This window comes from Hemiscyllium ocellatum, chromosome 23, assembly GCF_020745735.1.
Source record: "Hemiscyllium ocellatum isolate sHemOce1 chromosome 23, sHemOce1.pat.X.cur, whole genome shotgun sequence".
Taxonomy (NCBI): Eukaryota; Metazoa; Chordata; class Chondrichthyes; order Orectolobiformes; family Hemiscylliidae; genus Hemiscyllium; species Hemiscyllium ocellatum.
Genome location: NC_083423.1, coordinates 9391335 through 9463423, shown reverse-complemented (window position 1 = coordinate 9463423; position 72089 = coordinate 9391335). Strand labels below are relative to the sequence as shown.

At 41.6% G+C, this 72089-nt stretch overlaps 1 long non-coding RNA gene across 3 annotated transcripts; it reads right to left on the bottom strand.

Annotated features, from left to right (window-relative positions):
• Positions 1–23229: 23229 nt before the first annotated feature.
• Positions 23230–58154, bottom strand: LOC132826848 (uncharacterized). 3 transcript variants are annotated; one of them, XR_009645921.1, is made up of 3 exons: positions 58072–58154; positions 57398–57488; positions 23230–23428 (listed from the first exon to the last, which is right to left on the bottom strand). It is a non-coding gene; the product is annotated as an uncharacterized LOC132826848 (long non-coding RNA). The 3 variants fall into 3 exon arrangements; XR_009645922.1 differs by lacking the exon at positions 23230–23428 and adding an exon at positions 39117–39345; XR_009645923.1 differs by lacking the exon at positions 23230–23428 and adding an exon at positions 48322–48523.
• Between the last annotated feature and the right edge of the window lie 13935 nt (positions 58155–72089).

Sequence of the window (72089 nt, the reverse complement as noted above, 5' to 3'; positions counted from 1 at the left end):
ATTGCATCCCAAGTTCCAGAATCCTTTACAAGAGGAAACATCTTAGTATCCACTCTGTCAAGTCATCTCATGATCCTGTGTTGTAATCTGATCTTCACTCATTCTCCTAAACAACAATGGGTGCACATCCAAACTGCTCCAATTTTTCTCAGAAGACAAACCCTTCATTACAGGAATCAGTCAAGTGAGCCTTCACTGAGCTACTTTGGACACAATTGTATAATTTTTTAAATGAGGAGGATAAAACAGTACACAGTACTCCAGCAAGGCACTTTGAAGATGTTGCAAATCCTTTTGTTTTTATAGCCCATTCTCCTCATGTTATGATCAGTATGACAAAACTATGGCTTTAAGGGGTGTATGTTGTCCTTTTTTTATGAACAAAGGTTGAGACAGAGATGATGAATGGTCTGCTCCAAAGCCAATATGAGGACTCTCTTTTATTTAATGTTGGAACAATAGAAGCAGCCTGAATGGGTGGGGTCCAACTCCCACAGAGCCAGAAACGTTTAGTTTTAGCTTTCAGAGTTGTTGGGGTCTTGAAGCTGGATGTGGAAGCTATTTTTTTCCCTTTCTGCAACAGCTAAATGGTAGGGTTCTCTTCCTGCTGCTAGAATTGCATGTGAGACAATCTAATTCACTGAATTTGCCTTTGCCAAGGGTGTGTTTATTGAATGTTATTGTACTGAAACAGTTAATTAGTAGCAATTAATATATTTATTATTTTGTTAAGCATTTCAATAGAGTTACTGCTAAGTTAATTTTTAATTTTTTTATTTTATCTGTATTACAATTGTAGTATGAAAATAAAATGCGATTTCCTTAACATCGAGTAGTTTGACCAATCAAATTGCATCTGAAATGCAATGCCTTACACTTACCTTTATTTAAAATAAGAAAACATTTGGGTCTAGACTATCTTCTTACCATATTTTGAAGAGGTTTGGTCTGGTCCATATCAAATTTGGTGTTTTTGTCAGGATCAATATTTCTAATTTCAGTTTGTGTTTGGGATTATTTGTCACAAAGGCAGTGAGTGGTGAGTGTTGGTGTTTATTATTTTAGGTGATGCATTCAGTTGGTTTAAACAGGGTGTGTTTTGTGTGGTTATGGTTAGGAGCTTCCTGGGTGGAAGAAGTCAATTTGGGTGTTGGACAGAAATTGAGTCAGGAGAAAGTGAGGACTGCAGATGCTGGAGATTAGAGCTGAAAATGTGTTGCTGAAAAAGCGCAGCAGGTCAGGCAGCATCCAAGGAGCAGGAGAATCAACATTTCGGGCATGATTCCTGAAGAAGGGCTCATGCCCGAATCGTCAATTCTCCTGCTCCTTGGATGCTGCCTAACCTTTTCCAGCAACACATTTTCAGAAAATGAGTAAGGTAAGGTTTTCAGAATTAGCAAACAAGTTGAGGTTTGCCAGTGTCTGTGATGAAAGGGGAAATACTTGCAGCAATACATCTATGTTTACAATTGAGGGTGTGTGGTGCTGGAAAAGCACAGCAAGTCATGCTGCATCCAGGGGAGCAGGACTCTTGACCCTGAATGCCAGGAATGCAATAGAGCCATTTGAGATTGCTGAAATTTGATTGTAAATGAAGCAGCTTGAATTAGAGGAAATAGCAAAGGTAAAAGGAAAGCAAAAAGAAAGCCCCAAGGCCAGTCAAACTGTTTACTTTATTGACTTTAAGCTTTCCACCTCTGCCTCAACCTCTCTCCATCAAAAGTGGGTGGCACAGTGGCTCACAGCGCTGGAGACCCGGGTTCAATTCCAACCTCAGGCAACTGTCTGTGTGGAGTTTGCACATTCTTCCCACGTCTGCGTGGGTTTCCTCCGGGTGCTCCGGTTTCCTCCCACAGTCCAAAGATGTGCAGGTCAGGTGAATTTGCCATGCTAAATTGCCCGTAGTGTTGGTGTAGGGGTATGGGTGAGTTGCACTTCGGCGGGTCGGTGTGGACTTGTTGGGACGAAGGGCCTGTTTCCGCACTGTAAGTAATCTAATCTAAAAAAAACAGTATAAACCTCTCAAAGCCATAGTATCATCACCATAGAGTATGGGCAGTGTCCCCTATAATGGTTCCAAATATCATAAATTGCTAAGTGCATGGGTGAAGAAGGGTAAACTGTTTCTCCTCTTTACTCACCCTCCCTATCAGTTCATTACAACAAGGTTAAGTTATAAAGGATCCTTCTTTGTGGGCTCCTTTCTCCCAGACCTAGTCAAGTTATGTCTCAAAAGATGCCAATTTAACCAGACTTTCCTGAGTTAACAACAGAGTGAGCTTATTATTCAGGAAATAGGAAAAGGATTAGCAGTATAACACACAGGTTAGAAATAAGAAGTGCATGCAATAAAAGATAAAGATTATAAGACAAATGATCAGTCTCTTGGAGTTGGTCATGAAGCCTGGATAGTGGATTGTGGATACAGTCAATTTTTGGATTATTAATTTTTTAATTATTAATTATAATTTTTCCTGCAGTGCAGGGGTGGCGAGTAGACAGTTCTTTGACTGTTGCACTCACAACATTTTGGCACCCAGCTGGTGCATGTGAGTACTACAGTTCACTCACACACTTTTCTTTCATTAGCGTACCCAGATCTGGGATAAGTGTGGTGTTTTAGCCCTTATCCTTACATAGGTGGAAAGGTAAAATGCAAAATATATCTGTAAGGGAGGATTTCTTCTCAGATGGGGAGGATAGTCAGCGTCCTTATCTCTTCCAATTACATCTCTGTCTCTCTACTAACATCTTCCTAACATTCTACATATGTAACACATCCCATGCAGGACTTGACAAATCAGCATTGAATTTATGTCTGCTGTCTTGTTCATAGAACAATCAGTTCTGCTCTAATGCAGTAGTTCCATTCTCGTGCAACCCTGTGTTATAAGAAAATGGCGTAATAACAGCACCATTTAAACTAATGGGACCAAAATCACATTATAACCAATGCATGCTTATGCAGTCCATGCCTTAGAAACAGTGACCCCAGTTCATCAATCATGTTATAGCGAACTCGCACTAACGTTACAGCTGAACAATGTGTCGTCCTTTCTAAAAACTAAACTAAATTTAAAATTTAGATTGTTTAAAATTTGGAATTGAAAGTTTAAAAATGGCTGTTGTACTTAGAGGCTCTAACCAATAATCATGACACTTGCAATTAGCCCCAATATTTAGATTCCCTATAGTATGGAAACAGGCCCTTCGGCCCATCAAGTTCACACCGACCCTCTGAAGAGTAACCCACCCAGACCATTCCCCTAACTAATGCACCTAACACTATGGGCAATTTAGCATAGTCAATTCACCTGACCTGCACACCTTTGTACTATGGGAGGAAATCAGAACACCTGGAGGAAACCCACGCAGACACAGGGAGAATGTGCAAACTCCACGAACTCAGGTCCCTGGCACTGTGAGGCAGCAGTGTTCACCACTGAGCCATGTGCCGCCCTTATTTCACTTACCTTTTAACCACCGGCTGAACCTTCATACCAATTTCTATTTGGAATTACAGTTAGCATTGTATCATCAAAACTATTTGCACTTTAGATACTGCTTCACTGTAAAAGCTGCATCTTGACACAGCATTTGGATTTGGCAGGAAGACCTAGAATGCCTAGATTGTAAAAAGATATTTGACTCATAAGACTGTGACTATAGATCCACTTTCTTCCCAAATAGGTGTATTAAGCAAAACTCAAAAATTCCTACCAAAGCAACAAGTCTTTTAATAGCACCTTGAATTTAGAAAAATATGCTTTAAGCACTTAGTTCATTCTTAAACAGTTGCCATCCTTGATATGAAACTCTATGATCTCAACAGTCCAGGAGACATGGTGCTCCAGAAAGCATTTAGTAACCTGTGGCTGTACTGACATGCAATCCTATTGTGAACACAATATTCAAACCTGTTAGTTTATTAACCTTTCTGAGCACCTCGTCCACATGCTTTATGCTCAGTGCAGGTTCATGAAATTCTAGTCTGCACTCGCTGAACAAACAAAACATCTACATCTTTCATTACAGGGCCAAAATTTCTATGCTTCAAATAGAAAATTTGGTTTTCCTTTCTTTGTTTGATCGAGTGATTTCTCTAACAAAACCACATGGGGCCACATTTTTGACACAGGTCAATTTTAAGATGAATATGATCTTTTTGCACTTTTCAAGCAGTCTATGAGGCACTTAGCCAACATTAGGAGGATATTTCATTTTCAAGAGAAGTAGAAATCAGAGGATATCTTCCCATTTTCTTCATAACACCTCGATCACAACGTGAGCTCAGGACATTGACCGCTGCATGAAATACCGCTGCTGGAGTTTATTTGACATGACCACCCTATTGCCTCCCAACCAGACCAGCTGTTGTTGGAAACCACTGGCATCCTTGTGGGAAAATAAAAACCACATTTGGAAAAAAAAGTGAATCAACAAAAGCGATGCTTGTGTCATAGAAAGCTGTGATCAGATAGCATCAAAAACCATTGTTTTCCGGTCTGCTAATTTGAAGCCCAGGTGGAGGGTAAAACATTCAGCATACATCTTGAAACCAGAAGAGAAAGAAGGAAAATGGTTGCTGCTAAGACGATGGCTGACACTAATCTTAGGGTTTAAAAATTACAGGATAGAAGGAAAGGCAGAGGTAGCTAAGGAATACCATGGATTCACAATGGTGCAAATGCATGGTTTTAATATTGGAAGTGAGCCATGATTTGCATTGATTTTGTAGATGCAGCAGTAAAGGAGATGTTCGGAATGCAACTGCATATAATGACTGAGGTAATTCTCCTCAGTGAGAGGCAAGAGGAAGGGGCTATATTACTCTGTAAAAGAAATAAGAAAGAAAAAGCACTAGCCTTGCTGCTAGACCACATGCTATAGTTTAACAAGGTTTTTGTCCCACAGTGTGGACACTTGTGGTCCTCTTAGGTCTTCGCTAAGTCTTGCACAACCATGTGAAGACTGAAAATTCACAATTTGCTTCTTTTTTTTCTGTGCGTGGTTTAGATGTGGATCTGAACAGCAAGATGTCTTTGTCCTTTTAAATAAGATTTAGTCAGTGTAAAAGTTGCAAATTGCATCTAATTGGGCCACAAGTGGGCCTTAACCAGTCTGGTTTGTATGTCTTTCTGAAAAAGACATTTTGTCTAGAAATGCGAGCAGACTATCTGATGAACTGATTGGAGTCAGGCCATGTTTCCAGCCACACTGTTGACTCAGCGCTGAACAATTTCAGTGGTTTGAGCAGGCTTTGGGTTTAACTAGCTGGGTCCAGTTCAGGTCAGAGCGACTGGAATCTAGCCCTCATTTCTAATGAGTGTCCTACATCGCACTCCATTTCTGCAATTGCAGAAGGGCTAAACAAGGGAAATGGTCAATAGAGAACACAGCAAACTAATCGCACCACAGGTAACACCTCTCTCTGTCTCCTGAAGACTATGGATATCTCCAACCACTGTCACACTCTGAGGATATAGAGTAGACCAATTAGAACTGAGGTGAGGAGAAATTCCTTCACTCAGAGAGTGGTGAGTCTGTGGAATTCTTTGTCACAGACAGCAGTTGAGGCCAAATCATGAATGTGTTCAAGTAGGAGTTAGATATTGTTCTTAAGTCTAAAGCGAGCAAAGGGTTTGAGGAGAAAGCAGGAACAAGATATTGAGTTGGATGATCAACCATAGTCAAAATGAAGAGCAGAGCAGGTTCAGAGGCCTTAATGGCCTATTTGCTATGTTTCTATGTAACTGTGTGTGTGTGTCTTGGGGTATGTGTGTGTGTGTCAGTGTGTGCGTGTGTGTCTGTGTGTGTGTGTGTCGGTGTGTGTTGGTGTGTGTGTGTGTGTTAGTGTGTGTGTGTGTTGGTGTGTGTCGGTGTGTGTGTGTGTGTGTGTGTGTTTCTGTGTGTGTGTGTATGTCGGTGTGTGTCAGTGTGTGCGTGTATGTGTGTGTGTGTCTGGGTCACAGTGCAAAGGAGGAGAGAAAGGAAGAAAGAAAACACTTCTGGCATCCTTCATATTGTTAATACATTTTCTCCCACCACTTCTTTTTTGGAAAAGCAAACTATACAATTTATCATGGAGCCTGCATATTCAATTAAATTTAACTTCCTGAAAGGTGGAAGTGTATACAGGTTGTGCAATAGGCTTCAAGCATACCATTCACTCGTGAAGACTTGTAATGGAAACTCCAAGAGAAACACTGGTCTCTCCATCAAGCCATTTAATAGTGAACTACTGGAAGCATCCATGTATCATTTAATGAACTGACTCAGAAGTGTCATGAATGCGGTAATATTATCCTTCAGACAAACACAATCTGCTTTTTAAATGTTTTTGGTTCTCTCTGAAGAATGCTCAGCATTACCGGTCAGTGTTAAATGGAGGCTATTGGTTAGAAAGTGCCTCTTTGACATTTATAGCCGTCACTTTCATAATGCATTATATTCTGTGCTTCAGCTACTTCACATGCCAGCTGTGATTAATTTTCTTTTTCACACATTATGTCATTGCGATCGTTGCTGATAGTAGTTTGATTTATGAGGCCTGGCTAGACAATCTTATCACCTCTCTGAGAAGATATACAGTTCAAACTCCAAATGTTATTAAATATATGACTGTAATGCTTATTTGGTTTTTTTTTAAAAAAAACGCATTGTGAAGACTTCAAGATGAGCAGAGGGACATTGAAAATGTAAAGTCATTGCCCAAAGATTGAGCCTTTCTTTAAAATTGAAAAACTGCTATCTACATTATGCAGATGAAGAATAGAATGCGCTGTAGAACATCAACCCCCAAAATATGTAGCAACAGCTGAACTGACTGAAGAAAATAACATGTAACATGGCAACTGCACCTTAATCGCACAGAGCAAAATGTACCATAAATATCTTAATTAACTGATTCTAATCACAGACATATATCAAATAAATCAAGTCTTTTCCCCAACAATTATTATGAATTAGAGAAGCATCAATGTGAAACTGTTGTTTTAAAGATGTTAATGTCTGTAAAACATAGGAACCCTTTGGATATGTTACCTAAAGTGGTAATGTTCCTGAGATGCCAATAGCCCTCGGGTGTCTATGTGTCTGAGCGGCAATGTTACTGAAGCCCAAGTTGCCATGGTACCAATATTTCTCAAGAACCTTTATCCCAAGGATGCCATTTCACTGGGAATTCCTCAATTTTTCCAACAAGTTTAGTGGCAAGGGGTCCAAAGATCCTTGCCATGGCTTACAGACAAGCTGTCTAGAAATGGCACATTTAGAATTGTCGTTTAGATATCGTGCCTACAAAACAGTAAAACTGCATCCTCTGGTCAGGAGAGAAAAATTGTGAAGATAAAACAAGAATTTGGGGATTTAGAGCAACCCAATGACTTCAGATCAGCTTCTTTCTATTTTGGACTCCACTGTTTTGAAACGAGCAGACTATTCAAAATGAAGAGAGGCTGAGATAAGCCTGGGTTGTTTTCTTTGGAGCAGATAAGATTCAGGGTTAAGAGCAAAGAGGCATACGTTTAGTATGAAAGGCAGGAGGCTTACAGGGATTTAAAGGTAAATATTTTCACTCACAGGATGATAGAGATATAGAATGCACTGCCTGGGAGGGTGGTTGAGGTGGGAAGCCTCACAGCATTTACAAAGTATTTGGATGCACACTTGGAGTGTCATAACATTTAAGACCATGTGTCGAGTGTGGGAAGGTGGGACTAGTGTAGGTAATAGTGTAGTTTTGATGGGACAGACTTGATGGACTGAAGGAGCTCGACTGTACTATATGACTCTATAAGATGCCTTGTTCAGCCTCCAGTGTTGAATGAGCAGAAATCTCCTTTGAATAAAAATGGGTTAGGCTGAAGTCATTGTCTTCATTAGGCATCCCAAACTCCAATGCTTAGCCATCGACCTTCTCCCTTTCCCTGACAAAAACCTGAGACAAAACCCAATTGTTTGTAAACATGATTATGCTGCATTATCCTGAGGAGACCACACATCTGTACCATCACAAGGACTTCCTATTTCACCTCTTTCAGCAACAACACTGCCCTTCCCTGAACTCATTCGCTATTGGGACTTCCATGCATGTCTTTGTTACCTCTTGATCAGACCTGCCTCCAACAGTCTACCTATTGCAAAGCTGAAGTTATAGAGGATTCTGCTGTCTACATCCAAACCTGCATTTCCAATGCTTTATCCTCCTCCAGCCCTTCAAGGATACCCACATTGGGTGGCGCATTGGCTCAGTGGTTAGCACTGCTATTTCACAGCACCAGGCACCCAGGTTCAATTATCACCTTGGGCAACTGTCTGTGTGGAGTTTGAATGTTGTCCCTGTGTCTACATGGGCTTCCTCTGGGCTTTATGGTTTCCTCTCACAGTCCAAAGGTGTGCAGGTTAGGTGTTTTAGCCATGCCATATTGTCCAGGAAGTGGATTAGCCATGGTAATGTATGGGGTTAAAGGGATAAGGTGTGCTGTGGGGGGGGAGGGTTGGTGCCAACTTGATGAACTGAATTGTCTCTTTCCACACTGTAGAGATTCCATGATCTATTTTCTTCCAATTCTGATTTAAAAGCATGAGTATTCTTGATTTTAATCACTCCACTATCAGCAGCTCCCTATGTGCTATGCTCTGGAGTATCCTTTATTAACCTGCCCATCTCTCCCTCTATGCCTTTTAGTTGCTTCGTAAAACCTACCTTGTTAGATCAAGCTTCTGGGCATCAACCCTTAAACATTTGACATTGTGTGTTCTATTATTTTTCAGTGTTAATAGGGAAGCAAACTCATTCACTCAAGAAAACTATCAGCTAAATTGCACATTTTTTGGCTAAATTTCAGTTGCATCAAGTATTTTTTCACTGCAAGACTTAACAGGTTCTCTCATCTCATTAATTACCTACCACATCCAATAGCATTGTTCACATCAAATTTCTGTTCCATCTTAAGGCTATACAAGGCTCTGTGGTTAGCATTGCTGCCTCACAGCACCAGGGACCTGGGTTCAATTCCAGCTTCGGGTGACTGTGTGGAATTTGCATATTCTCCCCGTTTCTGTGTGTGTTTCTGCCAGGTGCTCTCATTTCCTCTCACAGTATAAACATGTGCAGGTTAGGTGGATTGGCCATGCTAAATTGTCCTGTAGTGTTCAGGCTAGGTGGATAAGCCATTGGAAATGCAAGGTTATAGGGATGGGGTGCATCCAGGTGGGATGCTGTTTGGAAAGGTGGTGAGAACTGAATGGGCCAAATGGCGTCTTTCCCATACTGTAGGGATTCAATGATTCCATGTTTGTATGATCTTCTGACACGATGTAGCCACAACAGTTCACCACTTTGCAAATATGCCAAAAATAATGGACCCCTTGCACTCATGCCATCTTTAAAAGCCCATTGTGAAACTAGACAGAAACTGCCAGTCTGGAGTTCTTCTGGACTTCATCTTCCCTCAGGACCAGCAGTGGAAGTGACGATCATGCCAGCCTGGTTTGGGACTGTCGCCTGGCTTTGACCAGTCTCATGTCTCTGGAAGAATGCCCTTCCCCGCTCGGCTAGTGTCAGCGGCACCGTCTTCTCTCTGATACCTCACACTCATTCTATCTCTTCTATTGTGCCCACCTGGTCCATACAGGACCATTCACATTAATGCCTGCAAAATCCCCTCCACTCATGCTCACTCACTTCTTAACTCACACAATATGCCCTCTATGTCACCTACTCACTTGCTTTGGGATGTCTCCCCCCCTTGTGCCGATAATATCAGGTGTGCCTCCCACCTTCAGGTCCTTAAATACCTGTTTCTCTCAGTTTCAGGAGGAAAAGAGCCCACAATTGGGAAGAAAGAGTCAAAACAGGCAGAGTGCTGCCCAATACTTAGTTCCTCACCCCTTATGAGGAGAGAATTGTGATTCAGATCACTTCGAACAGGGTCTGAATTGGTACTACAGACTGCTGCAGAGTTACTGTGCCAGGATCCCCTTTACTATTTTTCTTTGACTTGATTGAGGTCTGCTGACAGCTTGAGAAACTTCCTGCCTCGGTGCCTGTACTAAACAGTGATATGAGCTTGATATCTCTGGCAAAAAAAGCAATGCAAGATGATACAGTGGGGATTCAGGTAGGCTCAGAGTGAGTGAGGACCATGACAGCAAATGATGAGCTGAGAAATGCAGCCTGGTCCAGTCCATGAACAGGATATATGTCCCTGGGCTCACGGTGTCCTTGTTACAATATCACAATAATCGTTGCATTTGCAGCATGGAGTGCAGTATTGAAGTGCATGAGGGGTCCTAGAGGCTGGCATATGTCAAGTGTCAATGTCTGTGGCCTTGAGGTAACTAGGGTGGTACCCATGGAGCATCCCCTGAGATGTTGGTGTCTCATTTCCAAGACAGAGACCATTCAAGCTGCATCCGCAAGGTCAATGCTCTGGCTTCCTAGTCAAGCCTTTCCAATATTGAACTAGTTTGTCGAGTTCAGAAAGTTGGGAGACTGAATCGTCATGATGTGAGCATGGCTATGAACAAGGTGTTTAACAGCCGTTAATGACCATCAATTGGTGACTCGCCATTGCCTCATGAGAATCTCACCATGCTGCTTGTAAAAAGTAGAAGAGGTGGCTTCTCTCAGCTTCAAGATGGGGTCTCGCTGCACTTGACCCCAGACACTGTCCAAAATAGCTGACATCACTCAGGCCCCTGTTAGAATCCAGCCCCTTCATTTTGTTTTAGAGGTAACCACCCTTTACTGAAGTGTGAGGACGACAAGTTAAAAGATAACGACAATGCTTTTTGTTGCTGACTGAGAAGGGCTTCAAAAGAATTAAGCCATTGACCCCTCTTCAGCTGGTTAAGATGCAATGTGAAAAGGTTGCTGCTGTGTTGCATATATGAACTGACTCACTTTCTCAATGCAAAAGACATCCTGTTTTAAGTCTAATTGGCATCCATCTAACAAAGAGGCGATGCCACTGATATTATGGCTGGTCTATTAACCTAGAGCCTCAGATAGTGTTCTAGGGACCTGAGTTTGAATCCTGCTATGCCAGATGATGGAAATTTAATTCCAGAATAAAAAAATCTTTGGGGAAGGAAATCTGCCATCCTTACCTTGTCCAGCCTACATATGACTGCAGACCCACAGCAATAGGGTTAATTCCTAATTGCCCTCTGGGTAATTAGCGATGGGCAATAAATGCTGGCCTAGCCAGTGATGTTCTTATCCCCCGAATGAATTAAAACAACGTTTTACATCCAAGAATTATTTTAAGTCAACGCAGTGCCTGACATCTGGTCCTGAAAGTTGCTTGTTGCCAATAGATGTCAACTGATTGTCTGGCATAGAATCACAGTATAGTGGAGGCCCTTTGGCCCATTGAGTCTGAACTGCCAAAGCCAATGAGCTGAATTGGTGTTACTTATCCCTTCACACCAGTCTGATGCCAGTAATCAGGCAAGAGCATAAACAAAGACTCTTTACACCACTCACAGACTTTAAGCATGGATTTGTTCCAAGCTGCTACAGCTTTAGCAGAACCCACATGGAGTCACAGAGTCCTACAGCACAGAGACAGGCCCTTTGGCCCAAACTGGTCATGCTGACCGAAATATCCACCCACGCTAACCCCATTTCCCTGCACTTGGCCCATATCCTTCTAACCCTTTCCTATCCATGTATTTGTCCAAATGCCTTTTAAATGTTGTTAATGTATGTGTTCCAACCACTCCCACTGTTAGTTCATTCCATACATGTCCTACCCTCTGTGTAAAAAAGTTGTCCCTCAGGTTCCCTTTTCTTTTCCCCCTCTAACATTAAAGTGATGCCCTCTCATCTTCATTTCCTAAGCTCTGGGAAACAGATTGAGTGCATTCTCCGTATCCATTCCTCTCCTTATGTACCTCTGTAAGGTCTCTACTCATTCTCCTATGCTCTAAAGAAAAAAGTCCTAGCTTGTCAAAGCTCTCCCTTCAACTCAGACCATTGAGTCCTGGCAACATCCTTGTAAATTTCTTCTGCCCTCTTTCCAGATTAATAACATCCTTCATATAACAAGGTGAGCAAAACTGATCACAATGCTCCAAGTGCAGCCTCACCAACGTCCAGTACAACTGCGACATAACTTCCCAACATCTATTCTCAATGGATAAATGCAAATTACTGCGGATGCTGGAATCTGAAACCAAAAGAGAAAATGCTGGAAAATCTCAGCAGGTCTGGCAGCAACTGTCAGGACAGAAAAGAGCTGACATTTCAAGTCTAACTGGCCCTTTGTCAAAACTTTAACAAAGGGTTAGTTCGAGTCAAAACATCAGCTCTTTTCTCTCCTTACAGATGCTGCCAGACCTGCTGAGATTTTCCAGCATTTTCTCTTTTGGTATCTATTCTCAATGTCCTGACTGGTGAAGGCCAGTTTATGCAATGAACATTTATGCAATAAAGTTTCCCTCCCCCCCACCCCACACTTTTCTGATATTGCCAAAATGGTGGGGGGGAGGGCAGTCTGGATGAAATTCCTAGCCTCTGATTTTTAGCCTTGAATAGTATAATTCCATAAAATGGAACGGTGTAACATTAGCAGATAAATGCAGTGAATATATTTAATAAGAGCTCTAACCCATTTATCTTAAACCATCTTGTTAAAATTAAAGCAATTTTGCAAGAATTTTTTACATTTCTCTATTCATATCATACCATGTAATTTCACTCAATGGATTTACTTTATTAAATATCTTCAAAGCTTTACTTGTGACATACAGCATAATTAATAAAAAACATTCAATTCCTCTGAGCACTGTCATTCCCCAGTATGATGTGGAGGTGCTGTTGCAAGGCTACTTGCCACATGTGTCCAACAGAGTCATTCCAGAGTGAGTAGAGGCTATTCATTGTGGAGAATTGTCTAATTGTTCTATTGTGAATTCCATCATATCTGTGGATAATGAGCTACCCCATTGATCCCCCAAACTAAATTCCTACCCCACCACTTCCAGGGAGGTCATGAGGTGGAGATGCCAGTGTTGGACCGAGGTGAACAGAGTCAGAAGTCACATGACACCAGGTTATAGTCCAACAAGTTTTTTTTTTCAAAATCACAAGCCGATAGAGCGCTGGTCCTTCATCAGGTGATGTCCTCTGAAAGCTTGTGATTTTAAATAAACCTGGTGAACTATAACCTGGTATCATGTGACTTCCGTCTTCCTCAAGGGAAAACATCAAGGAACAGTGACGTTTCTCCATAATCTGACTACCTATGAAAGACATTAACCAATTTCTTTGCAAAGATGCTAGTTAACCCAACCCTATCTCCTAGAGTCTTCTCTCACCATCCTGTCAGCCAAAGTGATATACTTTTACCATTCTCCCACATTTCTTAAGGATTGTGCATTTTGTACTGAGATCAACCATTATCATAGTGAGATTAACAAATACAGCTCAGCAGTGGTTTGGACCTGGAAATTTTAGTTTTTTCATATGTCCTGTATGACTCAGTAACACACTGAATGTCATCCTTGCCAACTCTGCCGTGGCAATCAAGATAAATTTTTTATCTACTTCTGAAAACATCAATCAAAAAATATTGCCTGTTAAAGTTTCATTTCAAAACTCAACTAGTGACAAGGAAGGAAGTACGCCGAATATATTAATGTCTTCAGCATGATGTTTACTCAAACATGATTAAAAGTGCTGAGTTCGTTATGTGTATTGAAACATTGCTCAGAAGTGATGAGGTGTCAGCTTGGTCTCAGTAGAAAGGACTTTTGTCACATTGTACAACTATCTTCATGGGATATTCCAAAGAATAAGAATAAAGGCTTGTGTTATACTGATTCGATACTGTCCGCATAATCAATGATATGGAAAACAAAAATACATTATTAAACTAGGCATGAACTTTGTCTAGAATCACAAGAAACAGGTAGATTGAACCACACGAAAGACAACTCATGTCCAATTCACCTGATGGAGATTTTTAAAAAGCTAACTGAGAGGGCCTTTGAAGGATAATGCAGTAGACATTGTACATGTGAACATGCGAAACATGTCTTAGAACAAACTTATACCATGAATCAAAGCACCTGATGAAAGGTTTGTTGGTAACTTGAATAAGTGATAGGAGGCAGACGTCCAGAGAAAGGATGACAAGAGGGGTGCACTGGGTTCCCACATGAGGCAGTGGTGGGGTCAATGCCTTCCCATTTACAAGTAAATTACTTAGGCCGAGTTTATCATCATAGAATCCCTACAGTGTGGAAACAGGCCATTTGGTCCAACAAGTTGACACCCACCCTCCGGAGCATATCCACCCAGACCCATTCCCCTACCCTATTACTTCACATTTACCCCTGATTAATGCATCTAATCTACACATCCCTCAACACTACGGGCAGTTCAGCAAGACCAATTCACCTAACTTGCACATCTTTGGACTGTGGGAGGAAACTGGAGAACCCAGAGGAAATCCATGCAGACACAGGGAAAATGTGCAAACTCCACAAAGACAGCCCCCATGGCACTGTGAGGCAGCAGTGCTAACCAATGAACCACCATACGATCCCAAAGTTAGGGAATACAATTTGAAGGGTGCAAACCATCTTGATCTTGGCAACATGGTAAGCTGCAATTATGACAGGAGCAGACTTTAAGTGGTGATATTCCAATTAGTGAAAGGGGCAGATACATGGCAGATACAATTTAATGTGGCTAAGTATGAATGCTACACACGGGGAGAACTCATGAGGCCAACAGCTTGATTTAATTAGTACTATTTTGAGAAGTGTGTGTGAGCAGTGTGGATTCAAGACTTGGAGAAGCATTTTCTAACATCTATAAGGGAAAAATTAGGAAGGCAGTTAAAGAAGCAGAGACATTGGCTACAAAGTCAAGACCTGCTAAACAAAGTCATGTTAAACCTAAATCCCTCATTTGTTCTCAGTTGGGGTAGAGCGAACAATTACAAATGCTGCACATAGGGAAAGATGATAATGCTTGGAGAGAGTTCAGAGGAGGTTTACCAAGATGATGCCAGGGATGAGAAAGTCAGTTCTGAGGGCAGATTTGAAATACTTAAAATCTTCATCCTTACAGCACCAAAAGTTAAAGGGAGACGGAATAGTGACATTCAAAATTATGAGGACTTTGGTCAAATAAATAGATATCAATTATTCCTCTGGCATGTGGGAGACTGACCAAAGGTCATAGATTAAAAATATTAGTGAAAGAAATGGTGGTGAAATGGGCAATAATTTCGACACACAGTGGATTGTTGAGATTTGGAACACACTATACGAATGGCCAGACGTATCATGATTGGAGATCTTACATGATTAGAGCTAGGTCAAATCAAATGGGAAAATTTGCTGAGATTAGAAAAATGAGATTCTCAACATCATAAACTTTTCAAGGTTTTAAAAGTGTGATGAAAATCTTGTTATTGAGGAGGCTTTTTTTGTACATATTGACATCTTATTATTGCCTAATCTCACTTCATTTAGTTGCAGGTTGTCATTCCACCTGGCTCCAGAGAAACTAAACAATATCAACTTTTTTTAACTGGACCACAGGACATTGAGAGACCTGGTAGAAGTTTATAAAATAATGAGGGGCATAGATAGAGTTAACGGTACTTGTCTTTTCCCAAGAATGGCAAATTTCAGAACTGGGGGCACATTTTTTGAGGTGAAAGGAGAGAGATTTAAAGAAGACATAAGGGGTATTTTTTTTTAACACAAAGGGTGGTTCGCATGTGGAATGAACTTCCTGAGGAAGTGATGGATATGGATGCAATTATAATATTTAAAAGACATTTGGATAGTACATGAATAAAAAAGGTTTGGAGGGATATGGGCCAGGAGCAGGCAGGTGGGGCTAGCTTAATGTGGGATTATGTTTGGCACGGACTTGTTGGACCGAAGGACTGGTTTCTAGCTGTATAACTCTACAACTATATAACTATGATTCTATGAAAGACTGAGTGGATACCTGGTACCTGCAACTCAATGACATCATCTCCAGGTGTCCTCATCTTGTCCATCTTTCCCCAGCACAACTGTGATGCTCCATGGGAAGCAATTGCCTCCAGCTTTGGGTAGAGTTTGGCATTGGACAAGAACCAACCTCACCACATTATCATGTCACATCCCTGACTTACTTTGAATGCCAATCACCACTTCACTTCAGAGCTCACTCACATTACAATGCTCATGCGAGAACACTTATCATGCAAGGACAGGCATCTATCTTATTGAGTGGAGCAGGATGCATCTCAGGGTTCTTTGCTTCGTTTCTTAATGCTCGCTCACTTTGAGTGTACTCGCAAGCTCACAGCGTCTGCCTTGCCTTAAACTTTTTAGTCCATCAGAGCCACGCAAACCTTACAGGTTGGCAGTAGATCTGCCTTGCTTTGCTTTTAGCATGGACACAAGGAGAGCCAGCTTCTCATGGTTTCCACCGCTCACCGGTCAAGGTAGTGGACATGCTATTGTATAGCACCTTGCAACATCAATGTCACACCTACAGCATGGTTCACCAGCTGATAGGGCAAAGATACTGCTCACACTGTAACCAAATAACCACATTCACAGTTAATGGACCTCAGTCAAGTCTGGGGACTGTGGTCCGTCAGGGGGTACTGGTGCAATAAGTCACTGGCATTCTTGGTGTTTGATTGAGAGTGTCCACAGTTTTTTTGCATTTACTTTAAGTCAATACCAGCCTTGGGCACAGTCAAGCTGCTTTGGGGCACTCAGGGTCCAGTCTGAAGAATGGACTATGGTCAGTTCTGGGGGTCCAGCAGAGGTCAAACCGGACAGGGTCAACCACAGGAGATGCATGGAGATCAGTCAGGGGTCTGATCAATCAGTGGCTGGGGCTGTATTTTCAAGTCAAGCTAGGAGTGATGAGGTACACCCATGACCAGTCCTTCAGGGTGGGGGGGTGCGGGAGGCGGGTCCGTTCAGTAAAAAGTATAATCAGAGGCCCCTCCTGAGGTGTGACAGTTGGGGTAGCCAACTAATGGGGTAATGGGGCTTGGAGGCAGCATGTTGAGATTTGGAGGGGTCAATAATTTCGAAGGGGGCAAATCAGCAGGGTCGGAGATGAAAGTGCCCAGGGGGACGGTGCATCGTGACGGTTTGCACAGCTAAGTGTAGAGCTGTGGCTCAAGGGGTAGAGTGGTGGAACAACATTACTTTAAAAGAGTTGGGTGTGAATATGGTGAAGATGGGGGTGACAGAAAAAGCAAGGCATAATAAAACATTGGGGTTCTTGGGGGGAATCACCCAAACAGTGGGGATGCTCATAGAGGCTGACTCTATTAAAAATTGCCCATGCTGCCCTCCATCAAAAAGCAAATCACAAGTGCGTCAAGAAACAAGAAATGGCAGCCTTCACATCAGGGCTGGGCAGGGTTTGTGTTTTTGTTATCTCTGAGAGAGTAGCTCAGTAGCTTGAGAATATTGTAGGTCAATTCAAGAATTAATTGCTTTAATCAGATGTTCACACAGTAAAAACATCAGGTATCCCAGAATACTGAACATGAGCCTTGTGCATTGACCAGCAAGGTCAACGTAAAATCCCAGCCATGAATATGCTTGGCCATCTTGTCTAACATTTCAAATGCATCCCACGTAGGCTCATTGGAACCATCCCTAATGGATCTAAGCACCGAGGTTACTGATGTCTCTGTGTCTGTTGTACTAACAGAAATGGTTGAAAAACACGTATGTGCCAGGGCCAACAGCAACCTCCAGCAAATGTGCAGTAGCTTCCTAATGTGAAGCATCCATGATCTCATGTAGATGTGCAAGGGACCCATCATCACCTGTCTTCTACAGAATATCCTACAGCTGAGGGAAGGGCAGTGGTTCAGTACATCATGTGGAGGTTGGAGTCATAAAGCCATGCTATCTACCCAGTGTCCACACAGAGCAACATCTACTTCCACTGGGGCTGAGGGCCAGAGGATGTCTTCTCAACATGCGGATCCCATACTTGGTCAGGTCTAAGGGTTTGCTGCAGTACATTACAGTACTTCCTAAGCCTTAGATGCTTTGCTCTGGATCATTGGAGGACACAATAGGAGTGTGTAACGGAAAATGAAGATCTGTGAGAGTCACAGTAGGCAAGTAGGAATATGCGAAGATTCATCAGAAAGAACATTACCTTCCCCATTTAACAGCAGACCACTGTTGACCACAGCAACCCAGGAAGAACTTATTTGGCAGCCACTTTCAAGAGAACTGAGTTGTGTTAAGTTACCTTTCCCTGAGTGAACATGTCTTGATGCTGCAGGGACTAGCATCCCTATATAATCCCAATGACAAATGCAAGTTTACCAGTTTATTCTTCCTTCAATTTTCCTGCAGTTTAATAACATTCATCTTATAAACTAATGAAAGTGATCAGAACATCTGATACTGCCTCATCCATCAATGACAATGTCCATTAGATCCATCAGTAACGGTTATAACAGTATGTGTTTACCCTCGGACTTCTGACTGATGCTAAATATTGGCTCGGGAATTAATGATAACACCCTGTTATTCAAAGTCATGCCATCGGATCTCTGGGTACCATCTACGGCCATGGTTTAAGATCTCATCTCAAAGAAAGCAACACTTTATGGTGTAGCATTCTCTCAGTACTCTGCCAATATTAACAATGACCTTTGTGTTCAAGTCTTTGAAATGGGACTTGAAGCAACAATCTCCTAACTCCAAGGCAATAGGTGAAGCCCTACACCACTCTAACTCTTATTCACTGGTTCTTATGAAATTCAATGCCTGGCTATTTTGTTGAAGACAGAAACCATTGTGGTTTATTCCATTTTATCACTGACCTGGTAAATGCATAATTCTACTATAACATTTAAAATAGACCATAGGATGAAGTAGATTCTGCTAATAATAAGATTGCAAGTAGTTAGCAGAATATACAGCATTGAAGTATGTGTTTCATTTGTGAAGATTTAATTGCATGATAGTGCATTGAGGGGGTGGTTCACAGTTTGGTGTGACTCCTTAAACTGGTGTGCAGACCAGATTAATCTGAACAGCATGGCATTTGATTTCTAGTCTGGCTGAGCTGGATTTTTGTCTAGAGTGCAATGCTGGAAAAGCACAGCCGGTTAAGCAACATCTGAGGAGCAGGAAAATTGCCGTTTCAAAGGGCTTTTGCTCAAAATGCTCCTCGAATGCTGTCTGACTGGCTGTGCTTTTCCAGGACCACACTCTGCTCTAATCTCCAGCATCTGCAGTCATAGAGTCATAGATACATACAGCATGGAAACAGACCCTTCGATCCAACCTGTCCATGCCAACCAGATATCCCAACCCAATCTAGTCCCACCGACCAGCACCCGACCCATATCCTTCCAAACCCTTCCTATTCATATACCCATCCAAATGTCTCTTACATGTTGCAATGTACCAGCCTCCACCAGACCCTCTGGCAGCTCATTCCATACACGCACCATCCTCTGTGTGAAAAAGTTGCCCCTTAGGTCTCTTTTATATCTTACCCCTCCCACCCTAAACCTGTGCCCTCTAGTTCTGGGCTCCCCGATCCCAGGGAAAAGACTTTGTCTATTTATCCTATCCATACCCCTCTTAATTTTGTAAACCTCTATAAGGTCACCCCTTAGCCTCCGACATTCCAGGGAAAACAGCCCCAGCCTGTTCAGCTTCTCCCTGTAGCTCAGATCTTCCAACCCTGGCAACATCCTTGTAAATCTTTTCTGAATCCTTTCAAGTTTCACAACATCTTTCCGATTGGAAGGAGACCAGAATTGCACACAATATTCTAACAGTGGCCTAACCAATGTCCTGTATAGCCACTTCATGACCTCCCAACTCCTGTACTCAATACTCTGACCAATAAAGGAAAGCAATACCAAACGCCTTCTTCGTTATCCTATCTACCTGCAACTCCACTTTCAAGGAGCTATGAACCTGCACTCCAACGCTTCTTCGTTCAGCAACACTCCATAGGACCTTATCATTAAGTGTATAAGTCCTGCTAAGATTTACTTTCCCAAAATGCAATCTGAATTAAACTCCATCTGCCACTTCTCAGCCCTTTGGCCCATCTGGTTCAGATCCTCTTGTAATCTGAGGTAACCCTCTTCGCTGTCCACTACACCTCCAATTTTGGTGTCATCTGCAAACTTACTAACTGTACCTCTTATGCTCGCATCCAAATCATTTATGTAAATGACAAAACATAGAGGGCCCAGCACTGATCCTTATGGCACTCCACTGGTCACAGGCCTCCAGTCTGAAAAACAAACCTCCACTACCACCCTCTGTTTTCTACCTTTGAGCCAGTTCTGTATCCAAATGGCTAATTCTCCCTGTATTCCATGAGATCTAACCTTGCTAATCATTCTCCCATGGAGAATCTTGTGGAACGCCTTACTGAAGTCTATATAGATCACATCTACTGCTCTTCCCTCATCAGTCCTCACTTTCTCGTAGATTTTTGTCACACTACCTCATCCTACCCATAAGAAAAATTACTTTCCTTTGCCATTCTTCTGAAAACAAACATTAGAGTTGACAGGCAGAGAATTCCAGAAGGAAAGTTTCACAAGCTTCCTCATGTCTTCCATTAAAATTAGAATTTCAGTCTTAGGCACGCATCAACAAAAGCAATGTTCAAGTAGATCCAACCTGCACTTGCCTACTCATAAAATCAGCAGCAGGGACTTGGAGACATGGGATTCACTCTTATGAGAGATTGGATTAGATTACCTATAGTACGGAAACAGGCCCTTCGACCCAACAAGTCCACACCGACCCTCTGAATAGTAACCCATCCAGACCCAAACCCCTACCCTATATTTACCACTGACTAATACACCTAACACTGTGGGCAATTTAGGATGGCCAATTCACCTGACCTGCACATCTTTGGATCATCAGTATCTTATTGAGGAGTGACCACAAAAGAAATATACAATATAGAAGAGATCATAAAAGTTATCACAAGGAATTTATAAACTTATGTCCTCATGTGATCTCAATTAGAGCAGTGTTGGACACCACAGAGATTGAGGCTTTAGAGAGGGCAATTTACAGATTTAGCAGATTGCTGTTTGGTATGAGGAATCGAAGGTGTGAAGAAAGACTGAAAAACTTGGCATTTTTCTTGTAGGAATATTGATTATGGTGTAATGGGAAAGTTATGTAATCATAGATGTATAGATGTATAAAGGAAGATAGGTTAAAAGATTATGGAGAAAGGGGTGAGTAAACATGATTGGGACCAATTGCTTCCATGGAGACTAAATGCTGTTTTGAATGAGGTGGGCTGAATGGCCCATTTCTACCTTGTATCATGCATGAGTTTATTTATTTAATGCCAGTTATCATGAGCTGTTTCATCTATTGAACCTCACTTTCTCAGTGTCAGGCTTTTAAGGGTTACTTTACCTTGCTTTTCCACAAATGAAACAACTCCTAGAAGGAATACTTTGATACTGACAATGCGTAACCAAAGTGTAAAGTGTGGTTAACCATAAAAAGAATGACATGAGAAAATTATCAGTCAATTTCCTTAAAAATGTGCAGTACTACTTGCTTTAAATTGTCTGGGTTAGAAAAGGGTAGCTGCTTTGAGAGGTGTAAGCCTCAAAATTAGTGTTTATTTATTGATGTGCAAATATAGACTAGATTTATAACATGTATTGACAGACATTTCAATCCATTTAAAATAATTGGTTTTATGTCTTAACTCAATAGTCAAGAGAGGTTCCACATGGCTGATAAATGCCCATTCAGTGCAAATGCATGATCAGCTATGATTCCTGTTGCTTTATATAACTTCTTCCTAGAAAATTCGGCCTAAGTTTATATTGCATAAATCAAATGAAAAATATTAAAGATATTAGTGAAGCAGAAATTCGACTTCTAATTGCTGATGGATTGTAGAATTCCTGTGGGAGCAGACCATTTGGCCCATCAAGTCCACACTGATCCTTTGAAGAGCATCCCACCCTATCCCGGTAACCCCGCATTTCCCATAGCTAATCCACCTAGCCTGCACACTATGGGCAATTTAGCATGGCCAATCCTTAAACCTGCACATATATGGACTGTGGGAGGAAACTGGAACACCTGGAAGAAACCCATGCAGAGAATGTGCAAACTCCACACAGTTGCCCAAAGGTGGAATTGAACCTGGGTACCTGGTGCAGTGCTAACCACTGAGCCACCAGGCCACCCTATGGTGGTGGGTTCTGTAGCTTAAGTTCTGATTTAAATTTGGCACTTTGTTTCCTTTTACTCCCGTAAAACCACTCAAGGCCAGGGTCATGGATATAGTGTTGTGGATGTCGAGACTAAATATTATTTTTCTAATAGTGAACTCTGAGGTTATGTCTTTTCAGGTGCACATGTTCTGCTTGTCTTTCTCTTGTGGCTTGTCATACTAAACATAGGTTTGTGAAGTATAATCTGGGAAAGAGTTTTTCAACTGCATAAATTTGTTCTGTCTTGGACTTGCTCCACTCCTAATCACTTCAACTGAGATTAGAACTTACAGAGCGTAGTCACTGGCACTTGGGGGTCCTTGCAGTCAATGAGGTCCACCTCGTCCCAATCACTACACAGAGTGAAACTGGATTCCTCTGGCTGGCAGTTGGATCATGTAAAATGTCTGCCTGAACAACTTAAGCTGAATCACAAGAAAATGTACAGGTTAAGGAACATGCAAAGAAATGTATACAGATATGCTAGCCGGTTCTCTGCATGAGGAAATAAGAGTGGAGGTGGGGAATTGCAAAATAGAATTTGGGGAGAGTTTTTGTTTGGGGTGCTGTGCACAAATAAAAGCAGACAAACTGTCCCCAGACTCTCCCATCTGCAAAACGATTATCAGTCAGTGTGGCAACATTACTGGTGTTTCAATATTTTCAACATGGGCAGAAAGACATTTTTGTGGAATGGAATGCAGAAATGATTGCGCTGAATCAGATACTTGATGCAGCAGAATGAATCCTGAACAGTTTGCAAATATTTCAACCTTTTCATGTGGAAACAATCTCGATTTAATCTCCAGCAATGATAGCTGTACTGCGCCAAAGTAAGGGATGAGAGAAAAAAAAGCACGGTTCTTAAAATGGCATTGTACAAATACTTAACTTGAATGGGTTAATGCATTAATTCAAATAGGAATATCTTCCAAATTGGATAGCAATATTTACAAAATGTAATTTCATGGGCATGAAGTCAATTTTTAAGCTCAATTATGGACTACAGAGTGTAGCTCACTCCATTGTGCCTTACGACATAAATGGAGAGACTTTTTTTTCTGCTAATAGGTTGAAGATAGGATGCGTATCCAGATGTATTCTAAAATTAAACTGGCCACCCGTGGGTTAGAACTGATGTCACTCATCAACAGCGGAAATAGCCATTCTGTGATCTGCAAAATACAAAACAAAACAGCATTATCACTAACTAACTGTAAGAACCCCCTCTGATCCTTATGTATGTATAAGCACTTTGATTTATCACTGATGCTCTCAAGGTAATTATTATTGTTGAATTATAGCAGAATACATGTTAAGAATCGGTGGTATGGTGGCTTGGTGGTTAACACTGCTGCCTCACAGTGCCAGGACCCTGAGTTCAATTCCTGCCTCGGTGACTGTCTGTGGGGCTGACTATTTGCACATCCTCCCAGTGTCTGCATGGGTTTCCTCCCACAATCCAAAGATGTGCAGGTCAGGTGAATTGGCTATGCTAAATTGCTTGTAGTGTTAGGTGCATTAGTCAAGGGTAAATCTAGGGGAATGGGTCTGGGTGGATTACTCTCCAGAGGGCTGTTGCAGGCCGAAGGGCCTGTTTCCATACTGTAGGGAATCTAATCTAATCAATCAATGATAGTAGAGCCATTAGTATGTTGAAGTGAATAATGTACAGGCATTTAAAGGGAACCTAGATCTGTACATGACAAAAAAAGAAATAGATGGATAAGGTGGGATGATACAGAACAGGAAAAAAGCATTTGCAGAGCATGAACACTATCACAGACCAGATGGGCTGAATGGCCTGCTTCTGTTCTTTACAGTCTAGTTACCTCTACCAAAGTAATTGCTTAGCACTTGTTTTCAAATGGTAAATTGTCCTATCTTGCATGTTCAAAACTGGAGTTGACAGGTTTGACATGAAACAATTAAAGCTCCTTTTGAGCTTTGCTAACTGGTTAGTGTTATATGTTTGTCAAACATATTCAAACTGAATAGCTCCGCCGCTGCAGATTTGTGAATGCAATGGGATGAAATTTCTCAGATGTAACAATAGTCAGCTTTCTTTGTAGCATTTAAGACAGAGGTACTTTTGAAGAATAAAATTATTTGCACTCTGCATCCAGTGATAATATTAATTAGTTCTCATTTAGATGGAACGAGGGTCATTGACAGAGTGAGGGTGCTCCCTGCTTCCTTCAGCACTCTCTCACCACAAGCTAGCTGTGTGCCTGACAGCCCTGCTCATAAGAAATCTGAAAGCAATGAATTGTCAGGAGTTCTTGGGAAAATCAGCTTGAATTGTAAACAAATTAAGATACAGGACACCTAGGTGGGACACTGGATCATTTTACTTTATTTGAACCTGAGATACATTCGAAAGGCACAATGTTCTGAAGGGAAAAAAAAACCCAAATAAATAGTCATTTCTAAAAAATAAGTAGAGTGAGAATGAGTGGTGGGTTTCACCTCTCTAAATGTATTGGGGAGTTTAAGCGCATTATGAAAATTTGATTGTACCACAGCACGTCTAGTGTTACAAAGGCATGACCGATGTGTTGGGCCCCTGTGGTCTAACTAACTATAACAAAGCTGCTTTCATGTGTCAGAGAAATGATATTAAACAGTCATCTCCCTGCCGAGTTGTGTGGTCAGCAAGGAGTCTCATGTATTTTAAACAAATGATCAGTTATTATTATGAAAAGAGAGCAGTGCGGGAGCTGGAGAAATCTGAAATGTTGCCCGTTCTGTGCTGGCTTGTTCTGCATTGTATCTGCTTTGCCTCCTGCACTATGTCATGTCTGTTAGATGCACTTGGACCAAAACACAACCTCCTGCTCCTGTGCCCTCTTTCCCTCACGAAAATTGTAAACATGCTTTTAAGTTTCGGCTTTGTCTGTCCTGTATAAATATTTAAGCCGTGAATATGGATAGATATGGAAACAACTTGTAGAATTCCTGGAAGGAGAAAAAGGTAAATGGTCAAGTTGATTTAATCGAGGTTGGATTTATATAGGATATTCTGGCACAGAATTGTTGTGGGTTGCCATTTTTCTACAAAGTATCTTTCAAAATAAAGGTCAAATAAAAAATGTGTAAACAATTCGAAACAGAAAATATCTTATTTTCTGTTACTTAACTAATGTAAATATGAAAGTCTTGTCTTGTCTTAACATAGCCCAGGCATCCCATTTACCACAAAGGGCAAAACCAAGCAAAAGGTTGATTTTTGTACTTATAAAGGAACGTTGATGATCTCAGAGTGTCCCAATGTGCCTTACAATGAAACTCATTTGAGGCTATTTACTGTTTTGATGTCGGGAAAATGTAAGAAATCTGGGAGCCAATTTGCTCACACACGACACCAATAAGGTACCTCACTACACTTCCCAAGGTGCTCTATTTCAGGTGATGCATTAAACCAAGGACCCATTTTTTTTCTCGTAAATGCACTTTGAAAACTCATGTCCCTAACTTAAGGGAGACCAGGAAGTTCTCTCTGATGTCCCAGGCAAATATTTATTCCTCCACCAACATCATAACAACAGATTGTCTGTGAGTCAACTTCTTGTAGTTAGTGGGGACTGCTATGAGCAAATTATCTTCTGTGATTCCTATATTACAGCAGTGACTATATTTCACGAGTGTCTGTAAATTGCTGCAGGACCTGAGTTAGATACTATATGAATGTAATTCTACATTTTCTTCTCTCTTAGGTCGATCTGAACCTGTTAACATTCAGGTGGAAAAGGTAGCTGAAAAGGTGTTGCTGGAAAAGCGCAGCAGGTCAGGCAGCAACCAAAGAGCAAGATCCTGCTCTTTTGATGCTGCCTGAGCTGCTGCGCTTTTCCAGCAACACATTTTCAGCTCTGATCTCCAGCATCTGCAGTTCTCACTTTCTCCTCCAGGTGGAAAAGGTATCCTTGGCTTCTTTTTCTTAACATTTTTTCAGCACAATCTATTTTGTTCAACTTAAGCAGTCCATCAAGATTTTTTCCACTCCAACATTGTAGGTCTGAAGTGACAAGATAGTTCAATATCAGATCTGCACACCCTGTCACAGGTGGGAGAGACACTCTTTGCGGTAGCAGGTAGCAGGTAGCAATCCACATCAGCGAAAGAAAGTACTTTTGCAATCATTCCATTTAAAACAATTTCCAAAGCAGCAACCACTGTATCAAATGCTGTAAAGTTACATTCTCAGCTAAATTTTGAGCTATAGGGAGAGGCTGAACAGGCTGAGACTGTTTCCCCTGGAGTGTCGGAGGCTGAGGGATGATCTTATAGACGTTTATAAAATTATGGGGGGCATAAATAGGATAAATAGGCAAAGTTTTTTCCCTGGGGTCAGGGAGTCTAGAAGTAGAGGGCATAGGTTTAGGGTGAGAGGGGAAAGCTATAAAAGAGACCTAAGGGGCAACTTTTTCACGCAGAGGGTGGTACTTGTGTGGAATGAGCTGCCAGAGGATGTGGTGGAGGCTGGAACAATTGCAACATTTACGAGGCATTTGGATGGGTGTATGAATAGGAAGGGTTTGGAGGGATATGGGTCAGGTGCTGGCAGGTGGGACTAGATTGGGTTGGGATATCTGGTCGGCATGGACAGGTTGGACCGAAAGGTCTGTTTCCATGCTGTACATCTCTATGACTCTATGACTCTATAAATGATTATTTTCAGACCTAAACTGTTCCATTTAGTTCCAGAACTGTCTGTTCGCTCCTCACAACTGCTGCCACATATCTGGCTACTTTCTAAATTCCCCAGAAACGTTGAGGATCACTATGATGGAGGGTTCTACAGGGCAGAAGTGACGAATGATCATGATCAGCAATCAGAAACTTCTTCAACACAAAATATGACAGAGTTGTGAAGTAGACATCTAGGGATGCAAGCCCTCGAAGCAGCTAATCTCAATTGTGAGAGTGTGCATTTCTGTAGCGCCTTTAAAGAAGAGTCCAAAGGGCTTCACAAAAGTGGAACACAGAAGTGCTCCTGAGATAAAACGATGAATTTCTGCAGAAAATTACTGAGGGATAGAATGAAGATATGCAAGTGGGATTGATCAATCAGGAACCAGCTTATTCTTATCTCTTAACATTTACTCTTTTTAATTATCTAAAAGTCCATGTGTTGTTTTGTTCGCTAATAAGGAACCGTCACCACTGGAAGTGCTTCTGTCTTATCATCAATTCAAAGGCTGGCTAAACCGGGAGTATTGCACTCTTGTAAGTCTGATCCAGAATTGTCTAAACGTGTTTGTTAAAGAAAAAGATCTGTGTTCCTAAGATTGATTGCCGAGCTCAGATGAATACTTTTCAAACATGTAATTAAGAGATTCAGTCAGTGTGCAGGCACAGATTAAACAGCTCATGGATGGAGGAAGCAGCTTCCGTTTATCTGCGAGGTGCATTTTCCCTGCTCCTTGTGGGCTAAACAATGACAAATTGGTGTTTAGATTTTGACTATAAATGGGTAACAAATTCACTTTAACGGGAATGTGAATCCATGCAGTGATACAGCGAATGACTGAGCCATTCAAACCAAAGAGTTCTATTAATTCTAAATTCATTTTATGATTTGATGTAAGAAGGCAGAAAAAAAACCTCCTGATAATTTACACTTTCAAGATAAAATGAGCAGCATCTGTAATGAATTAAAGAGTAACCCATGGGAGACTCTGTTGCAAATACTTGTGCAGTGTAATATTAAACAATACAAAGCAGCATTTCCCGCAAAGCCAGTAATGGGTTTGTGACAGAACGTAGATAGAGAAGCACTCACTCTTTTTGCAGTACTTTCACAATAGACTAAACAATTCTGATTTATCTTCACTTGCTAAGGAGCTAAATCATCAAAGACCTAAAGGGTTAAAGTCACAATTACGGTGTGCTGGTGAGAACAAGGTTTATTATTGGAACTTTTGGTAGCTTCTTTTTAAGTGAAAAATTAAGGTGAAGGAGAAAGGATCAGAGAGCGTTCAATCTAAAACCAAGGTATTAAAATGTCGGAGGCAGCCTGAAAAAATCAAAATGCAGGGGTGACCCCGAACTTGGGTTTTAAAGCATCTTGATTGTGTGTCAAAGTCCCTCCTCCCTACCTTTTATCTCAGCCGGCTTGGCTCTCTCTCTCTTATTCCTGATGAAGGGCTTATGCTCGAAACGTCGAATTCTCTATTCCTGAGATGCTGCCTAACCTGCTGTGCTTTGACCAGCAACACATTTGCAGCTGTCAAAGTGAAGAGGAAGGAATGGAAGGATTTCCACAATTTAGGAAACTTTGAGAATGAATAAGCGCAGGCATAACTTTTGCCAGTGACAGTTGTCTTTCAAAAGCCTCAACCCAAAGAGTAGTGGATAGGTTGACTGCATTAAGAGGAAGCCCATTGGAGCTGTTCAAAAAACTTCACTCAGCAATGAGTTTCGCTTCTGGAGAGAGAAAGCTTTGAATAATAGATGGAAGGATATAAAAAAGTAGTTAGGCAGGGCTGAAAGTTTAATATCCACAGGACAAAATGTCTTAAATACCTTGTTGCTGAGAAAAAATCAGAATTGAATTATTAAAGAAGTAGGCTAATTATCAGATATATCAGTTATTTAGCTATTAGTGTATGAACAGCATTCTTCTGATTTTTTTCTGTTAATCAAACAATCAAGTTAACTTGCATAGTTTAAATAGGTCAGTGGCTCAATTCATATAGCAAAGGAATATCACACAAACGTACAAACTGTCTGTACTCGAATTTTACTAACAAATAGTTACTTGCCTTAAATATTAATAGTTTTATTATTTATATGTCTAACAGAAAGTACACACAGACAAAGTAGAGGTTGAAGAATAGAATATAAATAAAAACATTAATAATGGGTATTCATTTCTTCTAATTGTTTTTAATGCTTTATTTATGAAAGGAAAGGTTACACAATAATTTGTTAATGGAATACTTGAAAAGGAAACAGCAAAGATATCAAAAAGATAGCAGTAATTTGAGCTCATGCAACACCATGTAAAATGACTCATATCGCCGTATTAAATAGGTAGATACGGAATGTTTCTTGAGAACCTCTGGGATAATCACATCTATCTTGATAAACAGCCACAATTTGCAAAGAGTACATATTCTAGCTTTTTGCACAGCCATTCATCGATGCAGGTTTTGCTGAGGGGATTTTTAAAAAAATAGAGATGCTATCAATTGTCCACAATATCCTCTGTGTATTTCAGCATATTTCAGAGGATCTTATCAAAGAGCACTTCCCCTCAGTACTGCTGCATATGGCGAACCTACCTTTTAACAAAAACATCCAGAGTTTCATTTTGATGTTATTATGAAGAAAAAGGTTCTTAGTTCAATTTCTCTGAAACATTTATTCGCATGAATTGATTCGCCTCTCAAATAATCCTTCTTTCTCAGACTGCAGTTAGACTTTAGATATTAGTCTCCCACTGGTAGCCATAGAATCTTAGGAATGATCTGTGTTCATTCAGAAAGGCCCTGTGGTCCAATTATTGAAACAACTCATTGTTTCCTGAATGATTCTATCCCATCTTGATTGCTTCAGTGAGGAGCATATCCAAGGGAGTGAGTCTTGGTTTCATCCGATAGATTGAATTCGGTGAGGGGATGTCAGCAGCCGGCTTTATTTCTCTCACGATTTTCATTTTGAGTGAAATCATTGGGACTAAATACAGACGCAATGTAAAATGCATTACCAACTTGTCATCACCCATCTTACACTATCAACAAATCATCAAGACATGATTTATCTTTGTGTGAAGAAGTATTTCCTGATATTCACCTTAAGGCAATAAATGGCTTTGCTGAAAATCTTTTATTGGCCAAAGTTTATAAAAGGATCAATCCAACCAGAGTATTGGAAGCTGGGACCACTCAAAATCCATTGCTGATCAAGTTAATTTTTATAGGACCACAGCAACATCAGTAGGCTATTTAGCCCCTCAATCTGTTCTGCCATCCAATGAGATCAGGGCTGATTTGTAGCCTAAGCCAATATACCTCTCTTTGCCCCATATCCCTTTTTGATTTGACTCAACAGTAAAAAAATTATCTCAGATTTAAAATTAACAACTAATCCGGCATCCACTGGTGTTTGTTGAAGAGAGTTCCAAATCATCACCACCCTTTGTGTGTAAAAATGCCTCCTAGTATTTCTCATGAACAGCCTCGCCCTGATTTTTAGACTATGTCCCCTTGTTCTAGATCTCTAACCAGTGGAAATAGTTTATCTTTATCTATCCTGTCCTTTCATTTTTTGAAGACGCTAATCAGATAACCATTTAACTGTCTAAAGTCTTGATAAGGCTGGCCTAATTTAGTTAACCTCTCCCCATAAGTTAACCCCTGATATCCAGGTATCATTCTTGTAAACCTATGTTATACTTCCTCCAAAGCTAATACATCCTTCCTAAAGTGTGATGCCCAGATCAACTCACACTACACCAACTGGAATAATTATGTACTGATGGTCAATTTTACATTATATCTCTGAACTAAGTCACCTCCTCAGGAATATCTCTATCCTTAACTCCAAAGAAACCATAGCTGAGAAATTGCTGTTGGGACTGTGGATAAACTTATTGAAGTCACGTGACATTGGTTTGTCCAATATTTTGTTGGAAGAATTTAGCAATTTACTTAAACTGCAAACAGAGGATGGTCACACAGAACTGTTTGTTTTACAATCTAATGAAAATTAAACACAACTGATTCTACAATCCACAATCTCTCACATCATCCTGACTTCCCCATACAACAGAAACATGTCATTGGGGCTTTATATTGTGCATTATGTCACACACAAAGAAATAATGTTCACATTTATATAGAGGCTTGTCACATCTTTGATGAATCTCAAAGTACTTCCCCTACAACTCAGAGTCATTGAGACATACAGCACGGAAACAGACCCTTCAGTCCAACCAGTCCACGCCAACCATAATCCCAAATTAAGCTAGTCCCAACTGCCTCTGCACCTGGCCCATATCCCTCCAAACATTTCCTAGTCATATACTTAACCAAATGTCTGTTAAATGTCTATTAACAAGTGCACTCTGCAGAGAAACATCTCAAAAGTTAATGTTCAGCCAGCCTTCTACTGAGGGGGATGAGACTATAAGGATTTGGGTCAGATAAGTAATTGTTGCTGAGTGATTCCTCTAACCCTTTCAAAACTGGGAATACAAATATATCTGTACAGTATTAGCTTCCAAAGCCTTCAATTCATCCTCTTTCAAACACAGGCAGAGTGTTCTGGTCCAAATGTTCTGAACACAATGTAATAGTTCATTGTGGTTTACATTATTTAGTGCATATTGAATCCTTAAGATAGCAACAGGGTCACATTTGTCATGATGACTCAACAGAACCTCAAATTACTTATGAAAATATTGAACTATTGGACAAGACATGCGTATGCATTTTTTAAAAATAAACACTGCGAGCCAAGCATGGCAGATAATGTAACTTCTAAGAGTGGAATTCGCTGGTTGTTGAACGATTCGCCATGTGAACGTTGCACCTGGAATGTTGCACTTCACCGGCTGTCCAGGAAACTTCAAAGAGAGAAACGTCCAAAAGCAGAAATGTAAGGCAATCTAATTACCCCCTCTACGCAGGAGACCATTATCATGGGTTATATCCAAGAAGGTGGAGGTAAGTCGAAAGAGACATCTGTGTTTTACACTTCCAGGAATATATTGAAAACAAGGGGTGTGCCAGTAAGCTGATGTGCTAGTGTGGACCAGTGAAGGTCACAGCTTGAGGACAACGATTACATACTCAAGTACTATCGGGAACCGTATCTAATGTATTGCGCTGAGGATTGAAGGACTGAGAAGGAAACAAGACAAAATTGTTTGAGCTAATCTGCAAAGGCAAGAATCTTGAAACCAATGACTCTACTGCCAAGGACAGTGCAACCAATATGACCCAAAGTTATATCTGTCAGATAAGCATAATCAGAATAATTGGGGGTAATAGTGGATTGGATAGTGAAGAGAGATTATGTCACTTTGGCACGTTCTTATTTGAAAAGAGAGGATTGAATAACTTTCAGACAGACACCAGACAAGATCCTCCAACGTGTTATGGCTGCAGCTGAGATACCCCACATAGCCATACTCCTGGGGGAGGAGGTATGAACTGGCTGTCCTTCTTAATTCATCTACTACAAACATGGTTGGCCACAGCAAGGTCAATTAAAAAGGATCCCCTTCCTTGTGTATAGCTTTTCCCCTGACAAAATGAATGTGTATGTTTTAAGAAGATCCAAATTAACTGGCCTACCTTGAATTAAAGAAAAATCCACAACCCATTCATCATGAACACTGCAGAGATTGATATGTCTATCTTTTGAACTTCATTTATTCTTTTGGATTGACTTCTCAGTTTCATTTGTAAAGTGTGTGTGTGAATGCATAGCATTAATAATTTTTCATACATTTAGTAGCTAATGAACTCACTCTTCCTCAAACTCAAATTCTAATTCTAAACAGGAACATGCTCATTAGAACGAAACAATCGCTCTTCATTTTCCAATCCACCATACCTCCAAGTATTCTGATTATTCTCTTATGTCAAGAGCTACCATATCCATTTGTATTATGCTCAGGATTCCCTGGAGAGGGAGCAGGTAGTCCCCACCAGCACAATAGAGGCCAATAGAGACCAATGGAGCTTTGCAGGGGGTGAGGTATATGTCCACCCTGGAAAATATGGTCAGTTTCAGTTCCCTTCTATTCATTTCTATTGGCTGTTAGTTTGTAATTTTATTCCAGTGCCCCATCAGGGGATGTTTATCCCAAGTTTGTTCACTTACGAAAGAGGAGAAACTCACCATGGCAAAAGCATAAGCGATGGAGCGACATGCTCCAGAAGTCAAGATCTCATCCAATTCTGCCATAAATCTCACCATTATCCCCTTCACTCAGACCCCTATAAGATTGTGCTCTTTGACTTTATTTGCATGCTTTCCAGATCGTGGCGTCTAACGTTGTCGTTAATGCCATGACTATCTGCCAGAAGACATTACACTGGCCATCACTCATGGTAAATAGCATGCTTCTGAGGAAGGGAAGGACCACAAATCAAACCAAAACAAAAAGCCTATTATAGTTTTAATTTTCATGCCAACTTCCCTAAAAGGCATCAACACTTGATATTATTTCCCTGAAAACTTTGGAGATGTAGGAAAGTAATGTTGCAGGTTCACAAAGACTATAACAGAGTGAATCATAACAAGGAGTTTTCATGGAGACAAAATCCAAGCATTTTCTAAAGTTACCACAGACTGAACTTTGCATAACTATTGCTGTTTCCTCATTATAAATTATTGCTCGACATTGGAATGTGTGCAAGCTTCGCTCAGTTGTGAGTAGTTAAGAGGCAAAATGTTCTGCGGGAGAATCCCATTACAGGAGTTAAGTGAATAATCAAGGCTGATAGGTTACTTTAGCACTGAGGCAGTGCAGCACTGTTGATGGTCCTGTGTGGTGAAATTTCATGATTTGCGACAGTGCTTATTGTTTGCAAACTTGAGTTTTAAAATGGAAGAACCATGTTATAACTTCATATTTTAGCTTGCAATTTGACATTATATGTTCAAAAATGAAAGGCATTGTTTTGGTTTCATTTTCAAGTTATGAGAGGGGTACAGTGTGGACTGGACATTTATTTACATGCATGTAAATGATGTTGTTAAAATCTTTGAGGTGGATAGTTCCATGCATCAGAAACAGGGTAGAAGAGATAAAAAAAAGGCTGTTGTTGAGCAATAAGGTGTCCTAAGTCACAGGGAGACAGAGATAGAAATGGATTCATTTAGAAAATCAGGGGTTTGTTTTCACATAGAGGGTGGTGTGTGTATGGAATGAGTTGCCAGAGGAAGTGGTGGAGGCTGATACAATTGCAACATTATACCTGGATGAGTATATGAATAGGAAGAGTTTGGAGGGATATGGGCCGGATGCTGGCAGGCGGGACTAGATTAAGTTGGGATATCTGGTCAGCATGGGCAAGTTGGACCAAAGCGTCTATATCCGTGCTGTACACCTCTCTAATTTTTGTGAAGTATCATTCCTAGTTTAACCCTTTAATTTCTGCTTAACTGACAATGTGCCAAGTATATCTGTAACCTTCATTACATTGACCAGATGTGATTCCCTCCATTACTAACTCTCTCTCTAATACATAAACAGCAGCTATTTACTGACTTTTCCTTACTGAACTTTGAGAAAAGCCCTGTCAGCATAAACTACTAAAATAATTATGAGGTTTCTTTCCAGCTCTGAAATCCTGGATTGCCACCAAAAAAAACTGCCCTCCTGCTGGGCACAAATTGTTCTTTTTCTGAAGTCAACCTGAAAGCAGCTTTTGAGCAACTGCTCATGTGCCATCGAGATAATGAGGTCGATGGTACAGAAAAGGCCCTTCGGTCCACTGTGTCTGTACTAGTCAAAAACAGCCATGTAACTGTGTAGATCATGAAAACTCAACAGGGTAAACATTCAGCAATTAACTACACAGGTAGCTGACAGTGTCTTTTAACTTAGGTCTTTTAACTTAGGTCTTGAGATATAATATTTGAACTCCCTGTTCAATGACTTTTTGCTGTCTTATAAAAAAAGGCCATCTTCAAAGAGCTAAAACCAAAGTCCACTTTTCACTCAACAACAAAATCCCAATTCTGTATTATAATATGCTGCACACCTCTATCACAACACAGGATAGATTCTAAGGAAGGGGGAAAATTCCACTGGCACGAGCTACCATCTATGGTTCACAAAAGTGTTGACATTTGTATGATGATTAATGCAAGACAATTGTACAATCAGGAATGGCACATTAGAAGATTGGACTTAAAATTTTTAAAAAACAAAGATTGACTAAAAGATTAATAACAGAGGAAGAATAAGAATGTGAGAGAAAGGCTGCTAGAAACATAAAAACTGATATTCAGAGCATCTGAAAATATTTTTAAAAGAAAAGACATAACAAAGTCATTGTTGGTCTAATACAAAGTGAGCCTGGGGAGTATTTTTTTTAGATTAGATTCCCTACAGTGAGGAAACAGGCCCTTCGGCCCAACAAGTCCGCACCAACCCTCCGAAGAGTAACCCACCCAGACCCATTTCCCTCTGACTAATGCACCTAACACTATGGGTAATTTAGCATGGCCAATTCACCTGACCTGCACATCTTTGGAATGTGGGAGGAAACTGGAGCACCCAGAGGAAATCCACACAGACACAGGGAGAATGTGCAAACTCCACACAGACAGGCGCCCAAGGCTGGAATTAACTGGGACCTTGGTGCTGTGAGGCAGCAGTGCTAACCATTGAGCCACCATGGAAAATAAGGAGACTGTAGACCTGAACAGCTATTTCACATAAGTCTTCACTATTGACTGTACAACCAAAATCCAGAAATCGTTGTAAATTAAAAAATGGAAGAAATGGAGGAACTCAAGAAAATCACAATCACCAGGAAAGGGATAGCGACCAAACAGCTGACAAGCCCCTAGTCCTGTTGGACTTCATCTCAGGGTCATAAAAGGAGTAGCCAGTGAGTTAGTTGGTGCTTTGGCTTTAATTTTATAAAGCGTCCTTGCATCAATAGAAATTCTTCTTGACTGAAATTTAGTGGCACTAACTTTTTTATTTGAAAAGGGAGAGCGAAGGCAGAAAGCCCCAGGCCATTTAGCTTAACATTGATCACTGAGAAGATGTTCGACGTGAGTCGGGAATAACTTGATATGGCTCAGCATAAACGAACATAGAGGTTGCTTTGGCATTGCATTTTGGCGTAGATTCGTGTGGAGCCAAGGGAGTATGTGGGAAGGCATGAGGGTGGCCTGGATTGGCATGGATGAGGTATGGGGACTATGCAAGAGGTTGTGGATTGAAGAGATGTTCCATTTCTTGCTTTTCTGTTCAATAAACATCAACAGTGTGCCAAAGCCCTGAGGTCAGGGATCAGGGAATGTCCCAACACCGCACTTCTGGCCTAGCAGTAAACCTTCTGCCTGGACACTCCACAGGTGAGATAATATCTATGAAGCAAGAAGCATTGTTAACTGGCTGAATATAACAAGCCCCCGTCTGGGGTTGGGGGAGGAGAGGGGTATATAATGTAGTTTGGGGGGTACCTATCCTACTACCTTTCCACTCAGCCCTCCATCCCACCAGGTGATGGACAGACACCAAAACCAGCCTGACATGCCCACGATATATAATTAAATAATTAAGGCTCAACTGAGTTTGTTACTGATGAAGGGCTCTGGCCTGAAACGTCGAATTTCCTGTTCCTTGGATGCTGCCTGACCTGCTGTGCTTTAACCAGCAACACATTTTCAGCTCTGATCTCCAGCATCTGCAGACCTCACTTTTTACACCCTCAGTTTACCCAACATTATACTGTCCACACTGTAATATGATCAGGGTGGGCAAGTGGGTAGGAGTAGGTGGGCTTTACTATTTGTAAAAATATTTAAAGAGTGTGAAAGGGGTATTCTCATTTGTGGGTGAGTCTTGCCCAAGGGAGCCATAGAAGGTCTCACCTTCCTTGCCAACATCTTCCTAAAAACCTAAACCCAACTCCCCATCACATTTGCACCTAAACCGACAAAGAAAACACGACCACAGAGCCCTCAGATTTCTCTCACTCTGTGGTCCCAACAGACCTCCTGCATGAGCCCCTGTGCAGTCCCAGAAGCATCTACTACTGGCACTGGCAGGAATCTATACCCAGTGAGGGGCAAATGTCCCAGTGCGAGGTTTCCATTCCCTTTCGACCCAGAATTTCAGATCAATCACTTCATATCAGAGCTTTTATCACTCACCCAATGGGAGAAAAGCCTTCAGTTGCCTAGACATCAATCTCTGGATTGACCTTCCTAAACCCTCTGACCTTTCTCCCTTCCCCCCCGGCACCTCTTTCCAGCATTACTTAAAACCTAATTATATGAACAGCTTTTCATCAGCTGTACATTATCAGATTATGTACCTGTGCAAATAAAGGGCCTGGCAGTGGTGGTATTTTTACTTTTTAAAGGTTCTATATAAATGCAAGTTGTAATTTTTGGAATTAAGAACTTATCTTACATGTCCCTCTTGTAACTCAATAATTCACTGGGCCTTAAAACAGCAAAATTCCCAAAACCTCTCTACATATCCCTTCCCGACATATTCACTCACTTCAATATCCTCTTTCTCCTGAATACTCTGGATAATAGTACTCAATCTTGGTGTTGCCTAATTACCCATTGCTCAGAAGAGTCACATCACACTCGGAATGTGTCTCTCTCTCCACAGATGCTGCCTGATATGTTGAGTTGCTCCAGCACTTTCTGTTTTAACTTCATTTAATCACAATTTAGAGTCAGAGAGTCATAGAGATGTACAGCATGGAAACAGACCCTTTTGTCCTACCCATCCATCCCGACCAGATATCCCAATCCAATCTAGTCCCACCTGCCAGCACCCGGCCTATATCCCTCCAAACCTTTCTTATTCAAATATCCATCCAAATGCCTCTTAAATGTTGCAGTTGTACCAGCCCCCACCATATCCTCTGGCAGCTCATTCCATATACGTACCAACCTCTGTGTGAAAAAGTTGCCCCATAGGTTTCTTTTATATCTTTCCCCTCTCACCTTAAACCTACGCCCTCTAGTTCTGGACTCCCCGACCCCAGGGAAAAGACTTTGCTGATTTAACCTATTCATATTTAATGAACTCTTCTGTCTTCCCCCCCATCTGAACCTTGATGATGCCCTGTACTGTAAACGTTGACTCACTTCAGTTTGAAAAACAGTTGTTTGGACGGGTGTGGCCGGGTTATTTAGCACATTCAGATCTGATGTTACATCTTGTCAGAGAAGACAATCTTTTCTTGAGATCCAGTAATACTCTTGAACCACGCATGAGCAACACAAGTGAATAAAAATCAGCTTCCAAACTAACAAAGTCAACTAGCTACTGGAAACTGCAGTCTCATCAGAAACCCTCTGATTCATGCCTTTTCAACACATAGCAGATCCAGAGGTCTGGTCAAAACACGACAAGCAGAACTTTTATGTTATATGGTAAATAAATAGTAAAATCATCTTAAATGAGTGGAGAACAGTACATTACTCAGATAATATAAACATTCATACCACGTACGACTTCCTAAAGGTAATGGGCATGTAAATTATTCACTGTTAACTTGTGGATACCCAGTACTATTTAAATGATGGATGAAATTAAGCATAGAGCTGATTTTCTAATCATTTTCTATGCATTAATCGAATATATTTACTTCATAGTGGGAACGTGCAAAGGTCGCTGTGTTTGAAGAAAGTAATATATTCAACACAAAAAAATTCTGGTTTTATGTTTCCAAAGATAAAACAGATCCAAACAGCTTAAGGCATGACATTTACGCTGACTAAATCTCACAGACAGACGAACAATTAACAGATTAGCATTTGCAAAGATGAAATGGAGGCCACGACTGTGTAATGTAAAAGCACAGTGATCCTTATCGTTAACTTATCTTTGCATTTAAAACAGGCTAATACTGAAATGAACTGGGCAAATTTTGACATTCAGAAAATAAACATGTAATTTCAAGATATCTGTGTGTACATATAAATAACATGCACCATATATAAATAAATATGTATGTGTTATGTATGTATGTACTAGCTATGTATATGTATAAATATGAATACATGCACACAAAAAAGTCTTAAACTAATATATATTTGGTGTACATGTGTATATGCATGTAATTGAATGTAAACATAAAAATTGGGAATTAAAGCTCATATATGAGTCAGATTACTAAAATATGATTGCTTTTATTTGCTGAGATACATTAAATTTTACAAGTCATTCTACAACTTAATTGGGCCATTATTTTTCAGAGGCTGGGGAAGTGCCTTATGAAGCACTGTGTTGCGCTTTATTGTAGATTTACTACCCAGCTACTCTTCCAAATGTTTCAATTTAAAACCAAAGGAAACGAGGTGGACACCGTAGTGTCAATCATAGAGTCGCAATGAAGCCAGTCACTTTTGGATATTGAGGTCTCTGGATTGTCAAAGAAAAGGAGAAGGTGTTGAGAATGCTGAGAAACAAAAATATCAATTAGACTTGTCAATACAAATTCAAAAGAATACTAAAGCATGGGCAACAATGGGAAAGAACAAAGACATAAATTTGGTGCTTAAAATAAATGATAAAAGTGTACATCAGACTGGAAATAACATTGTTCATACTAATGTTACTACTAAATTATAATAGTAATCGTTATAGTTATAATAATGAGTAATAATATTGTTGCAAATACTGAGGTGTGGGTCTGTTCGAGTAATCATAAGGCATCAACTAATTTGCATTTTAGTTGTTGTTCATATATTGGTCAAAGACCTTTAGCTGAAATTTGCCAAAGCAGAGGTCTTTTATTTGGTTGGTCCATTTGACCAGTGTTTCCCCTACTAAAGCAAATGATAAAATAGTCCTTTCGTCCTGCAAATGTACATTATATTAAAATGGTGAAAGAACTGCATTAATTACTCTTCTTGTTGTCCATGGTCAAGCAAATGAAAGGAAACTATAACTCATAGAATCATAGAGTCATAGAGATGTACAGCATGGAAACAGACCCTTTGGTCCGACTTGTCCATGCTAACCAGATATCCTAACCTAATCTAGTCCCATTTGCCAGCACTTGGCCCACGTCCCTCTAAACCCTTCCTATTCATATACCCAGATATCTTTTAAGTGTTGCAATTGTACCAGCCTCCACCACTTCCTTTGGCAGTTAATTCCATACACACACCACCCTCTGCGTGAAACAGTTGCACCTTAGGTCCATTTTAAATCTTTCACCTCTCACCCTTAACCTATCCCCAACCCCAGGGATAAGAGCTTATCTATTTATCTAATCCATGCCCCTCATGATTTTATAAACCTCTATAATGTCACCCCCTCAGCCTCTGATGCTCCAGGGAAAACAGCCCCAGCCCATTCAGCCTCTCCTCATAGCTCAAATCCTCCAACCCAGGCAATATTCTTGTAGATCTTTTCTGAACCCTTTCAAGTTTCACAACATCCTTCCGATAGGAAGGAGACCAGTATTGCACACAGTATTCCAAAAGTGGCCTAACCAAGGTCCTGTAAGAAACATGCCTGTAATTAATACCAGTACGTGAGGATGTCACAAAGAATTGCATTTGAAATGGCAAGTGGAATTTGTTTGAGGCGTTAAAGTACTCATCAGCTGGCTGCAGACCCAGTGAAGACCCTTGCTCCCTCCGCCAGGAAAGGCCCACAAAACCACATGCCAATCAGACACTGGCAATGCCACTAGCCAGACTTTCCCACAAAACCACAAGGGAGGAGGCCATCCAATGAAAGCTGTCAAGGGCCAAACCAAGAGCATAATCCTGGTAGAGGTGGGAAGGTAACAAGTAATTTGGCCACATCAGTCCACCTCTGATTTAAATGTGTTCCCAGCATCCAAATTCATTATCCAGGAGTCGAGGGTTCCATCCAGACTCAGTGTTGGAACATAAGCAAATTAGACAATGCCCCCCAAATGGTTGTCAGACAACCTCCACATAATCTGTACGTATTGGTGCAGGGATTAATGTTAGCCCTGGACACTCCTATTCCCCTCCTCAAAGAGTAAAATATTGAATGGAATTTTCTGGTCCCTTAAACGTCATGGTCAATGGTGGGAATGTGGACAACACAGTGCGTTTGCTGTTTAAGTTATGACATTGATGGAGTCTTGTGCTGCACAGGATTTTTAAAAATTCATTTATGGGATGTGGGCATTGCTAGCTAATATACAGTTATTCCCCATTTTCCTAATTGCTCAGGGGGCAATTAGGAGACAAACACATTGCTGTGGGTTTGGAGTCACATGTAGGCCAGACCAGGCATGCAATGCCTGCGGTGTTCTGGAGCTATGGTTACCAATGTGACGCCAGGAGACTGACCGTTACACTGTCCCGGCAGTGTCTAGGATCTTCCATCCCTCCCGCTGCTCAGTTCCAAGAGACGGCAGACCAGTTGAATCATTAATTTGATGAAGAGCAGAGAATTGTGGAAGAAGAGTCATCATTGGCCAGTTAGTTGGGTCTTATGAAACTCACTCAAAAATAAATGTGGCCAAAAGAAACAACTAAAATTCAACCCATCCCATCTTCTATATCCAGGCTTGGTTTTAACATCTTATCTGTGGCATGGGAGTTCCATTGGATTGGTTTTTTTGAAAAAATGTCCAGCAGTAATGAAATATTCTAATTAACTTAAAAATAACTCTTCCATTTCTATTACATTATCCTCCTTATGCTAAAGCCGCAAATATAACTAATATCAGTGTTGTATCAGTGGAGAGAAGTAAGTGAGGCTTATAATGGAAACGTAATTAATGTACGTAAGCAAAAATTTAATCATTAGTGCAGTGTGCTTCTTCAGAGGTTCTATTGAACTCCTGGCTCAGTGGGAACTCAGTAACTCTTCCATGAAGTGTCCCTCATTATTGGGCCTTGCTGTTTAAAACATGTCATGATGTGGAGGTGCCAGTGTTGGACTGGTTTGAACAAGGTCAAAAGACACTAGACCAGAGCTCAATGGGTTTATTTGAAAACACTTGCTTTTGGAGTGCTGCTCCTTCATCAGGTGCACGCAAGAAAGGAAGACTACAGACATATCAGGAAGAGGTAGGAAAATAATGGGGTCCATGACAATCCAAATTCTTTTACAAATACTCAGATAAAAAAGTAAACATTAATAATAAAATGAAGCAAAGTCTCTTTTGAAGATGTTTCTAAAATATGAAGATTTTGTGTTGCATTTCACAGAACAAGTGAGACTTGTTTAGATTGGGAAACCTGGTTGGTATGGACGAGTTGGACAGAAGAGTCTGTTTCTATATTATAGGACTCTATGATTCTATTCATACGTGCTTTTTTTGTATGTTTGATTTCATAGTTGATTCAATTTTTATCTGTAAGTTGTACTAAATTCAAAGACCTATAAATGAAACTCAATTTTGGAATTTTGCAAAACCCTGGGGGACTGAGGAAATCATTCCTTACAGTTTCTAGTCTAAGTCGATGTCATACTTTCTTGTTGCCCAGATAGAACAAAGTGAACTGATTCCATTTGTGCAGAGAGTGATAATCTGAAAATGCTGGACAAAGAGGAGCCTAACTTAACATTCCTATCAGCAAGAGTTAAAAAGTGTGGTGCTGGAAAAGAACAGCTGGCCCCGCAGCATCCGAGATGCAAAGGAGTCGACATTTCGAGCATAAGGTTTTCATCATTCCTGATGAAGAGCTTTTGCTCGAAACGTCAACTCTCCAGCTCCTCGGATGCTGCCTGACTAGTTGTGCTTTTCCAGCACCACACTTATTGACTCTGACCTCCAGCATCTGCAGCCCTCATTTTCCCCTATTCTTTTTTGCAATGCTAAGCAAGCATTCAATCCTAATGGTGCAAAGTTCTAGGCCTTTGTCTGGTTTACCCTGAGGATACAAACCGCCGTGAACAGATCCTGCCCTCCCTGGATGTTTTGCCAGAGTTTATTGGTACCTACCAATGCTAGGAGGTGCCAAGAAAGACTTACTCTTTTTTTTCACTGCCTGCCAACTTCTCCTTATGGCACTAGTTGGATTGGCCAAAACGGAACATTTCAAAGAGAATTGGAGAGGCCTCATTCAGCCTCTATTTAAAATGTCCTTGCTGGAAGCCAGGTATTGTCAACTGAGTTTTGAACTTAGATTAGAGTGGTGCTGGAAAAGCACAGCAGGTCAGGCTGCATCCAAGGAGCAGGAAAATTGACATTTCAGGCAAAAAGAAGGGCTTTTGTCTGAAACATCGATTTTCCTGCTCCTCGGATGCTGCCTGACCTGCTGTGCTTTTCCAGCACCACTCTAATCTAGACTCTGATTTCCAACATCTGCAGTCCGTACTTTTGCCTGAGTTTTGAACTTGCAGAACATATCAGTTAGGAGATAGAACAGGCCATTCGGTCCCTTGAGCCTGCTCCACCATTTCAAACAATCACAACTCAACACTCATACCTATCCTCAATAACCTTTCAACCTATTTGCTCACTAACAATTAAAAATATTCAAAGGCTCTTCGTGCACTGCCTTTTAAGGTAGACAGTTCTAAAGATTTACGGCTTTCTGAGAGCAAACGTTTTATCGCATCTTTGTCTTAAATGGGCAATACCCTATTCTGAATAGGGATGAACAGAATTTGAATTACAGTCGTCGAAGAGTGTGTTGCTGGAAAAGCACAGCTGGTCAGGCAGCATCCAAGGAGCAGGAGAGTCGACGTTTCAAGCACAAGCTCTTCAAGTTGGTGATAAAAGGAGACAAACATTTAGCACAATTGTAAAGCATTTTAATTCAGAGGATGAATCTTAACATATTTTGGAAAAGTACTTCAGGGAAGGTTTCTGTCCATGAGCATTATAGATGAGGCCAGACCCCCTCAAAACATTTAAAGAAAATAGACCAGACTCTAAGTTTGCTCGTTATTTTAAGCAGATGTAAGGTGGATCTTCCAGGAGTGATGCAGCTGGTCAAACTACTCAGTTTTAAACAAAATAAAATTGATTTACAGAGTACTGAATGAAACATAAGCAAAAGATAACAGAATTTAGAACATCAACTATTTGAAAACCTGACTGACACAATGTCCCCCGCAACTTAACACAGAGCTATTCTGATTTCCTGCAATATCCCATTAACACACCCCTTCGCAAAAAGGTAAATTTAATCCCAGGTTCTTAAAAGAGAGATGTTAGAGAGAGAGAGGATCAGCCAGGGATCATTGGCAGAAACATGGAATCTCTTTTTTCCCCAGCAGCATCTCTGGATCCTCTGCTAAAATTAAGCCGAACTAGAAAAATCCCAGAACTCGGAGAATCAGCCATTCCCCTTTCATTGTATAAGTGTTAAAAAAAAGTAAAAGCCCTTTTCCACGATTGTTACCTTAGCCAGTATCTCTTCACTATAATCCAAGTCCCTAATCCAAGTCCAGACAAATCGGAACCTCTGCCTTTTACAACCCTTTTGCAAAAACCTACGACAACATAACCTTGTTAAAGGAGCAGCGTCATCACACGAGGCTCATGAGGTTTTATATGGTCATAGAGTCATAGAGATGTACAGCACAGAAACAAACCCTTCAGTCCAACTCATCCATGCCACCAAGATATCCTAACCTAATCTATTCCACCTGCCAGCACTTGGCCCATAGCCCTCCAAACCCTTCCTATTCATATACCCGTCCAGATGCCTTTTAAATGTTATAATTGTACCAGCTTCCACCTCTTTGCCTAGCTGCTCATTCCATACACATACCACCCTCTGCATGAAAAAAGGTGCCCCTTAGGTCCTTTTTATATCTTTCTCTTCTTATCCCAATGCTATGCCATCTAGTTCTGGACTCCCCCAACCAGGGAGAGCACTTTGTCTATTTAGGCTATTCATGCCCCTCATGGCTTTATAAACCTTTATAAGGTCACCCCTCAGCCTCCGACACTTCAGGGAAAACAGCCCCAGCCTATTCAACCTCTCCCTATAGCTCAAATCCTCCAACCCTGGTAACATCCCTGTAAATCTTTTCTGAACCCTTTCAAGTTTCAGAACATCTTTCCAATAGGAAGGAGACCAGAATTTCACACAATATTCCAACAGTGGCCTAACCAATATCCTGTACAGCTGCAACGTGACCTCCCAACTCCTGTACTCAATACTCTGACCAATAAAGGAAAGCATACCAAGCGCCTTCTTCACTATCCTATCTACCTGCGACTCCACTTTCAAGGAGCTATGAACCTACATTCCCAGGTCTCTTTGTTCAGCAACACAGCCTTGGAACTTACCATTAAGTGTATCAGTCTTGTTAAGATTTGCTTTTCCAAAATGCAGCACCTCAATTCATCTAAATTAAACTTCATCTACACTCCCTAGCCCTTTGGTCCATCTGGTCCAGATCCCGTTGTAATCTGAGGTAACCTTCCTCGTTGTCCACTACACCTCTAATTTTGGCGTCATTTGCAAACTTACTAACTTATACCTCTTATGTTCACATCCAAATCATTTCTATAAATGATGAAAGTAATGGACCCAGCACCGATCCTTGTGGCATTCCACTGGTCAGCCCCTCCCCTTTGCTATTCCTTTCAAGTGATGTGAGCATTATTGTCCCACTGCTGGGATATCCTGGAGTATACTGGCATTTCTGGCAAAAATATCACCTGGGAACCCTAGCCATATACCTGGGCAAGGATGGGTGGCCCTGAGTTGACCTCCACTTCCAACTTAGTGGCACAGCAAACCAATGTTTCTCCTGGAACAGAAGGAGCATGGCTGACACCTGCTTATACATATTGCTATGCCTATTGCATACTTAAGAACCAAGCACACAGCTCACCTGTCCTTAGCCACATCCTAACTTAACCCTCTCCAACTCACTACTACTCTTTCTCCAATACCGACTGTAATTCAGGATCATACCATTGTTCAAAGTGAGACAATCCTATACAGGGAAGACTTCAGTTGCATCAAGAAGTTTACTTTTATTTACAAATACCAAAAATAAACAAATATCACACAAATGGAGGCAGCATTTGTCTCTCAGATCAGAACCAAACTGCTTGATGTTGACTATCAACAATTTTACAGTCAATGAGTCATATCTGCACCCAGCCTAGTCCTCCTCAAATCAGGATCAATTGCAACCTATCTGGCTCATAGCCACCTCATATTGTGCACTATCAAACAGAAGGTAATGTTTCTTTTGTGCAATGTCCTTCTCCACCACCTCCTTGGATGACTGCTCCTGTTATTCCAACACATCAGCATCCATCATGTCCAATCTTTGCAGAATACAGCGTTCTAGCATTATGCAACGCAGTCTAGACTGTACTACAAGACTGGTTCAAGCATTCAAATCTCATCTTCAGGAGGCCTATCATCTGGTTCCCCACAGTTCAGCATTGTAACTCTGTTCAGCCTCGGTTGGGTATGTTATCGGGTCATAAGCCATGGCTGCAGAAGGTCCCAGCAATCATATTTGTAAGACATCTGGCTGATCAAATGCAGCAGCAGCCTGAGAAATCTGCAGGGTAATGACAGCTCCAAACTGCAAACTGCTAAGAAGTGGCATCCATAATCGAGGACTACTTGCATGTTGTACAACTCTTTTCTATTGATGAGAGCAGTTGTGTCATTGCACGGTACTCTCTGCACAGTCTACAGTGTGTACAGTCTATTGCATCCTGCAGCCAGGGGAAATTAGCGATATTGCTAAATCCTACTGTGCCTTGTGTAGCATTGACTTTGTCACAGGGGAATGAGCTAAAGCGATGCAATCTTCTACCAATAGCACTCGTGACCAGAAAACCCCAGGAGCAGAAATTAGGCCTTTCAGCCCATTGAGTCTGCTCTATCATTCAATCGTAGCTAATAGGTTTCCCAAACCATTCTCCTGCTTTCTCCCCGTAACCCTTGATTTCCTTGATAATTAAGAACATAAATATGTCAGTCTTAAGTACATTCAATGACCTGGCCTGTACAGCCTTCTGAAATGAATTTCATAGATTCACCATCCTTTGGCTGAAGAGGTTTTGCCTTAGCTTCATTCTAAAAGCTCTTCCTTTTTCTCTAAGGAAGTACGCTAGTGACAACCTGTGAATACATTTGGGGGTCAAGGACTGAGATAGTTTGACCGTGCCCACTCCCCATCTATCAAGGTGATGGTGGTGCAATAGTTCATCTTCCCTCTTGCAGCATCCCCATGTCCACTGGTCCCCTCCCAACCTGAGGTATCGAATATCCACATTCATCATCCTGTGCACTCTGTAATCCCAGGTTGCTGTCTCCAGCCCCTGGCACTGAGTCCTCCAAACACCCCAATGTCCACTGATACCCATCCATTCATTCAACTGGCCCCCAAGTCTGACTGCATCTTACTCCCACCCCTCCATCCAACTTGGATGGACAGGTGATGACTGAGCAGACCCCTGACTGATCTCAGTACACCTTCCCAACAAACCATCCTCTACACCCCTGACTGGTTGTCCTGGAGATACAGGAGTGACCATGGCCTACTCCTCAGACTATAATGAGATGCAACTCCAAACCCACAAGCCTTATTGGGGCCAAATCCCTGTCCTAATCACAGACACTGTCCTTGACTGATAGGACTGGCATCCCGAACTAATGCCCATCCTCCTCAATGTGACGGAGAGCAACCCACCTCCAGCTGTGACATACTACATGGTTCAGACACAGTACTGTCCATCAACATGTCCTCTCCCTTGACAGATAACTGATGTTGACCCAACATGACAGGCTTTCATAGAATCCCCGAAAGTATGGAAACAGGCCATTCGACTCAACACATCCACACTGACCCTCTGAAGAGTAACCCACCCAGACGCATTCCCCTGCCCTATTACTCGACATTTCTCTGAATAATGCACCTGACCTACACACCCCTCAACACTCTGGGTAATTTAGAATGGCCAATCCACCTAGCTTGCACATCTTTGGACTGAGGGAGGAAACCGGAGCACCCGAAGAAACCCACGCAGACATGGGGAGAACATGCAAACTCCACACAGACAGTCACCCAAGGCTGGAATCGAACCAGGGTCCCTAGTGCTGTGTGGCAGCAGTGCTAACCACTGAGCTACTGTGCTGCTTTATGTCTGCACTAAGCAACAAGACAGAATACAGTTCACCTTTAAAGTGTGGCTGAGGTAGCAAAGCATTGAAAGGCAAAACATGGCAGGGATATTGTGAGTGTCCGAGTGAACACTAAGTGAGTGAATATGAAGTCAGCAAGTGAGTCACCCTGAAATGCAGCCTGGTCCGTTCGGTGAGCTGGCTGTCTGTCCCACAGGCTAAGGATCCTTGCAGCAGCACTCCAATGGAAGGTGCAAGTGCACTCTAAGTGTAGTATAGACGTGCAGAAAGTGAACTGTAATTGGATCAGAGATGTGCACTAACGGTGGAGTGAGGTTGCCCCTATGTCAGATGCCAGCGCCACGAATGTGGAATGCGTATGGTCACTGCCCATGGATCGTGCCTTGAGATGTTAGTGCCAGGTTTCCAAGATGAAGGTCTGGATGAGCAAGACACAGGCTGAAGATGCTAGGACTGTTCCAAATGACTGACCAGGCCCCTGACTGACCTCCATTCATCTTCTCGACTGACAACACGTTAATGCCCTGGAAACATATGGAAGATAGGAATCAATACGCAATTCAGTTCCCCCAAGTGAGTAGCCATGGCAACAATTTAGAATGTCTTGAGTAGATGCCTGACAATGGACAACCCTTGGCCTTATTGCAGATACTGTCCTCAACTGGTTGTACTGTGAAACCCAACTGATGGTAGCCCTCCATAACATGGTTGATGTTCAACGTGTGCAGTCACTCCAAATCTACAATTTTAAACTATTCACTGACACTGGACTCGCTTTGGCAACCAAACTGAATCAAACTGAACCCCCCCAAATTTTGATGCATTTTAAGAAGTTCTCAGGAAAGGCTGAATAAATTAAAATAACGATTGTTTTCAGCAAAGTTTTCATTTAAAGCTTCAAAACTGCTGAACATTTAATTGCAGAGGGAACTCTGGTGCAACTCCGGCAGAGGGATAATCCAGAAAGCAGCTCCAAAGGTCCAGAAATGGTGGGATAAATGTCTGAGTGCTGCTTACAAATTAGTGAATCATCTAAGTTCTTCAGAGATGGTGTACCTCCCAGTCCCAGGCAAGTTGCCTCATAGTATTTCCCACCCCTGTTGCTCTGTGACAACAGAAGGATCTATATTAGTGCAATAACATGCAATAGATAAAGTGTTGCTTCCCTTAAATCGAACCACCTTTACTGCACTAAAATGTCAGACTGCCACTGCCTTCACTGTGAGATTTTCCACTTTCTGCCAAATATAGAGTCAAGTTTGTCTCAGCCAGCCCCCTGAACACTCAAGCTAGCTGCAGCAGTCACGTCATTTAAAAGGATGTAAGAGTGTGAAAAATGCGGAACTGACTAATTCAGTGAACTGACTTCATTCAAAGGAAACTTTTGTGAATAGTTGATATGGCAGTGATACGCTGCGTGGAATCTTTCCAGTATCTGAACCGCATGGGCAATGCTGAAGGAGTCGAGAGATTCTGATACAAACAATAAAATTATCTCGACATCGAGGAGAAAAAGGCTGATTTCCCCCTGAAGGTTTTAACGGGGCTAGATGAAAATTGTAGAATCCCTACAGTGTGGAAACAGGCCATTTGGCCTTGCAGGTCCAAACCGATCCTCTGAAGAGTAACCCACCCAGACCCATTCCTCTATATTTACCCTTAACTAATGCACCTAACCTACACATTCCTGAACACTATGGGCAATTTATCATGGCCAATTCACCTGACCTGCACATCTTTGGATTGTGGGAGGAAACCCATGCAGACACGGGGAGAATGTGCAAACTCCACACAGACTGTCACCTGAGGCTGGAATCAAACCCAGGTCCCTGGCGCTGTGAGGCACCAGTGCTAACCACTAGGCCTCCCTGCCATCCCTAGCCACTGTGTCGCCCCTATAATCTTACAAGTAAGCAGTGAATGACCCACTTGCATGCACTAATACCTCACTATTGCCTCAACACGCATCATTTATATTCAGGTTGCTATTCTCCCTGAGGTATCATTGAAATACTGATGATCTTGGAAGTCACTGTGGTTACTTCGAGGCTGGAGCTCACAGCATCTTCTCCAAGTATCCATGGTGACTGATATTGCCCAGCATCCAATGGCATGCTCTGTGGGCAGTGACCATCTCCACACTCTGTCCACACAAGTAAAGTACCAGCCTCACCACCCCATCATGGCACATTGTGGACGAGCATATCGTGCAGTTCAACACTTCAGCGAAACAACTCAGAGTTCGCCAAAACGTTACATTCCAGTGCTGCTGCCAAGCTGCTTTACCCACAAGGGCATATACCCAGCGTCTAACTCTGGGGGAGTCCTAGCTTGCTTTCTTCATGCTCACTTCCTTTGTGCTCATGTGGATTCTCACAGCCTCTCAGCCTTGCCTTATTGCACATACAAAAACGGCTGCAGCCTACCCTGTACATCAGCTCTGAGCAGTCAAGGGGGCAGACTTGGTGGCAGATGGCACCATGCAATGCCATCATTAGACATAAAGCATGTGCCACAACTCACTTGGCAAAAACACCCCACATCCTTCAACCAACTGGTCATATCTGAAAGTCTAAGGGGAGTAGCACTTAGTCCAGTCAAGGGGGCTGGTGTGTCCTCAGTGAGATATGGTGGTGAGGTGTCTCTACTGACTGAGTAGGAAATGCAGAGGATAGGAAGGGTTAGCAATCGGTGGCGAGGTAGGGGGTGTTGGTGGGGGTGGGGGGTGGGGAGTGGGCGGTGGCATCTAAAGTGGCTGAGAGCCATTGAGGGAAGATGCTGCATGTGACATTGAGAATAATAGACTGTGAGCCATGTTGGGTGTTTGGCTCTTCTGAGCAATGGCTAAACAGGTTGGAACTCTACTCACTGGAGTTTTGAAGAATGAGAGGTGACCTCAATGAAACCTACAGGATTCTTAAAGGCTTGGACAGGGTAGATGCTGAGAAGATGTTTCCCCATTATGAGAGAGTGTAGGGTCAAAGGACATCACCTTAGAATAAAGGGGTGTCAATTTAAGACTGAGATTAGGATGAGGAATTTCCTCTCCCACAGAGTTGTGACTCTTGCCACAGAGAGTCCTTACGTACATTTAAGGTTCAGAAAAATTGATTCTTGATCTATCAAGGATTGGGGAAACTGCAGGAAAATGGATGTGAGGAAGGCCAGATCAGCCATGATCCTATTGAATGGCTTAGCAGCCATGATAGGTTGAATGGCCTGCTCATATTTCTATTAGTCTTCTGGGTGCAATAACGAAGTTTATTTTATTCATTCATGAGATGAGGGTGTCACTAGCCAGGCTAGCATTTATTGCCATCCTTAATTGCCCAGAGGGCAGTTAAGAGTCAACCTCATTGCTGTGGATCTGGAGTCACATGTAGACCAGACCAGGTAAGGATGACAGCTTCCTTCCTTAAAGGACATTAGTGAAGTAGATGGGTTATTCCAACAATTGACAATGGATTCATGGTCATCATTAGATTGTTATCATCCTTCATTTAAACTGGAATCAAATTCCACTATTCGAGCCATTGTTGCCAGGACGTTACCTGGGTCTCCGAATTAAAGATCCAGTAATAAACTACGAGGCCATTGCTGAATGTGAACTATCAGAGAGAAAGGTCGCACTTAGCCCAGCAGAATGCAGGGGGTCATTCTTGTAGCATTGCTGCACAATCTCCAGTCTGTGGACACAGTGCTGACCTCAGAAACTATTTCAGTGCAGTCGGTCAGTATTTGAAATTGTGCACAGCTCAGGTTTAAACATGGCATCGATGGTGGGAGTATCTTAAGGTCTCTCCATTAGCAAAGTCCTCAGCTGTTGCTGCTGAACGTGGGATTGAGGAAGAGAGGGGTCATGGGGATAGGATGTGCACTTAATGAAGTGAACAGCGAAGACAAGTCCCCAGAGCTCACAGAGGGGCACTCTCTCTGAGAATCTCTGGAATTGACACTTCATCAAAATTTGGGAGCATTTAAAATTTAAAAGCCTACAGTCTTTAAACATTGTGAAATGTGAACGTTAAACATGCAGCACATCTCTTCCCTGGACCCCTTGAGATGCACTACCAATACCTTCCTACCTCTTCTATTCTATGGGAAAATCATATTAAAAGCAATATCAAAGTGGCTGCAGTTTAGTGTCCGGTTTGAGAAAATGTATCTGCTTGCTTCACCAGCCTGAAATGTCACCGTAAATGTGCCTGATTAAATTATGACAAGCAAACAGTTACCATAAAATGACAATCAGATTAAATCATCGGACGCTTTCCTTGTTCAATATTCAACAGTCAAATCAATAGTTCAACATTAGAATTATAGAATCATACAATATAGAAGAGGTCCATCAAGTCTGTAGCACCAAAAACACACTAAATCTGTATTAGTCTCACTTTCCTGCACTACACCCACAGCCCTCAATATCATGACACTTCAAATGCTCATCAAATATTTTTTAAAGTTTGTGAGGTTACTGGTCTCAACTACTCTTCTACACAACATGTTCCAGACCCCCACCATTCTCTGGGTGAAAACATTTTTCCTCAAGTCCCCTCTGAATCTCTTGCCTTTCATCTTGAACCATTGGTTGATTCAATCAAATGATGTATATTAGAGTTATAGAGTTATACAGCACAGTAAATGACCTTCTGATTTATCTCGTCCATGCCGATCAGATATCCTAAATTAATCTAGTCCCATTTGCCAGCATTTGGCCTGTATCCATCTAAACCCTCCATGTCATGTACTCATTCAGATGCCTTTTCAATGTATTAACCTCCACGACCTCCTCTGGTGGCTCATTCCCTACTCGCACTATCCTCTGTGTGAAAAAGTTACCCGTTCAATCCCTTTTAAATCTTTCCCCTCTCAGCTTAAACCTAGAATCTCTAACTTTGGACTCCCCTACCCTGGGAAAAAGACCTTACCTATTTATCCTATCTACACCCCTCATGATTTTATAAACCGCTATAAGGTCATCCCTCGGCCTTCGACATTTAAGGGAAAACAACCCCAGCCTATTCAGCCTTTCCCTGTATCTCAAATCCCTCTAATCCTGGCAACATCCTTGTAAATCACTTCTGCACCTTTTCAAGTTTAACAACTATAGCAGGGAGACCAGAATGGACGCAGTATCCAAAACTGGCCTAACCAATGAGCTTACAGCCTCAACATGACCTCCCGACTCCTACACTCAATGAACTGACTAATAAAGGCCAACAGTTTAAGCGAACTCTAGTAGAAAACAGACCAGACATTTCATATAGAGTAGCTGTTCACAGCTAAATCATTCCAGGTCCTGTTGTCTACCTCCGTATGTGTAACCTCCTGAGTTTTGCTCTGTAACATTGTTAAATAACTTTGTTTGTAAATGGGAATGTGTCCAAGGTGTAAATGATGGTCTTTATTTTCTGTCTGCTTCAATGCCCCTTTGATTGAAGTTAATTATTGGGAAGGGGACTCCATTCCAAAAGCAACACAGTTGTCAACTGTTTCAGACTATGATGGATACTCTGAATCCAAGATCACATTTCCACACTGTCCTACATTACATTTGTATTGTGAAACAATTGTGGAATTGTGCCGGAGTAAATGGTTATTCTGTGCCATTGCATTAAAATGAGAGAGTCAAATGACATAGCAAACAGAGAGTGGAAAAGAAACGGTTCTGTACTAGTTTAGAGCTTTGCTTAGCTAAGCAGTTTTAAAACAAATGTAAGATGCCAGGATAAGAATAAAATAGAGTAAGCAGTTGTGTTAATACAGTCTGCTTTAGTACAGTGAGTTTTCATTCAGAACTTCCCAAATGCTGACCATTTCACTGAAGAGTCTCAGTCTTTGTCTCAGCTCAGTTACCTGTGAGACAATCACTGTTGTATCCTTGAGAAGTGTCAATGTGTAATAGGATACAAAACTGACTAAAAAAATTAAAAACAAGTAAAATGAAGGAGGAAAAATCAAGCAGCAAAAAGTCATGCCCCGTGTCTGAGATGTGTATGACATTCAGCAGCATCTGAAAAGGTCATTAGCCAGAAAATCATGACATTCTGGTTTGAATTATGAAATATCTTTTTGAACTGCTGAGAGTATGCAAGTCCCTTCAAATGATGACATGAGGGAAAACTCAAGTAGCACTGAATGACTGGAAGGTATAATGTGGAGGAGCCGGTGTTGAACTGGGGTAGACAAAGTCAGAAGTCACATGACACCAGGTTATAGTCCAAGAGGTTTATTTGAAATCACAAGCTTTTGGATCGCTGCCCCTTCATTAGGTGAAGTGTCAAAGTTGGACTATAATTGGGTGTCATGTGACTTCTGACTTTGTCTGGAAGATGAAATGAAACAAATAGGTTGCAGGATCATATAGAATGTGCATGATCTGTAAATGGACAAGCTTAATAAATTGATTAATTTTGTTCCAGGTTACTTCGATAATTTCTGTGGATGTGAGGAAAGGGTGCATTGTAACTTCTCTAAATGGTATGGTAGCAGATATGTGATAACCACAGCAAGCTTCCATTTTAATTCAATAAAGTTATTTCAATAGTATCTTTCACTTCTGCAACCTCTATCTGCAGAACAGGCAAGAGCAGCAAAATCATGGGAACACAACTAATTCTACAAATCATATATCACACTTGGATATGTGTAAATTTTGCTTCATCGTCTTTGCAATAGCCTGGGATTCCCCATTAAACATCTTTATGATGGCACAATCGTTACAAAGACTACTGCAGTTCAAGTCCACAATATTCTCCTTAGAAAAAGTAAAGTAAGGTGTTAAAGTTAAAAATCACACAACTACAGGTTATACTCCAACAGGTTTAATTGGAAGCACTAGCTTTCGGAGTGCCGCTCCTTCATCAGGTGGTTGGGGAATACACAATTTTAAGACACAAAATTTATAGCTATGTGATAACTACAGCTAGCTTCCATTTTAATTCAATAAAGTTACTTCAATAGTATCTTTCACATCGCTATAAATTCTGTGTCTTACAATTGTGTACTCCCCAACCACCTGATGAAGGAGCAGCGCTCCGAAAGCTAGTGCTTCCAATTAAACCTGTTGGACTATAACCTGTAGTTGTGTGATTTTTAAATTTGTCCACCCCAGTCCAACACCAGCATCTCCAAAAGGTAATAAATGTGGTCTTCCTGAGGTTACTCATTTTCAATGATCAAATTTACAAAAAGAAATAGATTGTGCATTTCATTGATGTCAATTGTATACCTGGTCTGTCAGGTATGGTTACATTATTTACACAAGTCCTGAAGAGAGGCATGAACATGAACTCAAAAGCAAAGTGAAAAATCAGAATACTATTCTTTGGTATCCTAAGGTTTGGGTTAAGCATACCTTGACCCAGAGGTTAACTTTATATACGCATTAGGATGAAATTGCAGACTCCATATTCCCAACTGGAAACTATACTCGAGAAAAACAGAGGTCTGAAAATGGAGATTTCAGTTTATGGATCATGGCAGATGGAAGTTTGACCAGAAGAGCAAAACTGAAGGTGACTGTCATGAAGTACAGCACGAATTCTATTGTAACCCACAGAACCAACTCAAGTTTTTGCTAACATTTTCCAAATAATAACTGAATTTGTGACATAGAGACCGCCTTCTTTGATGAGACTACAAGCTAGAATGTATGCAACAGTGGGGTCTGGAAAGTCTCAAAACAAACTCCATTTCTGTTTTCATGTTAACATTACTGCTTTTATTAAACACAAAACTGGATTCTAGAATTGGACCAGAGTTGGATAATAGCTTCAGTTCAATCATAGACTTTCTGATAGTAAAAATTCGTTGAAAGTTTTCTGATTAACGCATTCAAATCACAAAACACAGCAGTAAACATAGACCTTTTCATTTCCAATTTATAAACCTGAGGTAGTTGATTCAAAATCAGTAAACAAATTGAAAATCAATTATCTGATAAATGCATGTTTTACAACAAAGTTGGGGTGAGCTCTGGGGTGATGTTGCCAATATTTTAAGAACAGCTGCTGAAAATTTGACAAGGGAGAGAAATGTTAATCATTCGTGATCAGTTAACATCAGTAACCAATTGCCATCCAGTGTTCATTTCTGCAGTGTTTTGGTTCTCCTAATTAATTATGAATTCCCTACAGTTTGTAAAGTTTCAAGCATTTCATACCATTCTTGGAAAACAGGGGGTATGCTTTATTAGAATAAAAATTCATATTTGCGTATTGCATGTTTCTTCCAAGAACAAACATTGGAGGAGAACACAAATGGGTAGAAATCAGTCCAAAATAGATTTTTAAAAATGTATAATTGCTGAACTAATGGCTATTTAACTCAGGTAAATGCACAATAAAATAAAACCAACAATTGCCTCTTGTTTGAACTATTAATGTTCTTGTACATTCGCTGGGTCAGAGAAAGTATTTTAATTTGTGCATAATTACAGGCAATTGTATTAAAATTATTTCATTTTTGGTATGATTTTATTGCATGAAAACTATTCAACAGAAATGATAAAAGTGAATGAATTGAGTGTAGGAAAGTTAATCTGGAAATTTTCTTATTCATTAAAAATTAGAGAGACTTTTTGCAGTCTTTGGAACAATCCTGTGAGGATCTTTGATTTAACAGACTCAATAAGTTTAGTCGGGTTCAGTCACAGTTTTGCTGATAGTAAAAATTCATTGAAAATTTTCTGATTAACCTTTCAAATGACAAAACACTGCAGTAAATATAGATCTTTTTATTTGAAAAATCATATTTGGAGTTGATTTAATGATTTATAGACTTCCTCTATTGCTGAAACCAAAAATATCTTGATGTTATATGTGCACTAACATAATCAATTCATAACTTATCAAGTAATTTGCTTATTATTTGTACCAATGAATCATTTGATAGCATTATGCAATATAACTTCCATTCCAGTCTTTCACCATTCAGTCAACATAACTTTAATGCTACTTCTGCCTATAATTTTATTCTTACATTACAGACCTTAGGAAACTTAGTGTGGAAATTGCTTTTGATGATATAATATGTCAGGATAACATTCTTCCCTTTGCCTTTATAAATGGAAGGCACTAGTCCATATAAAATGGACAAAATAAAAGGAGAGATGAATGAATGCATTGAGCATTCTTATCTGTTAAGAACATCAACAATAGTTTTGAAGTAAAGTCAATGGCTACAACAACTTGTAGGTTTCACCATTAAATCTTGTAACTATAAACGACAGTCTGAATGCATGAAAATCTGGCAAGACTTGCAACAGAATTTGCCCAATTTTCTGTCCATTAGCTTAAATTATTGGAACATTTAGCTGGCAACATAATTTGATGCAAGTAATCCTCTTTTCCTGATTTTCCTCCCTTATTAGAAAATAAAAGGAGAAATGCACTTACAATTTAACCCTGTGTTCCATAGTGTTCAGAAACTGCTCAAACTTCACTGAGTACCTTAGTTTCCTGCAATGGCATTAATCTCAACGTTGACCTATTTAAAAATGAAGGGCTTAAAGTCAGTGTTAGGACAATAGCAATCAGAAAAAAAAAATCAAGATTTCACTGTTATCTGAGTCTCTTGATTTAATTAGAAACGTTTTCAGTGACTGCAAGGTGGGTAGAATTCTGCTTCTTCCTATATATTAATCATAGCAGACAGTAGTAACATAATAACTGCATGAATTTTCACTCTGCTGTTCATTGTGTTCATTGTGCAGCAGAAAACTATCTTCAGAGTTTTTTTTTCTGAACTAGCCATTCAATTTGCATTCTTGTGTTCAGTATTCGAGAGAATGGGGTGGACATAAAGCATAAAGTGGTATTCCCTGCTTTACACCAAAATCTACTTTCTTTTGCTAAAAATAGCAAAGGAATGAAAATACAACTCTTTTGAGTGTTGATAACCTTTGTCAGTTGTATGAATGCAATACAGAAATGCAAACGGAACGAGTTTTCAGAACATCGATAACAATGCCATCTCCGCACATATTCCGTACTTACTTAGCAGCTCAATATATGTATATATTTTTAATACAAATTGCAAAATCTACTGGATATGAAACTGTTTAACTCACTTTGAAATTGAGCTCTTATCTCTTATTTTCCACAGTCTGCATCCGCCACCAACGCATGTAAAGTGAATAGGCTGATCTCGCTTCTAATAAATCATACTGTCTGCTTCACCTCCCAACCAAGGCAAGGGACACTTGTTTTAATACAGCCCTGATCACAATTGCAATCCTGAAAGAATCTGAACGCTCAGTTTTCAAAGTAAAATCAATGCTGTTGTGAAATGCAGCGTTTTATATCCACACAAATGTGCTATTTTGTATTATTTTATCGAGAAGTAAACAGCGTTATTTTCTCATCAACGTTATATCTCCAAAAAGGCTCAGGAGCAATCAGGTAGCCTTTATGTCTTAAAAATCTTCTTGCAGCTGGGTTTAAAACGGCTTGATTATTCCCCACATTCCCAGATCATAGTAAAATTAAGACTTTTCTCCGTGTTGAAATTTTTGTCGTTCCTTGTATTGCTTCTTTAAAAAAACACACATATATTCAATGTTACTACACAGAATTAGGCTATTCAGCCCATCTGACCCATGCCTGTTTATGCCACAGACGAATTTTCTTAACTTAGTCTCACCCTTCAGCATCCCCTCCTATTCCTTCTCCCATTGTTCAGCTGTCTAGCTACTCATTAAAGGCATCGATTCTAATAATCTTACCGCCTCCTGGCAGTAACAAGTTCCTCATTGCAAACATTACTGCTATTTCTAGATTGTTTCAACACTGCAGCAGGCAGTGAGGAAAGCTAATTGCATGCTCTTCATAGCGAGAGGGTTTGAGTATTGGATTAAGGATACCTTGCTGCAGTTATACAGGGCCTTGGTCAGTATTAGGTGCAGTTTTTAGTCTCCTAGTCTGAGGAAGGACATGTTTGCTATTGAGGGAGTCCAGTGTCGGTTCACCAGAATGATTCCTGGGATGGCAGGACTGACATATGAGGAAAGACTGGGTCAGCTTGGCTTGTATTCGCTGGAACTTAGAAGAATGAGGGGCAAATCTCATTGAAACAAACGAAATCCTGATGGGACTGGACAGACTAGATGTGGGAAGAATGTTCCCCGTGTTGGGCATTGCAGAATGAAGGATCACAGTCTAAGAATAAATGGAAGCCATTCAGGACTGAGATGAGGAAGAATTCGTTCACTCATAGAGTTGTGAACCCCTGTGGAATTCTCTCCCACAGGAAATTAGTTCATTAGATATATTCAAGAGGGAGCTGGATGTGGCACTTGCGGATAAAGGGATCAAGGGGTATGGGGAGAGGGTGGGAATGGGATAAGGAGATTGCATGATCAGCCATGATGGTGTTGAATGGCAGTGCAGGGCTGAAGGGCCAAATAGCCTACTCCTGCACCTGTTTTCTATGCTCCCTATGGGACATGGAGATTAATATTTCTGTTAAAAGTGCAGCAGAGGAACTCCGTTCTAACAAAGCAACTCAATCAGTCATGAAAAAAAATGAAAACAACACAGAAAACATAAATTTCTTACCTCCTATACTTGAACCTCAGGGGAAGCCAGCACAGACTCCCAGCCTCAGCACAGACTCCCAGCCTCAGCACGGACCCCCAGCCTCAGCACAGACCCCCAGCCTCAGCACGGACTCCCAGCCTCAGCTCAGACTCCCAGCCTCAGCACAGACTCCCAGTCTCAGCACAGACCCCCAGCCTCAGCACGGATTCCCAGCCTCAGCTCAGACTCCCAGCCTCAGCACAGACTCCCAGCCTCAGCACGGACTCCCAGCCTCAGCACGGACCCCCAGCCTCAGCACGGACTCCCAGCCTCAGCACGGACTCCCAGCCTCAGCACGGACTCCCAGCCTCAGCACACACTCCCAGCCTCAGCACGGACCCCCAGCCTCAGCACGGACCCCCAGCCTGAGCACGGACCCCCAGCCTCAGCACGGACTCCCAGCCTCAGCACGGACCCCCAGCCTCAGCACGGACTCCCAGCCTCAGCACGGACTCCCAGCCTCAGCACGGACCCCCAGCCTCAGCACGGACTCCCAGCCTCAGCACAGACCCCCAGCCTCAGCACGGACTCCCAGCCTCAGCACGGACTCCCAGCCTCAGCACGGACTCCCAGCCTCAGCACGGACTCCCAGTCTCAGCACAGACTCCCAGTCTTAGCTCAGAGTCCCAGCCTCAGCACAGACTCCCAGCCTCAGCACAGACTCCTAGCCTCAGCACAGACCCCCAGCCTCAGCACGGACTCCCAGCCTCAGCACGGACCCCTTGCCTCAGCACAGACTCCTAGCCTCAGCACAGACTCCCAGCCTCAGCACACACTCCCAGCCTCAGCACAGACTCCCAGCCTCAGCACAGACTCCCAGCCTTAGCTCAGAGTCCCAGCCTCAGCACGGACCCCCAGCCTCAGCACAGACTCCCAGCCTCAGCACAGACTCCCAGCCTCAGTTCACACTCTCAGCCTCAGCACAGATTCCCAGCCTCAGCACAGACTCCCAGCCTCAGCACAGACTCCTAGCCTCAGCACACACTCCCAGCCTCAGCTGGGACTCCCAGCCTCAGCACACACTCCCAGCCTCAGCACAGACTCCCAGCCTCAGCACAGACTCCCAGCCTCAGCACCAACTCCCAGCCTCAGCACAGATTCCCAGCCTCAGCACAGACTCCCAGCCTCAGCACCAACTCCCAGCCTCAGCACAGATTCCCAGCCTCAGCTCAGAGCCCCGGCCTCAGCACAGCTTTCCAGCTTCAGCACAGACTCCAAGCCTCAGCACGGACCCCTTGCCTCAGCACACACTCCCAGCCTCAGCACACACTCCCAGCCTCAGCACGGACTCCTAGCCTCAGCACAGACTCCCAGCCTCAGCACACACTCCCAGCCTCAGCACGGACTCCTAGCCTCAGCACAGACTCCCAGCCTCAGCACACACTCCCAGCCTCAGCACGGACTCCCAGCCTCAGCACAGAATCTGGGATTCAGTACAGAATCCCAACCTCAAAACCCTTGAAGTGAAGCCTGGCATGATCTGGAGTCAAGGCCCAGTGTGAACTGGAGGCTAGGCGCTGGCAGGGTCTGGGTTGGAAAGACTGTTATTCTGAACTTTACATTTCTTCATTTTTCTAATTTATTCCTATGATGTTGTACTTCTGCACCTAAGGTGGCAAAAAGGTCTATAATAATGGACTTTCTATTTCCTTATTTTTTAAATATTTTTCCTAATCATTTGTTCATAAGAATCTGCACAATCTTTATACCTATGATGGCACCTAAATGGCAACTTGTAAACTTTTCACTGTACTCACGTGCGTCCATATGTCAATAAAGCTCACTCTAATTCTAATCATCATGGACATCCTTGAAGCATTTCCCCAGTCTTGTCAGAATTTTATAGGCTGCTATGAGATCCCCTACCTTCCCCCCATTTTCTAAACCCAGTGACTATCATTCAAAACAACCAACCTCTCACCATTGAACAATTCCTTTATCCCAGGGACTAATTTAATGAGGATTCAATGTGTAACACACTCTGCAAATCTGAATTTAAAAGAGAAACATCTTAGTTGCTCTGCTGATGAATGAAGTTTAAATTTAAGCAACTTTTTTTTTCCACACATTGACTCTCAATAATCTACTATAATCTTTGTACCCCCCTCAAGCGCACAACAGTCAGTTCATGGAAAAAAAGTCTACTTGTTACGTTTTTACGTTGTCCTATATTTGACAGATTGTTATTCTCACAGGGAAATTTATATTCTACTTGATAGTAGAAATACTCAGAAGCAATTCTCAACTGCCCATTTCTCAGAGGTAAAGTGGGAGAAGTTTCTTTTATGAAATAATGATGACTGACGCACTGCTCCATGATGGAGAGATGATGAGGTGTAGAGGAGGGTGAGGTTGCTGGGTTTCAGGAATGGAAAACTACCAACGTCCAAATTTTTTTTAAAAATCATGGATTAATTTTTGTGCTAAGATAGTGGTAACTATAGTTTAACATGCTTTCGTATAAATTATATGAAGGGTGAATAAAATGAATAGCCATTCTGTTCTAAAACGTTTCACATAGATGATGTGTAACCACTAAGCAACTTGTATCAGCAGGTTGCGGTATGCTGTGATAAAAATCCACTTTCAGTACTTAGAAGGCTGAGATAAGTGGCTGCTGAGCATATTGATAATTATCTTTACAAGGTATGTTTTGTTACTTCTGGACTCTAAGGAACCGATAAATAATGATATGTAGGACAGCTTGTCCAGCAATCTCTGAAGAAATCAAACCATTGTTAGGTTATACTTCTCTGAAATAACAGTGAATGATTTTCTGCGTCTGTAACATTTTAATTAAGTGTTACAAATGCTTAATGATGCTGTGCTTAGTCAGACATGTGAGATACTTCATGGCTGCATACAACTTTTGTTTTCTCTGCAGCTTGGTCCATCCAGATATGCTGTTCACTTACCTGATACCTATTATTAAACACAGTTGCATCCATATGATCAACTAGGCAGCAAAAGACTTTCAGAAATTTACAACAGATTGTGAATCTGCAGTTTAGTACAAACACCAGTTTCCAGCTTTCCCTTTAATTTCAGAAGCCGACTCTCCATCAGGAAGAGCCCAGCATTTTTTAAAACCCTGCCCAGTCAGTTTGTTGCAATGTAACCATACCTCATCAAGGAAAGACTGAGAGAAACGAAATCACAATATCAATAGAGGGGTGAGTTTGCACACACCCCCCACCCCCCCCCCCCACCCCCATGTTGAACAGCTATTATGAGATTTATAACTTGGTCTTTGACACTTTTATTCAAAAGCTGTGATTGCACACATCTGCAGCAGATGGAACCTGAACACAGGTATCCTGGCTCAGAGGTTGGGACGCTCTACTCTTGTATCTCTGATTAAATTAATGAAGGACTATTGCCCTCCCAGGAGCTGTGCGACTTTAGCTAAAGGGAAGGGTAATGAAAAAGAGAAAGCTTGAAATTAAAATTGAATTGGATCATAAGACCATAAGACATAGGAGCAGAAATTAGGCCATTCAGCCCATCGAGTCTGCTCCACCATTCAATCATGGCTGATAAGTTTCTCAACCCCATTCTCCTGCTTTCTCCCGTGGGCAGCATGGTGACACTGTGGGCGGTGGCACAGTGGGTGGCATGGTGGCACAGTGGGCGGCACGGTGGCACGGTGACACAGTGGGTGGCACGGTGGCACAGTGGTTAGCACTGCTACCTTACAGCGCCAGAGACCCAGGTTCAATTCCCACCTCAGGCGACTGTTTGTGTGGAGTTTGCACATTCTCCCCGTGTCTGTGTGGGTTTCCTCCGGGTGCTCCAGTTTCCTCCCACAATCCAAAAATGTGCGGGTTAGGTTAATTGGCCATGCTAAATTGCCTGTAGTGTTAGGGGCAGGGGTAAATGTAGAGGAATGGGTCTGGGTGGGTTGCGCTTCGGCGGATCAGTGTGGACATGTTGGGCTGAAGGGCCTGTTTCCACACTGTAAGTAATCTAAAAAAAAACCTTGATCCTCTTGATACCCAAGATCGTATCTATAAGACCATAAGACATAGGAGCAGAAATTCGGCCATTCTGGTGAGAACTGGTAGAGAGGTAATGCACTCCATCTTGTCTGGTGCCCACCTCTCAAGAATCCAACTCTTACTGGTGGTCTTGTGGTGTATTGTAGTGTCCCTACCTCTGAGCCAGGAGATCTGCTCCTGTTGTAGTCGTTTTTAAAATTCATTCACAGAACAAGGTATTGTGACTAGACCAGCATTTATTGCCCATCCCTAATTGTTAGAAGTAAGCCACATCACTGCAGGTCTGGAGTCACATGTAGATCAGACCAGGTAAGGATGGCAGTTTCCTTCCCTAAAGGACATTAGTGAACTAGCTGGGTTTTTCCTGACAATCAATGGTGAATTCATGGTCATCACTCAACTCTTAAGACTCTGAAGAGTTTGTTTAGAAGATATAGGTTTTTTTTAATAAACAACATATTCAGAGATTACACACCTCTGGAGCAGGTGGTAGGGACACTTACCACTGAGCAACACAAGAGCCCCTCAGAACCTAACAGTATTTTCTTACATACAGAAGTGCTTTTATACACAGCTGAATGGCTCTCCCAACATCAAATCACTGTAACATTTTTTTCCAACTATTAGCTACCACCATGGAATCACTCATGTAGCCAGTTAGAAATTTACATGCAAAGCCTGTTATGGATGATGTAAACAATCAAAATGAAGGAGGGGTAGGGAGGACTAGAAGGGGCTAAGTTAAAATGGAGTTGCAGAGGAAATAAAGCATTGTATCCCCATCATGTCCACCTCTCTCTAACGGTACCGAGAACATCAGCGGACACTGAATACTCCCTCTCCAAGGACGGAATCCAGCTCATGTTTTCTGTCTTTATATATCCAAATGTGTTGTCACGTATAACCAACTTGCTTTCCCACACCAAATCACCATGACATTTAATTAACTATCAACAGCCATCTCACTAAAACACGCATGTGGCCAATTAGAAGTTCACAACTGGCAATATTAACCATAAAACAAACCCCGTTCCTTTTCTCTCTTATTTTTCTCATGTTCGGAAAGGTTCTGAAACATGCGATGATGCTGTCACTTTATAAAGGTTATTTTGTCCTTGGGTTTTTTTCCCCCAGTTCTCCCAGTTCATGTTTTATCGAAGTTGTTTTAGCTGCTATGGTACAAAAAGTTTCCATGCTTCAACAGATAATTCCTGACTGACTCTTCTCTCTGAAATCTCTCCTGCCTGTAAGAACCTGTGTCAGAATCACCTTTTTGCCAAGGGGTGTGTTTATGGAACAGTTCCTTAGTCATGTTGCTAATCGAGTTGGTCAAGTTTTCCAATGGTTAATGTATTCTAAATTCCATTTTCTTTTGTTTTGTGTTTCAACTGTAGTGTTTAAATAAGTTCTGTTTTTCTTAAAGCCCGAGTGGTTTGACCAGCTGCATCACACCTGGAATATCCACTCCACACTTGTCTTCAGAATAAGAAATGTTCGTGTCTAAGCTACCTTTGTAAATATTTTGAGGAGGTTCAGCCTGGTCCATAACAAACACAATTGAATGGATTTCCCACCATCAATTCACCTGACATTTTTTGGTTTGCTTTGATGGAGTAAGCACCACCAGTAATCACCTGTGCAGCCAATTCTCAGGTTACATGCAAAGCCCTTTGTGGGCAATATTGTGGGGATAGGTAGAATGGGAGGGGACTAAGCTAAAGTAGAGTTGGGGAGGGGAGGGGATAGAACACAACTCTTTATTTCTCTCTACATCCAGAATTGCTATCACATGCAACCAAACAACTTTCCCATCACCAAATCACCAAGATTTTTTTAACCACCACCAGTGTAGAACCCAGCTATTGTTTTATGCCCAATAGTGCTGTCACACACAATTGAGCGACTTTCCTACTACTAATATCACCACAACTGTTCTTTTTTCTTGGAAGCACTAGCTTTTGGAATGCTACTCCTTACCTGATGAAGGAGCAGTACTTAAAAAGCTAGTGCTTCCAATTAAACCTGTTGGATTATAATCTGGTGTTGTATGAGTTTTAACTTTGGACATCCCAGTCCAACACTAGCCTCTCCAAATCATGTTCTTTTTTCTGTTTTTCTTCCCTTTGAAACATTAACCACCACTAACAAAATACCCATGTCGCCAACTTAAGTATTTACTAACAAAAAGCCCTCTATAGCAAATGTGAACCATGAAAAATGAAGTGGGTTAGGGACAGGGTGAAAGGATTACATCAAAATGGAGTTGGAGGGGGACAGAACCCAGCTCCTTACTTTCATATCAGGAATTGCTATCACATACAACCAAACGCCTTTCCCACCACCAAATCACCATGGCTTTTTTTTTAAAACTACTAACCACCACCGCCAATACAGAACCAGCTCTCTCTTTTTTAATTTAACCTCAGGTCAACTTTGACCATTTAATAAGATTTAAGTCACTATTGGTTTACCAGGTGGATAAAGATTATTGAAATATTAACATATTTTATTTCAGGGAAGGTTTGGGAAAGAAGTGAGCTGTCCTTTAACCTCAACAGTTAATGATGTTATAGATCTAAGGGTCAATCAAATATTACTGGGGTCAGTTAGCTGAGTTAACTGCATAGCTGTGAGCTCAAGTTAGTATTGTGGGTTCAATTCCCAGACTGGAAGAATTTATTGTGAAGGACTCTCTTTCTCAATCAACTCCTCCTCACCTGAGGTGTGGTGACCTTCAGGTTAAGTATTGCCATTGATTGATTTATTGTCACATGTACCTACATGCAGTGAAAAGCTTTGCTTATGAGCAGTATAGGCATGTCATAGTAGCAAGGGCATGCAATTCATAAGGTGAAAAGAAAACACTTGGACAGGGGCAAACAGGTAACACTACACAGGGTCTGTGCCTGGCAGGGTCAACATTAACAAAATCAGCATTATTTGAAGTGAGACAGTTCATTCATTGGTCTAATAACTGCAGGGAAGAAGCTTTTCTGGAACCTGTTGGTGCACGTGTTCAGGCTTCTGTATCTTCTTCTGATAGAAGAGGTTGTAGGAGAACATTACTGTTTTGTGATAATGTTGGCAGCTTTTCTGTGGCAGCTTTCAATAGTGCATTTGTAGAAGTTGGTGATGGACCTTATGGACATGCCGAATTTCTTGAGCCACCTGAGGGGTAATTGTGCCTTCTTGACCATCACATCTGTGTGGGAAGACTAGGAGAGGTTGGTGGTTGACATCACTCTAAGGAACTTGATGCCCTCCACCCTCTCAGCCTCCACTCCATTGATATAGATGGTGGGGGTGTTCTCCTCCTTTCTTTCTGAAGTCAATGATTAGTTTTTTAGTTTTGCCGACATTGAGAGAGAGTTTGTTCTCACTGCACCATATTACCAACCCTCCCATCTCCTTTCTCCATCCTGGCTCATCGTTGTTTAATATTCATTCTACCGTGGTGGTGTCGTCGGCAAACCTGTAGATGCCGTTCATTCAGAATTTAGCAACACAACCGTGCGTTTACAGGGAATACAGTAGGGGGCTGAGGATGCATCCTTGGGGGGCTCCTGTATTGAGTATTATTGTGAAGGAGGTGTAGTTGTCTATCTTCACCGATTGTGGTCTGTGGGTCAGGAAGCTAAGGATCCAGTTGCAGAGAGCAGAATCGTGACCAAAGCCTTGGAGTTTTGAGCTGAATCTGGATGGGATAATAGAGTTGAAGGCAGAAGTGTAGTTGATAAGCAGGGGTCTGATGTAGGTCCAGATGTTGTCCTTGTTGTTCAAATGTTCCAGGGATAAGTGCATGTCTAGGGAAATGGCATCTTCTGTAGACTGTTACCGAGGTAGTGTTATGACACAGCGGTAAGCCCTCCTGCTAATTAAACCAAATACACAGAAAAGCTCACCTCGTCTCATAATCTGTTAAAGTTTGGGTGACAGAGAACTATCCAAATTTCACTATTTAAAATTTTATTCTTTAACTTCAAAGGTGAACATTAAGCAACAAGTATTTACACTCTAAGCCTCCTTCGTCTTAAAGATTTGTTATCTACCTCCCACTCTATAACAATACAGTGAAGCCCCTATTAAATTTACAGCAAATCAATCTTCAAAACCAGACAGCAGCTGTCATTTTCAGGTGTGATTCTTCCCTATTTGTAGATCTCCCTGGGTAATCTTCGGTCTTCTGCTGCAAAGATGTTTCATATGAGAAAGATACCTTTTAGAGAGAGGGTTTTCAGGCAGTCTGTTTGACAATGGCGGGGGGGGCTCTCTCTGCTAACTGTCCAAAATCCATCTTTTTATACCCCAAACATCAGATCGGCTCATTAGTTCAATGTTGTCAAAACATAAAATTCAAAGTCAATTGGGCTTTAGTATCTTGTGGCATAATTTAAGTTGATTGGTTAAATTTGAACTGCTGGGAAAACAGCTCATGTATCCAGCTTATAACAATATGTTACATCTTTCAATTTTCCAGCACACTTATCACTGCGAGTTAGTCACATGACAGTTGCCTGCAAACTCTTACTGCCAAAACAGCCTTCACGCTCTCTTAAAGGTATAGTACATGCCTTCAACTTCATAACAGTAGGCAAATTGCAGGGGATCGAGGCAGGCTAGGAGACTGGAGTTGATGTGGGCCAGGACCATTGAAGTACTTCATAATAATGGAGGTTAGAGCCATTGGGTGGTAGTCATTAAGGCACATTACATGTGCTTTCTTAGGTAAGTTGCCTATCTCAAATGACTGAGCAGCTAAAGAGTCTGATAAGACTATAGCACTTATTTGCTGATTTGGATTGAAATTCATCCTCAGTTTGATATTATATTCATTTGTTATTTCTCATTCTTTCCCACACGAATGTAACTAGAGGTATGCCACAAGGAGCAGTGCTGGGTCCATGCTTTTCACATTTGGATGTGAACACAGGAGGCAGGGTCAGTAAGTTTGCAGATGGTACCAAAAGCTGAAGTGCAGTGGACAATGAAGAAGGTTACCCCACAGTACAACGGGATCATGATCGGATGAGCCAATGGGCCGAGGACTGCCAGATGGAGTTTAATTTAGAAAAATATGAGGTGCCACTAATTTTGAAAAAAATTTGGAAAGACAAATCAGGGTAGGACTTAACGGTAAGATCCTGGGGAGTGTTGGAAAGCGTGGTGTTGGAAAAGGACAGCAGGTCAGGCAGACCTTTCTGATGAAGGGCTCTGGCCCAGAACATCAACTCTCCTGCTCCTTGGATGCTGCCTGACCTGCTGTGCCTTTCCAGCGCCACATTTTTTGACTCAGATTTCCAGCATTTGCAGTCCTCACTTTCTCCTGGGGTGTGTTGCTGAACAAAGAGACCTTGGAGTGCAGGTTCATAGGTCCTTGATCATGAAGAAGGCATTTGCTATGCTTGCCTTGATTGGTTAGAGCATTCAGGATAGCAGTTGGGAGGTCATGCTGCAGTTGTAGAGGACATTGGTTAGGCCAGAATTGAAATATGGCATGCAATTCTGGTTTCCCTGCTAAAGGAAGGATGTTGTGAAACTTAAAGGGGTTCAAAAAAGATCTACAAGAATGTTGTCAGGGTTGGAGGATTTGAGCTATCAGGACAGGTTGAACAGCCTGCAATTATTTTCCCTGGAGCATCAGAGGTTGCGGGGTGACCTTACAGAAGTTTATAAAAGCATGAGGGCCATGGATAGGGTAAATAGACAAGGTTTTTTTTCCCCAGGCTGGGGAGAGTCCAAAACTAAAGGGTGAGAGGGAAAAGATTTAAAAGGGACCTGGGGGGCAACATTTTCACGCACAGGGTGGTGCATGTATGGAATGAGCTGCCAGAGGAAGTGGTGGAGGCCGGTACAATTGCAACATTTAAAAGGCATCTGAATGGTTATATGAATAGAAAGGATTTAGAGGGATATGGGCCAAATGCTAGCAAATGGGACTAATTAATTTAGGATATCTGATCAGTATGGATGAGTTGGACCGAAGGGTTTGTTTCCGTGCTGTACATCTCTATGACTCTATGTACTATAGCATTCACAGTGGCTCAGTGGTTAGCAATGCTGCCTCATAGCATGCGGGACCTTGGTTCAATTCCAGCTTTTGGGTGTCTGTGTGGAATTTCACATTCTCTGGGTGGTCTGGTTTCCTCCCACAGATCTGCAGCTTAAGTGGATTGGCCATGCTAAATTGCTGATAGTGCCCCAGGATGTGTAGGCTATGTGCATTAATCCATGGGAAAAACAGGATCTGGGTGGAATGTACTTTTGAGGATTGATGGGCTGAATGGCCTGCTTCCACATTGTAGGGTTTCTATGATTAAACCAGTTCACATTTTTAGTGAATTTGATAAGAATATAACTTTTAAATGATTTGTGAACAGAATGGCTTTTCAAAGCATCTACAATGTAGGGGAAAAATATTATTTGAACAATCATGCTTAAGCTTTGCAAAGGCCCAGTCTATTGATTCTTCAACTCATTGGAAAGCACTCATTCTGTTAAGCCATTGTAGCCTTATTTGGGTAGTTTGCACGGAAGTATGTTATGTCCTTTTCAGGAAAGTGTCCCAAAGCCACCTGCTGCTTCCTCAGAAGAATGCTTCAGAGCTCCTAAAATACTAGTAATGACAATATCATTCAGAGTCATTTAATATGAATTCAATTATGCAAAAGATGAGGTTTCATAGTCTTTAGGGATAGAAAACTGGTAGCGGTTTAAAGTGACAGTCATCACACTTCAGGTAGGGGGAGAGGTGGAGAAGAAGAATCCTCCATTGTAACCTCAGCCATCACAATTGAACATATGCTAATGACTTCATTCCACCTCGCAAATCAATTGTAATGGTTTGACTTCCTGCACTCGCTGTGTTGTAGCCATCTTCATAATGTGCTTAGGGGAGGGAATTTCAGGGCTTTGACCCAGCAACAGTGAAGGAAAAGTGATATACTTCCAAGTCAGGATGGTGAATGGCTTGGAGGGGAACTTGCAGGTGATGGTATTCCCATGTATCTGATGCCCTTGTCTAGTGGATGGTTGTGAACATAGCTCCAAACAGTTGGGCTGTTTTGTCCTGGATGGTGTCAAGCTTCTTGAGTGTTGTTGGAGCTGCACTCTCCAGGCAAGTGGGGAATATTCAATTACAGTCCTGACTGGTGCCTTACAATTCACTTCCTGTGAATTACTTGCCTCTGAATACTTGTCAACCACAGCCTTTGAGTTATCACTACAAAGCTGAAAATGTGTTGCTGGAAAAGCGCAGCAGGTCAGGCAGCATCCAAGGAGCAGAAGAGTCGACGTTTCGGGCATGAGTCCTTCTTCAGGAATAAGGGAAGTGTGTCCAGCAGGCTAAGATAAAAGGAGGGACTTGGGGGAGGGGTGTTGGAAATGCGATAGGTGAAAGGAGGTAGGGACTCACTGAAATCCTTGTAGAGGGAGGAAGAGAGCTTCTTCAAGGAAGGCATCCTTAGATAGGATTTCAATGAGTCCTACCTCCTTCCACCTATCGCATTTCCAACGCCCCTCCCCCAAGTCCCTCCTCCCTACCTTTTATCTTAGCCCGCTGGACACACTTTCCTCATTCCTGAAGAAGGGCTCATGCCCGAAATATCGATTCTCCTGCTCCTTGGATGCTGCCTGACCTGCTGCGCTTTTCCAGCAACACATTTTCAGCTCTGATCTCCAGCATCTGCAGTCCTCACTTTCTCCTAGAAGATTATCACTACCAAGCCACAATACCAATATCACCCTCATTGTATCCATTGCCCACAGAATGTCTGTCATTGCAATTAAAGCAAGTTATGTGATGTCTCCATTATTTATTTGGGCCCTTGTTAGTTGTATGAAGTGTTTCATTAATGCAAGCATTATTGGTATTCTTTTAATTGGCATAAGAGAGGTAATACCAGGGATATATTTAGAAAAGCCAAATGCAGTGAGAAAGATCAACGTCCATGAACGTTGTTCAAAGTTCATTTGTACAGCTTTATAAAATAACCCCTGCATGGAAACAAAGAAAACATAAGGTCATCAGATAAAGAGAAGAGAAATTGAATCTTCAATGTTCCATTGTTTTACAATGGGAGTGAGATTTAACCTTTGATCTTCCTTGGAGACATAATCAAGATGTTATTAGTTTATTTATTAAAAGACCTTTGTCAGCTAATTTATTTTAAAAAATCTCTGAGAAGTGATGATGTCTTAAAAATCTTAGGTTTCTGCCTCAGTTCTGCAGTTATCGCAGACTCAGAATTACTTTTACTGGTGATTTAAATTGAAACATGGGGACAAGTGAAAACTGGTTACTGTAAAGCTTCTGTTTGATTGCATGCTGCGACACTGAACATGGATCTATATGTATACAAATAATTTATCCTGACTGACAAGTATTTTTATAATCTCCTCCAGCACCATATCCCTGAGTTTTCTGAATCCCTCCAATTCTGTTCAGTTGTACACCCCTGAGTTCATTCACCCATTCATTGATTGCCATATTTAGGGCAGTTTTGGACTATTGTGTG